The sequence below is a fragment of the Sinohyriopsis cumingii genome, chromosome 3, assembly GCF_028554795.1.
Source record: "Sinohyriopsis cumingii isolate HCF-2022 chromosome 3, ASM2855479v2, whole genome shotgun sequence".
NCBI lineage: Eukaryota > Metazoa > Mollusca > Bivalvia > Unionida > Unionidae > Sinohyriopsis > Sinohyriopsis cumingii.
In genome coordinates, this window is record NC_142963.1 from 13988107 (window position 1) to 14060195 (window position 72089).

General features: G+C 36.6%; 1 protein-coding gene and 1 long non-coding RNA gene across 2 annotated transcripts; both read left to right on the forward strand.

The window, feature by feature from the left end:
* The first annotated feature begins 26031 nt into the window (after positions 1-26031).
* LOC149802473 (temptin-like) lies at positions 26032-35992 on the forward strand. The gene is made up of 3 exons (XM_089951716.1): positions 26032-26392; positions 26790-26943; positions 35630-35992. Exons 1-3 carry the CDS (start codon positions 26186-26188, stop codon positions 35677-35679), a joined length of 411 nt encoding a protein of 136 aa, XP_089807842.1. The 5' UTR covers positions 26032-26185; the 3' UTR covers positions 35680-35992.
* LOC149802474 (uncharacterized) lies at positions 29254-31958 on the forward strand. Its single transcript, XR_016420034.1, has 2 exons — positions 29254-29649; positions 29790-31958. It is a non-coding gene; the product is annotated as an uncharacterized LOC149802474 (long non-coding RNA).
* Positions 35993-72089: the final 36097 nt, after the last annotated feature.

Sequence of the window (72089 nt, forward strand, 5' to 3'; positions counted from 1 at the left end):
AAACAGTTTATCTCAATGGATAGGATTGCGGTAAAACAACTCGTGTGATCGAATTATTTAACCAGAGTTCGTCAAAATCTGTTCATATAATTGTTTTAACACCTACAGACAGACTCGCAAGAGAAATGAAAGAAAGAATGGAAGGGAGATAAAGGGACTGCTGAACGAATGGGCGAGAAATATATTCCAAGGAATATTCCTTGGGATGAAATATGTACAGTGTCGCTAGATAAGCTACAAATATTTCTTGCTTGGCTGTTAATACAAAATACAGCTGTGATAATGTGCGGCGATCAAGGTCAACCCCCACCCTTTGTTGGATTGTCTCTTCACGAATGGTTAAAGAATTTTGTAGATTATTATGAAGAAATAATTGATGATCGTAGAGCACTTGGTGTAGTTTTGAGAGAGTTTAAGAAATTAATGTGACTAAAACCGGATAAAATTCAATGTGAAATAATGCGTAAAATAATTTCAGAAACTTCTATGAATGACTTTCTGCAAGTGTGGAGACCAAACGATTTATAGTGGTAAGTAGAAAGATAGTTCATCATACACTTCAGCAGCGGTTATTTCAGCTGCATAAAGAAAAAAATTTCAAATCTACCCGTACCATTGTGTTATCGACCGGTTGATACACGACGGCAGAATATCGACGTTGATATACTAGGATCGGCAGAGAAACACAATCTTGTAATAAATGATATTGTCTTAGTTTCTGTCAGTGTTGATGAGAGCGCATTAACTCCTGACTCCATCAGGGACAAAATTCCATGGATGCTAGGATACGCAATGACGATTCATTCTTATCAGGGTTAACTATTTCTGATAGGCGAGTTCGGATCGTCGATGATCGTATCGAATGGTCAAACTTAGTTTATCTCGCAATGTCTCGAGTCAGAAAAATATCTCAGCTGCGGAGAATCGTCATAGACTTCACAGAAACTGCTGACAATGTTATTGACAATTATATCGTAAGAAAAAAATAGTTGGTTATAAACAATGTGACAAAAAATAAAATAAACGCGACTTTGATATCGATGCTGAAATTATCATGAGGCTAAAACAAAGACAGAATAATCATTGTGCAAGCTGTAATACAGTAAAGTTGTGAAACAATATTCTTAATAATCCAAGACCATTTACCGTAGACAGAATTAATAGTAGTTTTGGTCATACACGCGAAAATGTGACGCTGACATGTCTTGAGTGTAATCGACGTAGGGGTGCTAGCTTACAAAAGTGATCGCGGTGGTAACTGTGTGTCTTCAGGAATTAATTGTAACTGTTCACGTACAAATCCACGTTGAGGAGCAGTTCAATATAATCATTTGATTGCAGGTCTATCCTTAGAGGAAGCCACGCAATAAAATTGTATGTATAATACTCCAAATAGGATCAGTCGCTCCTTTTTACCACCTTACAGTTACATTACCTAATACTGGATGTCTTGAAAATTCATGTCGTTTTATTGGTATGTGTTTTTTTTTGTGATCGCGCTAAAAGGTTTCAACGCAGTTGTTCGAGTAATTTCGTTATTTAAGGCAGCTATCACACTTGGTAGTCTTGCAACCCCTTCGCGAGATCTTATATTTTTCTGAATTATTTCCTTTCTCGTATTGATATCCAAATAACCAATCAGTATGTGTTCGATTAAATCATTTAACTATTGCCTGATCACTATGAATTGTGGCATGCCCTCGTCTAATTCTGACGTTATGTTGCTTCATCAACGACGATACTGAGCCTTGAAATTCTTTGCCAGGATCAACCTGTATCAGCTGTAGACCACTTTGTGGTCCAGATCCGTGCCGGTAAATTCGTTCAAACGCTTTACCAACTTCAGTTGCTGATTTAGTTGATAATGGTTCCGCTTCCTTATATCGACTTGCAACGTCAACGACAGTCAGCTCGTATTTGTATGTTAATTGGCGTCTTCAAATTTTGATAGGATCATGTGGCAAAAATAATATATCCGCCTGATGAACTTCAGTTGGAACGCTAACATCAAAATGTGCATGTTGAATTTTTTTAGGCGGTGGCAGGCAAAATTTGCCATATTGCCTGTCGTGCTAACCATTTTTCAGCAGCAACACGTGTAACATTTGCTGCATCAGCGAATTTACTAATCGTGCTCTACCCTTCCAATATCCTCTTGGGCTATAATAAATTTAATCTATTATTTTTATAATCGGTAAATTAATTACCGGCTCGGAAATTTCCATTTCCTAATAATAATTTACCTTTCATTGCAGATCGTAGCAGCCAAATAGCTTATCATTCTCTGAAAGATTCATTTTTTAATAGAATTTAATGCATGAATTAGTTCTACGTCTGCAATATGTCGTTGTTGCAGATCTTTATTTTTACAACCTACATCATGATTATGACATGCTTGATCAATAGCCTTTATTGGATACTCTCCGGATCTTGGTTGATCTTGTTTATCAAGTAGGATATCAAGTCGGGCCCCAGGACCACCAAAATTATATCCTGGAGGATGTTTTTCTCCTGGGTATTTGGCCCATGATGTTCCTGGTAATTTTCCTAGCGAAGCGGCAATATCACCGCCCGCCACTTTTGTGTTAGGAGATAAATTTATATTTTTTGTACCACATTTTACACACTTGCCTGTAATCGCACGGTTGCCATTTTTGGAAGTTCTCCTTCGAACACATTATAGATTCATATTCTTATACATACATATAAGAGTATATCGATGTAATTCATTTCTCAGCGACAAGAAAGCAAGAACCAGTCAAACATCATCCAGTGTTACCAAATTATATCAGCGAAATTATCATAGTTCCATCTGGATCTGGTAAAACACTATTGCTACTTAATTTGATAATGAGATGGATCAGATGGGATAAGTTGTATTTAGTATCTCCGTCAGTTGATGACCAAAGATGATACGAAGTGCTTAAAGATTTTAATGAAAATGCAAAATTATTAAATGAAGATGGCAATGATATTATTGAATTTAGTACTGATATTGATGAAGCCCAATCCGTTGATGATATTGATCGATTTATTAATAATTTAGTAGTATACGACGACGTGATGCTGGATAAACAGTCAAATCAAGCTAGAATAATGTCAAGAGGAAGACACAGAAACACAGACGTGATTTATATTACTCAACGATATACACAAATACCCTAAGTGATCTGAGACAACTGTACTATTTTAGTTGTATTTAATGAAGTTGATACGCATACTCTGCGAAATATTCATCAGACTTGGTGTAGCGGCGACATGGATATAATTAAATTTAAAAATTTCTTTTCGCGAGCACAGTCAACCCCACACGGATTTATAACAATAAATGTACATGATCCTCGATCACGACATCCTATAGGTCTTGATAAAATCTTTGGATGAGAGATTTATTGAATAACAGCAGCAGAGGAGGTGCGACCTCAGTTAAGTGTTACGGTAGGTAAACACGCGCGCATACTTTTTTAAAAATACTAACGACAACAATAAAGTAACAGCAAAAAAACTAACCCAATCAGAGAAACTCTTGGTTGGTTAGAGGCTTTCGTTTAACGTGATTGACCTTACTTTTTCGTTTTCGTAGGAAGTCTTATTTTTCTTAAATGACGTATCAAGCAAATAGTCTGTTCACCCCCTCTGCTGCCGAGTGTCACGGTCGTACTGCATCGCTGATGTCAAAATTTACGGCATCATTCTGGTCGCAAGGCATGGCATCGCACTCGAGTTCGTTGCATTTGGGAGTCTTCGGTGGACTCTCAATGTTGCTCTGTGGAGTTAATCATTATCGGTAAAAATGTGTTGTACTGATAACTGAACTTGGAGTACGTAGTGGATCCGTCATTTTGGTGCTGTGTTGACTTATCCATCTTCCTAGGTCGGCGTTTTTATTCACACAGGAGTGTTTTATATTGAAACATTCCCTTTTTATACAGGGGTTCAGCGTATCCATATGGTACAGTGTTGTGGTCTGGAAGTCGCATTCGTTTCTGGTAGACAGTTTGGTATACTTTTTCTGAAGGTCGACTGACGATTTGATAACAATTTATACACTTACAACTGAGCGTGGATCCAATGTTGTTAATGCAAAATCGTGTTCTTTCCCAGACAGTTAAGCTCGTTGACATGATTGATAGATCAGTGTCAGTTCTGTGACTTTGCACTTTGCACTTGGTATGTACTCGTCCATGACAGGCTCTGTATTGATATCCGCAATTTCTTCAGCCACCGCTAGCCAATCTTGCAAAAGTGTTTGTCTAGGTGTGTGTCCATTCATGCTTCTACACGGTCATCTCCGATGTCTGGGTAATTGATAGGAGGAGATTTGATCAACCTTAAGGCAGGCACGTACATTACAATGATAAACGTTACACAAACGGGTGGTGGTGGGGTGGTGTGGTGCAAATTCGGGGTGATTTCCACACGTTGCATAAGTAATCCTTTTTCGTACACTAGTTGCAATAGCTACTTGGATCTACAGAGAAGTGACAGTATAGTATTTTCGTGTGACAGTCTATTTCATCCCCCTTCGGTTACATCCTATCCCTCCTGTGTGATAGTATGTTGGTGTTTATGTAAGTATAATGTGTGTAAAAAAACACACCTACCCTTTCCATTGGATAGTATAGGGGTGTGTACGGATAGTAATCCAAAAGCAATTACTCTTTAGGATATGTGGTGTGTTTGATCATATCCAAAAATATTATGACATTGCCATTCCTGTTTGTATCCAAAACGTTTCGACCCTTGGTCCTCACAAACTTACCCCTGTAACACTTCATTCCCATTATACAATCACAATGTTAAATCGATGAATAGTCTGTACATACGACTTTCTCTTGTCCCCATAGAGTCTCACAATGTAAACATATGGTCAGTTTTAACATAAAATGTTTCATTGTCCACCCAGATGTAAACCTATTGGCCCATGCTATGCCTCGCATGTTCCCCATTCACTACTACTAACAGTGGAAGTGGTATTGGAAACAACAGTGATGTAATTACTTAGGGAGACAGCAAAAACTGCATTATAATGTCCTTACAACGTTTGGAGAATAGCGTGAATACCTCCAGCACCTTTCCGTACCCTACGTCTCAGCAAAAGTAAATAAATCATGAATCCATTTCGATATTGTTGGCTGTGAGAGACTGCAATAATATAATAAGTGTCTTGGTGTAGATTGGAATGCAAGAGAATGCATGGAAATGCAATGGAATGCAAGTGCAAATGGAACGCAAGGGAGTGTAGGGGAATGCAAGGGGAAAGATAATGCAATGGAAAATTCTCTTCAGACCAGCCTACGGACTACTCTCCTTCCTTTCGAGATAAAAGTCAAGATACTTGCTATATCTGTCAGAAGAAAGGGCATTGGTCTTCAGAGTGTCCAGACCGTCAAAAAAGAACAAAAACAGGGACTAAAAAAGACAAAAGTCAAGATACCTGTTATTATTGTAAAGAAAAAGGACATTGGTCTCCAGATTGCCCAAAAAAGAAACAAGAGGAGTCAGAAGAAATGAGGGATTCTTCAGAAGAAGAGAGGGATTCTTCGGAAGAAGAGAGGGATTCTTCAGAGGAAGAAGAGGAAGAAAGAAGACAATTCTATTTACAAGAGGCAAAGAAACAGGAGAAGAAGAAAAGAAGAAGGGAAGAAAATGAGGAAAAGACGGTGAAGAAATTTAAAAAACAGAGAGACTAAACAAGGAGAAAGAAGAAGTCAATGAACTTTTTATTAAAGTGTTGTGTTGTGAATTGTGAATTGGATTGTAAAAAATGGAGAAAAGAATAAATTAATGATATAAGGTAAGTGTCTTTGAGTTTTGATTTTAAAATAAGAACGTACACTCACGCACTCATACACAGACACGTACTATAAGGGTAAAATGGGTGGGGTTTATTTTTGAGTTATTGGCAAATTGAAATTGTATTTCTTTTCGAGAAATGTGGGTGGCCCTGAAAAGGGCCTTTTTTCTTTATGGCGTAGGGGTGAGTTTAAGCAATCAACTTTAACTGCCTTATGCCTTTGCCACGGCCAAGGCCTACTTCCGGACTGCGTAATGTTGATGATGATGATAATGATTGGGTTGAAATCACTAAGGGTGGTACGGTAGGCTTAATCACAGGGTTGACGTGTTTAGCTCGAGAAGGTCGTATTCTCTTCGGTCGTAATAAAGAAGTCTGATACATTTGTTTCAGACTTCTTAACTCCGCTAAAATGTCCAACAGTACCGTGACCGTTTGATTTTCACCCTCTTGTTTCTTTGCTGCTACTTCTTCTTGCTGTTGTTGCTGTTGTTTTTTTCTTACCTCTTCTTCTTGCTGCTGTTGCTGTAGGAGAAAAGCTTGTTCCGCTTCCTTTTGTCGTTGTATAAATTTCTCCAATTCTTCTTTCTGTCTCTGTCTAAAATTCTCCACTTGCGGTAATGAAGAAGGTAACGAAGGTTCCGGAACAAATTCTTGCGAAGAGAGAAAATCCACAAAATCCCAATTCACCTCTTCTGAAAGTAAGTCCGGGTTCCCTTGGGCGGTCTCCCCTGCTGGTGCACCCCATTGGATCGTTTTCTGAGTTTCCGTCATGTTGAATCACTGTCGCATAGATTGACTGCACACAAGCGCTAGCGAATCTATATAGACCAACAGACGTCACAGACTGCTCTCTTCGGATTGGATGTGGGCTGACTGAATTTTGTAACGCGTGTTCGGTTTGTTGAATGAACTCAAAAAGTTTCAATCCTACCTCTGCCTATAAATAAGCGCAGTTCACTGCATTGATTCACCTGTTCTCGGAGCCTCAAGATGTGGACCGACGTTCAATCTTCAACCCTTGTGTCAACAATGATGTTCAGGACGGACATGCTCATGTATGTCCGGTCCAAGTGGACTGTTGTTGATAGGACAGATACTAGTCTATGGATGAGGAGAGTTTATATAGAAAGACAAGGATGTCTCAAGAGGGTACTTGTGTATGGACCGGCAGTTAGAAGGAGTTTAAGAAGAAGAAGAAGATGTGACAGATGCCATCTATGTTAATATTAATATTAACATAAACCCAAAGGCCCTTTTCAGGGCCAGCCATATTTCTCGAAAAGAGATAGCCTTTCCATTGCCTACCCCTTTTTTATTTTTTATTTTTTTTAAAAAAAAAAAATCCCATGTTAATTTCCTTTGTCGCTATATGTTCCCACGATTTTTCTCCATGTTCAAATCCCCTTGTCGCTCAACAGTCCGACGATTTTTCTCCATGTTAATTTCCCTTGTCGCTATATGTTCCCACGATTTTTCTCCATGTTAAATTTCCCTTGTCGCTATATGTTCCCACGATTTTTCTCCATGTTAAATTTCCATTGTCGCTATATGTTCCCAAGGGGTCCTGTAATGTTAATTCCCATTGTCGCTATAATATCCCCCTTCACTACTTGCCTCGCATGTTCCCCATTCACTACTACTAACAGTGGAAGTGGTATTGGAAACAACAGTGATGTAATTACTTAGGGAGACAGAAAAAACTGCATTATAATGTCCTTACAACGTTTGGAGAATAGCGTGAATACCTCCAGCACCTTTCCGTACCCTACGTCCCAGCAAAAGTAAATAAATCATGAATCCATTTCGATATTGTTGGCTGTGAGAGACTGCAATAATGTAATAAGTGTCTTGGTGTAGATTGGAATGTAAGAGAATGCATGGAAATGCAATGGAATGCAAGTGCAAATGGAACGCAAGGGAGTGTAAGGGAATGCAAGGGGAAAGATAATGCAATGGAATGTGGGAGAATGCGGAAAAATGCAAGATAATGCATATAAATGCAAGGGAATGCAGAACAATGCAAGGGAATGTAGGCGAATAAAACAACAACAAAAAAATGAAGGGAAATAAAAGATAATTCAGTGGAATGCAAGAAAATGCAAAATGTTGGACCATTCTTCATACTTAAAATCCAATATAATACGCAACCATTTTATCATTTAATTAATCTCTGTGAACCTCTATTCTACACTTGCCATTCATCACCGCTCCGTTGGCCTAAGTGGTTAAAACTTCAGCATCGGATGAGGCAGTTCGTGGGTTCAAACCGCGGCCTAGTCATACAAAGACTTTTATAAAAGGTAATAGCAGCTGTCTTGATTGGCGCTCAGCTTGAAGGGGTTATTGTAAGGACTGGTCGTCCTGGTGTCAGGATGTTGCCACTGGGTGGGACAAGATGCTACATGTCTGCAGCATGATGCCCTAGTGATAGACTAAGAGAATTTATGTTGAGGTTTGCACCGAGATACGGAAATCCCAGTGAATGGGTTATATTATTTATCTCCCCACGAGGCTCTATCAAGGATGGTGGGGTCTAAAATGTAACCCCGCGACTGGAATTTCATTGTCTTGGTACAAAAACTGACAGATTATATTATTCATTAAAAATGATCAATGTAAATTAAACTAACCCTGCATTTTTGCAAAATATTTAGCAATATTCAAAACACAATATTCATCAGGTACTATGACTATTCTCACTCTTTATAAAAGTCATCAGATTTTTTACTATTTCACGAAAATCTAAATAACTATCTATGTATAATCTAGCTATATGTGCTGCCGTTAGAAAAGAAACAGAGAAAATCAACAAACACACTTAAAATTGTCACGTGTTGCAAGTATTCCCTAATGAGCTTCTCGAGCTATGTGCTTTTATTTTTGCAAACGCGCATTAATACGAATATATTAAATATGTTAATGAGGGCAATGGGGTGCCCGGTCGACTCTAAGTACACACGTTCTAATCATGAGTAAATAGAAACCTAAAAGCATTGGATATTAGTACTGTATTATCACATTTAATCGATGGATGTGATATAAAAATAACAATAAGTAATTAATATCTTTCATACGGATAACTTTTAACTTTCATCACTTCTAATTTGGAAAAGGTTATATGGTGAGCAACGGCACGATAAAATTCATAAACTTGTTTTTATGACTCGGGCGCGATTTCCCATATATGTGGCAGACGCTCTAACCACTAGGCCACCGAAGCCTTGGTGGTATTTGACAAAGTTTGAAGAACGCAGGTATGACATAACACATTTCAGATTGTTGTCGCCTTTACGGATGCTATTGACAGAGTGGATTTTTGTAGCCAGTGATGTGTCCTTATATGTGCATCTGGAACGGTACTTTTTTCTTATAGTTCGTTAAACACAGCATCGTGCATTTTATCCTACCTTTAGCTCGGTAAAGTTTCAGGTCAGCGTCATTAAGTCGAGCTAAAAGTGCTAAATTCGTCTGACACGACGATTTAAAACTAATTAGAGACATTTTGCTACATTTAATAACGCTGACCTGAAAATTGACTCAGTTACAGATCGGATAAAAATTGTCATTTTTGCGTTGTTTCTAACATAATAACAAACAGATCAACTTCTTGTGCGTGCGTCTGTCTCTCTCAAAATGTTTTGTGTGGTGTGTTATCAGAGTTGGGCAGACCTTAAGTTGCTTAATGATTGAATTCTTTATGTTATATACATGTTGTTGTTTAAAATGTTATACAACTCCGCCAGGCACAGCAGAAGACAGATGAAGTTTCTTCTTTTTAAACTTAGTTCCTGGCGTGTATACACCATGACTGAGACGACCGGATAGAAACAACCAGACTGAGATAGGAAAAGTAAGGGTAGCAACACAGCTAGATTTCTCTGTTACATGGGTGATAAATCACTAAAAAACTGCCACTATGCAAGCACCGCTGTAATATGACTCAAATTGTTAAAGCTACGTTAAAAATCCAAATCACATACACGATCTTCACTGAAAATTTTTGACAAATGAATTCGTATTTGATCACTTTTAAACGCGCTGTTTCGCAATTTTGTTTAATTTTTGAAGTGAAAAAATTTAAGAAAGATTTTCTCAGTACTGAGTACATAGTACTTGCAAAACAAGAATTAATGAAAGCAAAGTGAGTTTTTAATTTAACTATTTACTTTGATGTTTTATAGGTAGATAGATTACTATGCAGAGTGCATAAAGTAAACAGGTGAAGACATGTGTTCTTAACGTAAAATCCATTTCTTAGAGAATCCACAGGTACCATCGTGGTGATCCTTTCAATGGCACTGCTCTATAAAAACGTCATCGCTATAAACATGGCGGTAGGTGGGTTAGCCAACGCCGATGTCTGTTCACAAAACTAGCGGGGTTGTGTTACTTTAAATAAATGAGAATTTTATTTAACATAATGCCAAAATCGTGATAAGAGTTTGAGATAAAATTCATTTAAATACCTTTATCCAAATGGGACCATGCATATAAATAGTTTTTTCTCAAAGAAACCATGTATTTAAATAACTGTATCTCAATGGGCCCATGCACTGAAATAGTTTTATCCACAATGGGACCATGCATTTAAATAACTGTATCCCAATGGGACCCGATATTAAATACAAATCTGTACAAATCCGTTTGAACTGCATTTTCCCTCTATCAAGTCAAGACCGACTTTCATATGCATGATTTTTAGATTTTCTCTTTACTGAATAAAGTTATCGTATAATGACAACCTTTCTGTTTTGTGCGAAATGTCCACTGACTATCAATAATTACGTTTCAGCAGAAGTATGACTATTTTCTGCATGGACTATCGAGTTAAGGGCCGAGTTTCATTTTTACAAGTTTTTTTGACAGTAATAGGATACTATCTTGTACCGAAATATCGCTAGTCGTTTGTTTCACATTATTAGAAATATAGTCAGACGCTACGTACTTTATTTCAGTTCTGAACAGCTCATGTTTGTGTTGTCGTTGAGTGATTTAAATGAGATGTAAGTAGTGCAGTTTATCCGTTCGACAGCCCTCCCTTCTCAGTCGCATCATGCAACGTGTCTGTCTGATTTTCTTTTATGTTTGACTTTGTAAGAACATAGGCATATTAGTCCAAACGAACCTTAATAGCTACTGAGTTAATAAACAATTCCCCGATCTCTGCCTACCTAGCTCTAGCTGTCAGTTAAGCGTTGTTTATTCAACATTCCTGTGGACCGCTATAGCTCTCAAGCATGGCTCTGTTTAATTTATTGCATAACATTATAACGAGAAATAAGCATGACAGACGAAATCACGTCCTGTTTAAGTGACGGTATGTCACTTTGGCCAAATCTACTGTTATAACTTAATTGTCCCTTAGCCATTTTAATTGAATTTTCGTTATGAACCAAAAATTACCTTGTAGTATCATTGTTACTTTTTTTTAAAGAAAGTATTTGATTTTAAAGAAATTGTCAGGATCATTAGCAGGTGTAGTTATCCCTGATTCCGATTTTTAATTTCCTCAGGTTCTCTACATTACTGCCTTAGGCCAAAACCACGTAGACAAATAAAGACGAGTAGTGATTTATCTGCGAATACTGCAAGTTGTCATATGTCAGGGAACTGTATAGTTCTTTGCATAATCGAATGTTATAACGTAGAGAAGGTCATACCGGTGCCATCCTTTTGCATATACGGTTGTCAATGGTGTGACATAGGACTACCTTTATGTACGTAAAACATGTGGTCCGACCGAACACTATGATAGAAGGCTATCAAAAGATATATGAGGATTCAGAACACGTTTTATATGCATTATCGATAATTGATGACGGGATTCATAAACCGAATAACATTTCTGTTTCAGTTGTGATGAGAAAAAAAAATGAAATCACTTAAATCAGTAGAATTAACTATTTTTTGTGTACATTGATTTCATATTAAATACAGAGATTCACTAAATTTATATATACAAAATAAGGTTCCAGTAAACATAACATGTGACTGCTTACGGACCTTGAATTATAGATCATTATAGATAATTCATGGAGTAATGTGCTTAGCGACAACAATGCAATACCAGCATTGTAAAGCAAACATCATGTTTGTGAGTATTTCTGAGTAATAAACACGCGTGTGTCTGTGATTTGGATTTCTAACGTAGCTTTAACAAAATTCAGTCATATCGCTACGATGTCTGCAGTGTAGCAGTTTATAGAGATATCTAGCACTGGGGCACCATGCCACATACATGTATCATGATGTCTCACTCATTCACATTATCCTGACACTAGTTTGACCAGTCCTAACACTAACTGCTTAATGCCGAACGCCAAGCAAAGCAACTGTTAGTACTTTTTTTTTAAAGTCTTTGGTATGACACGGCCGGGGATCGAACACACGACCTCCCGCATCTGAGGCGGACGCTCTAACAGGCCACCGGAGCGGTTAATAAACACGACATATCTAAACAAAGAGATAGAAACCCAGCACAAGAGAGGGCTACACGAAACCCACAGAGTTCTAAGTTACCGCGTAAAAAAAAAAACAGCTGCAATGTAAAGAACGAGCATTGTGATTCGTGAGACATGGTACAGTACAAATTAAAATGATATACATTGCGCATGCGCACACATAAAATGACCTCGTTACTCTTTAAATTGTTTCATCAGAACTATTGTACGAGATTGTTATTATGATAAATACGTTCTTACATGATTATGTCTGTATCACAAGAAGACACTAGATTATATGAACTCGATGATTACTCATCATTTAATGCATGCAACATAAGATTGAATTAAACTCGTCTGTTCAGCTATAAAACGGTGACTTGAAAAAAGAATATAGTTCTCCTGAAAGTATCGTGTTATGTGGTATAGGTCGGACTCACTGTACCATTTAGAATAAATTCCAAAAACAACAATATGCAATAACAATTCTATAACCTAAAATGAATAGAAAGAAAGAATACAATTATATATTTCATGTACATCTACAGCTGAAGTTTGTTCCCGTAAAGGTTATGTGTGTATATATGTTTCAAGACACAATACATGGCTAGGTGGGCAGAGCCCGCTTTAAGGCATTTTGCCTTAGAGGCTTTTTGTTTGTTCAGGAAGCCATTCGTAAAGGTTACTAGTGTATGTATTTCTCGTCATACAACCGAAACATGGTTTGGTTGGGCTGAGCCAGCTCTGAGGTATTATGCTTTACATGAGTTTTGGTGGTCAGTAATTAATTTCGTAAAGGTTATTGGTGTGTGTTTTTCTCATCGTATAACCAATACTTGACTCGGTTGGGCAGTGCCTGCTGTGAATATATTTAGCCTTTGCAGGCCTTTGTTGGTAAGGATGCCATCCATAGAGTGGACAACATCCTGACAGGCCATCTGTAAAATGGACAGCTTCGTGACAAGCCATCTATAATGTGGACAGATTGCTGATAATAATCGTTGATTTGTGTTCATACGAAAAGAGTTTGGTGGTTATAAGTACCCTAATGGTAGTCAAATCTACGACCAGAGAACTCGAGGTATTTTGAAATAGCAAAGTTTTATAATAATCAGACCTCTAGTAACGCTTTACTTGGCTACGAAACCAGAGTCCATTTTTGCGTTGACATCGAACGCATACAGTATTTTTCAACATGACTTACTCCCCATGGAAACTTTTTCTAATAGAACAGGGCTACGTTTACTATTAAAGCATAAATTGCTTTCAAAATAATTGTTTTTACTTTGACAGGAGTTTTTGTTTCCTCCAATTTATTGAACGCTGAATATTGTGATTTCATTTATTTCCATAAAAAAATTGATTTAACTTCAGCTAATGTTGCTATGTTATTGTGTCTTCGCTAGGCTGTTTCGAGAATATTTTTTTAAAGGCTCATTTTCCGCACTGGTTATACTGGCTATTTAAAACACATTATATAATTTAGATATTGCTAAGCAACGTTTAATTCCCTTTATAATTGCTGTGTGTAAATATGGGTTATAGGGTATACATCTTGTCCTTACTTACGTGTGCACCTTTCAAAAACTGCTAACTCGGCTTGGTCATTTTCACTTCCAGGATTTCACATGTAAATTGTAATAAAAAGAACAAATAACTTTTTACATATTATATATTTAATAAATCATTCATTGTACTTTCAGAAGCTGGTAATGTCTACTCTGGCAAAAGTCATTTCCATATTTTAATCACTGCTAAAGATGACGTACTTTGGATTAATTCAGGCTGATTTATTTAGCACAAGGGAGACGTCATTTTAGTTGGCTGTGTGCTTCGATCATTTACAAATTTCACAAGTACAATATTCAAAGAAATTTCAACCACAATTAGTCAAAGTAACACAGAGGTATTCCAACATTCGCCCCACTGTGCATGTTGCAAAAGGTAAACAATTTCACCTTACCCCCGCTACTCTCTCTCAGAAGTTCATATCTCAAGAGATCCCCCACCCCCCACCCCAATTCATCAGACAACAAAATCCTTGTTCCAAATACTAGGACAGCCTAGATCTAACATTGCAAGAAAGACATTATTTTACCAGACAATTTCCTGAGACACTCGTCCATCTTCGTCATTTATAGTTATGTAATGGATAGCAAACCAGGACCACGGAGGGGGTGGGGGGGGAAGAAACAAAATAAAAACGAATGTCCCCAAGATTGTGGGCGTTTGACGGCGTTGCCAGCGTTGACCAAGTTAAGTTAAATCAACAATAAAAGAAAAACATGTAAATTCACTCATTTAGTAAACATAAGTAAAATTCATCTTAGGATAAATGTCGTAAGATCAGTTAAGTTCCGTATAAAATTAACATATATTTCTTATACACCTAAATATCAATAATGTCAACAATTTCTCTAGATATGACATAATAACGCATTCGCTTGATGTAAATATTACGGCAGGATCTTTTTAGTAAAAGTAATAATATTGAAATTTTCTCTAAATTGTATTAAAAATAATTTTTTATTAAATTATATTGAAAGTAATTTTCTGCTGAAATATATTGAGATTAATTTCATTTATTTCTGTATTACAACTATATACTATTTTAACTCTGTTACTTCTATGATTGTATTGACCTAGAAGTTGAAAATGAAAATATAGTTTTATGCATTCGCAACTTCTCAGCCATTCCTTGTTTTATAAATATCAGAGGGGTTCCAAATGCCAGATATTGGCATACATAGAATTAGTAGGGTTGACCTCAAAGTTGCGAATGTCTAATCATTATGCAGAATGGACTTATTCTAATTATTGATGCGATATCTTATACCGGCATTATACTTATTCTAATTATTGATGCGATATCTTATACCGGCATTATACTTATTCTAATTATTGATTTGATATCTTATACCGGCATTATAAGTATTCTAATTATTGATTTGATATCTTATACCAGCATTATAATTATTCTGCTCATTGATTTGATATCTTATATCGGCATTATAATTATTCTAATTATTGATTTGATATTATACACCGGTATTATAATTATTCTAATTATTGATCCAATATCTTCTAACGGCATTATACTTATTCTAATTATTGATTTGATATCTAATACCGGCATTATAATTATTCTAATTATTTATTTTATATCTTATACCGGCATTATAAGTATTCTAATTATTAATTTGATATCTTATACCAGCATTATATTTATTCTAATTATTAATTTGATATCTTATACCAGCATTATATTTATTCTAATTATTAATTTGATATCTTGTATCGGCCTTATAATTAAAAGTACAATGTTTAAGGTTTCTTCAATTAATTTCTAAACTGGAATTGTGGTATTCGATTTTTAAAGAAAAATGCAGCTGTATTTTGAGTACTTTTGTATTTTTGATGCCATAAAAACCTTAACCTGCAGCTAGATGTGACTGTTACCTTGAAGTCAACGCTGTTATTTGACTTCATAAAAGGTGATTATAGTAGTAGTAGTAGTAGTAGGCGCGCGCGTGTGTGTGTGTGTGTGTGTGTGTGTGTTTGGTTTTCAACGTAGCTTTAACAATATATCAGTCATATCGCAACGATGCATGCAATGTGGCAGTTAATAGTGATGTCTATCACTGGGTCATCATGCCGCAGTCATGTAGCATAATGTCCCACCCAGTCACATTATCCTTACACCAGACCGACCTGTCCTAGCACTAACCTCTTAACGCTGAGCGCCAAGCGAGGCAGCTGCTAGTACCATATTTATAGGTCCTTATTATGACTCGGCCGGGGTTCGAACCGAGGCGGAAGCTAATAATAATAACAATGCTACTACTACTACTACTACTACTACTAACTTTCTGTTAAGTTATACATTTGATTCATAATCAAACAACCAGTCTTACATATAGTTTTCAATAATAGAATAATAAAACTCTAAATGCAAATTACATGTACAAAATAGAACTCTGCTTACTACAGTGTCTGAAACACTCACGGGTAATCATAAAATATACACACGTAATCTTTAAACCTACCTATGTTGTACATGTAGATTTAGGAGATTGGATGACGGTGGGTACCCAAGTTAGTTGTTTCCATTTGCTTGAGATTTCGCACAAACCGAAAAAATAAATGTTGTGAAGCTCGCTCGAATAAATAATGTGTTTGTGTTTGCCTAATACCCTTGGGATTATAATCCACAACACTCCTATATAATATCTAATAATAGTGTGTTTGTGTTTGCTTAATTCATTTGGGAATTATAATCCACAACACTCCTACATAATATCTAATAATATTGTGTTTGTGTTTGCTTAATACATCTGGGAATTATAATCCACAACACTCCTGCAGAATACGTAATAACGACCCAGCTAATTTCATGAGCTGAGTTTGATATTCAGGTGTTTCTATGCAAATTTTGAACAAAGGCAATGATTAAAAACGTAAATTTAAACATGTGCGTTGTATGATTTGAATGCATTCACAGACTGGATTTTCTCCTTGCGTCGTACTTTTGTATGCTATGAAACGTTACAAGGGGGGGGGGGGGGGAATCGATTACAGAGACCGAGAATTAGCAGAACCTAGGACATACGTCAAAATGCATATAATGCAAATGATATGTATAGCTACGTCTCATTTTATATTTTAAAAGTTTTCAAAATTTTGTTTTAAATTCATTTAAACTCAATAGAATGTTTGTTCATTCCAAGTGCGGAATTCATCTGTGATTCCAAATTCTAATTCTTTTTTTAATCCAAATTCGAATTAAGGTGTGCGTCCAAATTCTAGTTTATATGTGCATCCAACTTCTAATGAATGTGTGTCTTCTAAATAATGTATAAATCCAAATTCTGATTGATGTGTGCATTCAAATTTTAACTCATGTGTGTCTTCAATATCTACTTCATGTGTCTAATCTAATAATAATTCATGTGTGTATTCAAATACTAATTCACGTGTGTATTTAAATTCGAATTCATGTTTGCTACCAAATTCTAACTAATGGGTACATTCAAATTCTAATTCATGCGTACACGCAAATTTTAATTGATGTATGTATTTAAATTCTAATTCATTTGATTATTCGAATTCTAACTCTTGTGCGTATTCGAATTTTAATTCATGCATGCATTCAAATTCTTATTCATGTAGGCATCCAAACTTAAATTCATGCCTGCATACAAATTCTAATTCATGTGTGTATTCAAATTCTAATTTATGTGTGTATTCAAATTCTAATTCACGTGTGTATGAAATTCTTATTCATGTGCGTAATTTTAATTCATTTATGTATTCCAATTCTAATTCATGTGTTTATTCAAATTCTAATTCATGTGTGTATTCAAATTCTAATTTATGTGTGTATTCAAATTCTAATTCATGTGTGTATTCAAATTCTAATTTATGTGTGTATTCAAATTCTAATTTATGTGTATATTCAAATTCTAATTCATGTGTGTATTCAAATTCTAACATGCATTATCTTTGCCTTATTATGGATTCTGTATCGCCCTGATATAATTCTCATATTTCATTGATGCTGAAGTGTCTTTCTTGGGTGTCTTACATGGGTCCGTTTTATCATTTTTATTTCGTTCTGTTTCAGTGAAAGAAAAACGATGAACTCACATAATAGAGACCCAGTCATGTACCAAAGGTTACAGCAAATATTTGTATGCATAACTACTGAAAAAAGCTAAAGCTATCTGATGTGGAATTAATGTTGGAAGTGAGGATAGATCGAATGAGATTTATCTACTAATATGGGGAGATAAGGAGTTGCAACTACCAGCTGTAATGTTTTCAACTAAGCTTGAAAAATGTAACAAATAATTATAAACATAAAATTAAAGAAATAAAATGCATATTAAACCAGTGAAAATAAAACAATCTCAAAACATTTGGTAGAATCACAGTTGTGAAAATGTTAGTATTATCTAGAATAAGCAATATACTTCTACCCTTACCATCGCAAAAAAAAATATAATCGAAATTGACAATATTATTGTCACGTAAATCTATATTGTGTGCTAACCTTTGTCCATGGCTGTAGATTGTGCTTTAAGGTAATTGTCATTTGTAAACAGGATGTTTACATGTCTAACTCTTGTCATTATTGTGGGTTGTAAATAAGATCTTGACATAACGTTTTAGTTCAGAGCATTCTAGAAACAGACTTTTTTACGTAGCACGAGGGTTTTTCCGTTGGAAATCTATTACATTATAGGTCAGGTTGTACCGTATGTATATTGGGACGTGATAAATAGTCTATTGCAGTTTTTATCGTCAATATCTTAAATCCATTTGTTATTAGAGTTTACATTTGTGTTCAGATATAATTCGAGATGAATAATTGATTTAAGTCATTCTTTGGAATTACGAAATGCTCATTGACACTGATATATCACATTATTTTGAAATTGTTGTGAACTCCTTGAAAGACAATCTGGATTACATCACAGCAGTATATCAGGATATTCAAGACCATCTTAACTCATTCGGAATATTATATTATGTTGGACTTGTGATAGGACATTTAGGATTATTTGGGGTTTAATTCGCAAAATTAAGTGTTTCTAAACTTTTCACTTTATAACTTAGCAAAAGGAATGTTTATTGATTTACTTAAATTGTTGGTTCCGCTGGGTCTTTTGACATACGTTTTTGGGGGTTATTATACATGTACTGATGTTTCTCTTCAGGATAGTCCCATCTGGTACAATTACAATATAAGTGTAGGTGGTAAATCTGTTTTTTTGTTTAAAAAAATAAGAATTGGTTCCAACTAGGAATTAGAAGAACTATTGATTTTGTGGATGATAGTGGACAGTGGTTTAGTATGAAACAGTTTCAGCTTATCTTTTCCAATCCAAACGAGTAGTGAAACAAATAGTCAAACAAATAATCAAACAAATAGTCAAACAAATAGTTAAACAAATAGTTAAACAAATAGTCAAACAAATATTCTATTAAAACGGCTTTTCTTTTCCAATTCAAAAAAATTTTCTATTAAAAATAGCTTTTCTTTTCCAAATCAAACAGTCTAACAAATGGTCAAACAAATAGTCAAACAAATAGTCTGTTCAAAACGGCTTTTCTTTTCCAATTCAAACAAATAGACTATTAAAAATGGCTTTTCTTTTCCAACTCAATAAAATAGTCAAACAAGCGGTCAAAAAATAGTCAAACAAATAGTCTATTAAAAACGTTTTTTCTTTTCCAGCTCAAACAAATATTCTATTAAAAACGGCTTTTCGTTTCCAATTCAAACAAACATTCCATTACAAACGACTTTTCTTTTCCAGTTCAAACAAACAGTGGCACAAATAGTCAAACAAATCGTCAAACATTTAGTCAAACAAATAGTGTATTAAAAACGGCTTTTCTTCAACTTAAACTAATAGTCAAACAAATATTCAAACATGAAGTCTATTAAAAACGGCTTTTCTTTTTCCAATTCAAACAAATAGCCTATTAAAAATGGTTTTTCTTTTCAAACTCAAATAGTCAAACAAGTAATCAAACAATTAGTGTTATAAAAACGGCTTTTCTTCAACTTAAACTAGTCAAACAAATATTCAAATATGAAGTCTATTATAAACGGCTTTTCTATTTCCAATTCAAACAAATAGTCTATTAAAATGGATTTTCTTTTCCAATTCAAACAAATAGTCTATTAAAAACGGATTGTCTATTCCAATTCAAACAAATAGTGACACAAATAGTCCAACAAATAGTCTATTAAAAACGGCTTTTCTTTTCATATTCGAACAAATCGTCAAATCGTCCAATTCAAACAAATAGTCTATTAAAAACGGCTTAATAAGTGCGATAACTGAAATATGAGAAAAAAGTTTGAATAAGACAAACAGAAAAAGAAAATCAATGTATCAGCTCTAAACCATTTATGTTGTGGCGGACAAAACTGGTTGCAAAAGTATTTGCGAAAAATTGATCAAGATGGGGAAACTCCTAATTCAAAAGGCGGGTGGCACAGAGAATTTGGATCAATACAAAATGATAACTACAACAAATTTTCTCTTACATCCAGATTATTCTTAGAAATACATTTTTATTTTAAACTGGTATAACTGATAGCAATTTATTCTTTTGTTGTTGGCAACTTTCTTAATCCATATGAAATCTGTTTGGGAAAAGTAAAAGAGTTCAGAAGTTTTGGGACTTTGTCTTACTAATTACTACTAAATGTATACATGTATTGAAAGACAATGCGTTGTTTGGTATACACAATCGATATGATGATGTATTCCAAGTCGATACTTAATTACTATTACATTTATAATATCAATTTTTACTATTAAATTTATAATATCAATACTGACTTACTATTACATTTACAATATCAATACTGATTTACTATTACATTTACAATATCAATACTGATTTACTATTACATTTACAATATCAATACTGACTTACTATTCATTTACAATATCAATAATGATTTACTATTACATTTACAATATCAATACTGATTTACTATTACATTTACAATATCAATACTGATTTACTATTACAATTACAATATCAATACTGATTTACTATTACATTTCCAATATCAATACTGACTTACTATTACAATTACAATATCAATAATGATTTACTATTACATTTACAATATCAATACTGATTTACTATTACAATTACAATATCAATGCTGATTTACTATTACATTTACAATATCAATGCTGATTTACTATTACATTTACAATATCAATGCTGATTTACTATTACATTTACAATATCAATACTGATTTACTATTACATTTACAATATCAATAATGATTTACTATTACATTTACAATATCAATACTGATTTACTATTACATTTACAATATCAATAATGATTTACTATTACATTTACAATATCAATACTGACTTACTATTACATTTACAGTATCAATACTGACTTACTATTACATTTACAATATCAATACTGACTTACTATTACATTTACAATATCAATACTGACTTACTATTACATTTACAATATCAATACTGACTTACTATTACATTTACAATATCAATACTGATTTACTATTACAATTACAATATCAATACTGACTTACTATTACATTTACAATATCAATACTGATTTACTATTACATTTAAAATATCAATACTGACTTACTATTACATTTAAAATATCAATACTGACTTACTATTACATTTACAATATCAATACTGATTTACTATTACAATTACAATATCAATACTGATTTACTATTACATTTACAATATCAATACTGACTTACTATTACATTTACAATATCAATACTGACTTACTATTACATTTACAATATCAATACTGACTTACTATTACAATTACAATATCAATACTGACTTACTATTACATTTACAATATCAATACTGATTTACTATTACATTTAAAATATCAATACTGACTTACTATTACATTTAAAATATCAATGCTCACTTACTATTACATTTAAAATATCAATACTGATTTACTATTACAATTACAATATCAATACTGATTTACTATTACAATTACAATATCAATACTGACTTACTATTACATTTACAATATCAATACTGATTTACTATTACATTTACAATATCAATACTGACTTACTATTACATTTACAATATCAATACTGATTTACTATTACAATTACAATATCAATACTGACTTACTATTACATTTACAATATCAATACTGATTTACTTACTATTACATTTCCAATATCAATACTGACTTACTATAACATTTCCAATATCAATACTGACTTGCTATTACATTTACAATATCAATACTGACTTACTATTACATTTACAATATCAATACTGATTTACTATTACATTTACAATATCAATACTGATTTACTATTACATTTCCAATATCAATACTGACTTACTATTACATTTCCAATATCAATACCGATTTACTATTACATTTACAATATCAATGCTGATTTACTATTACATTTACAATATCAATGCTGATTTACTATTACATTTACAATATCAATGCTGATTTACTATTACATTTACAATATCAATACTGATTTACTATTACAATTACAATATCAATACTGACTTACTATTACAATTACAATATCAATACTGATTTACTATTACAATTACAATATCAATACTGATTTACTATTACATTTACAATATCAATACTGACTTACTATTACATTTACAATATCAATACTGACTTACTATTACATTTCCAATATCAATGCTGACTTACTATTACATTTACAATATCAATACTGACTTACTATTACAATTACAATATCAATACTGACTTACTATTACATTTACAATATCAATACTGACTTACTATTACATTTACAATATCAATACTGACTTACTATTACATTTCCAATATCAATACTGACTTACTATTACATTTACAATATCAATACTGACTTACTATTACAATTACAATATCAGTACTGACTTACTATTACATTTACAATATCAATACTGACTTACTATTACAATTACAATATCAATACTGACTTACTATTACATTTACAATATCAATACTGACTTACTATTACATTTACAATATCAATACTGACTTACTATTACAATTACAATATCAATACTGATTTACTATTACATTTACAATATCAATACTGATTTACTATTACATTTACAATATCAATACTGATTTACTATTACAATTACAATATCAATACTGATTTACTATTACATTTACAATATCAATACTGACTTACTATTACATTTACAATATCAATACTGATTTACTATTACAATTACAATATCAATACTGACTTACTATTACAATTACAATATCAATACTGATTTACTATTACAATTACAATATCAATACTGATTTACTATTACAATTACAATATCAATACTGATTTACTATTACATTTACAATATCAATACTGACTTACTATTACATTTACAATATCAATACTGATTTACTATTACATTTACAATATCAATACTGATTTACTATTACAATTACAATATCAATACTGATTTACTATTACAATTACAATATCAATACTGACTTACTATTACATTTACAATATCAATACTGACTTGCTATTACATTTACAATATCAATACTGATTTACTATTACATTTCCAATATCAATACTGACTTACTATTACATTTACAATATCAATACTGATTTACTATTACATTTACAATATCAATACTGATTTACTATTACATTTACAATATCAATACTGACTTACTATTACATTTACAATATCAATACTGATTTACTATTACATTTGCAATATCAATACTGACTTACTATTACATTTCCAATATCAATACTGACTTACTATTACATTTCCAATATCAATACTGACTTACTATTACAATTCCAATATCAATACTGACTTAGTATTACAATTACAATATCAATACTGATTTACTATTACATTTCCAATATCAATACTGACTTACTATTACATTTCCAATATCAATACTGACTTACTATTACATTTCCAATATCAATACTGACTTACTATTACATTTACAATATCAATGCTGATTTACTATTACATTTACAATATCAATACTGATTTACTATTACAATTACAATATTAATAATGATTTACTGTTACAATTACAATATCAATACTGACTTACTATTACATTTACAATATCAATACTGACTTACTATTACATTTACAATATCAATACTGACTTACTATTACATTTACAATATCAATACTGATTTACTATTACATTTACAATATCAATACTGACTTACTATTACATTTACAATATCAATACTGACTTACTATTACATTTACAATAGCAATACTGACTTACTATTACATTTACAATAGCAATACTGATTTACTATTACATTTACAATATCACTTACTATTACATTTACAATATCAATACTGATTTACTATTACATTTACAATATCAATACTGATTTACTATTACATTTACAATATCAATACTGATTTACTATTACATTTACAATATCAATACTGATTTACTATTACATTTACAATATCAATACTGATTTACTATTACATTTACAATATCAATACTGATTTACTATTACATTTACAATATCAATATTGATTTACTATTACATTTACAATATCAATACTGACTTACTATTACATTTACAATATCAATACTGACTTACTATTACATTTACAATATCAATACTGACTTACTATTACATTTACAATATCAATACTGACTTACTATTACATTTACAATATCAATACTGACTTACTATTACATTTACAATATCAATACTGATTTACTATTACATTTACAATATCAATACTGACTTACTATTACATTTACAATATCAATACTGAGTTACTATTACAATTACAATATCAATACTGACTTACTATTACATTTACAATATCAATACTGATTTACTATTACAATTACAATATCAATACTGACTTACTATTACATTTCCAATATCAATACTGACTTGCTATTACATTTACAATATCAATACTGACTTACTATTACATTTACAATATCAATACTGATTTACTATTACATTTACAATATCAATACTGACTTACTATTACATTTACAATATCAATACTGATTTACTATTACATTTACAATATCAATACTGACTTACTATTACAATTACAATATCAATACTGATTTACTATTACATTTACAAGTTTTGTAATACTCATCCTCATATATACATTTACAGGAAACTTTAAACCGCATTTATTTAGTCGAAAAATCCGATGCTTTTGAGAGTTTGAAGGACAACGTTTCTGATGACGATTTACAACAAATATGATTCAGTAAAGCAAGTTGTCTCAAGGACAAAGTTATGGCCAGCGCCTCATGTGAAGACATCATGTAAGGTTGCTATAATCTTTTAAAAGAAAATAGTTTGTCCTTAATCGTTTGCTGTATTCTCTCTCAATCAAATCAGCTAAATCACGACAATAGTTATCATAGTTTGGAATGAGTATACACATATATTCAGATCAAACCACAGGTACTCTCTCTCTCGATTGCTTGCTTGCTCAATTGCTTGCTTGATTGCTCGATTGCTTGAGTGATTGATTGATTGCACATTGTTTAAAGCAGGGATTCCAGGACGCAAACGCTGGCATCTCTACATGTGTGCATGGAATAATTCAAAAAGTAATTAACGGAATCCTGATTATCGGCAACGTTAGGTTATTCGATTGACCTACGAAACGAATGTTGTAAACTCATTAAACCTTTTGTGTTAGTGTTATTCAGCAGTAACTAATAGTACATCATTAACAGGTACGAAGTTTCATTTAAACTGTTAAAAACCGTAACGTAATAATGTCATTTCGTAATATTTGTATCACATCAACAAGGTTTATTACATATGATATTGTAATAGATGCAATGATATGGAAATTATGCACAATTTTTTTTTCTAAAGTGCCTTTTTGTTTACCTGTGAAAAGTTTTTACCAATCCTAATATACTGTCTGTTAATCTTTTGTGGTTTATTTCCTCGTTTGTAAAAGTAATTATTCATCGTGTCAGTCAAGATTAATTAAAATACGAATAACTTGTTTATGCAATATGAACTTTGCGCTATACTGCTCGTAAGTCATGCCACGATTTCATACGAAAAAATTCACGCACCGATTATCATCTCCCCAATTTTCCCTAAAGGCGTCACGATACCAAGAATTTGTGCACTGAACCAAAAAATATATTCATATCTGTTATGATGAATTATCTGTCTGCGAGTCTATTGTTTCCGCCAATTAGCTGGAATTCCATGAACAACAGTGGGTGTAAGTCTTTTATATTTGCACTAGTGAGAATTATCCGTCATATTGTACTGGAGAGAACTGGCGTGCGCAAGAAGCAATACAGACGCGACAATATTTTTACTTTTTAACTGATACTGGAAATATCCGAGTTGTAGCGTGCAATATGGCGGAGTTTGGACTGCGCTTAGTTATATTCTTGGCATGGGTCACCATTTTTGTACAGTCTTTTGAAGTATTTAAGAGCCTCATTCCAAACGGGAATAAAGTCCCGAACCCGTGCTCTAATGGTAGTTCGATATACGAACCAGTCGGACATTTAAGCAGTAATAAGGAAAAAGCTTCCAAGGAGACTCTCAATAAGTTTGGACAGGTAAGTATGATCCTTAGTATTTTTTTGGGGAGGAATTGTGACGACCACAAAATGGTTTATATTGTTGAAATAAGTAGACTAAGCGCAATGTGTGCAAACTGTGTCATCCAATTAGTTTCAGTTATTTTAAACATTTCTTTAAGACCATCATTTTTGATCAAGTACGTCATTAAGAATCAAAGTAATCAAGCGTACTTCAATAGCAAGACTTGGATTTTTCACACATACTAATTTTTTAAAAGTGAATTATATTGTTTTGATTTTTAAATTGTTTTCCTTATAATAATCGGCATTTACTTCAGAATAAATTGTATACACAGAGACTGACTGACCTTTTAGTAAATATCACCTAATAATGGTGCATTCATAATAACTATCAAATCTGAAATCATTGCAGGACTTCAACAACACGGGCAGGAACTGGACTGTGGCGCTATGTAAGATGGACTCGGATGGAGACGGAAAATCAAACGGAGTGGAATTGGGGGATCCCAATTGTAAATGGGTGAACGACAGAAATTCAACTCTACTGCCACCAACGGGACATCCAGGTATAAAGTGTTTATCATATTCATGAAATATAGTCTAGAAGTAGGGAAATTAAATCAGTGTTTATTCGGTTTATTCAGTCAAACCTTGCTACAACGGATACGCGAGGAAATAAAAAACAACAACAAATACATATATTTACCTGAAGAGAATTGATCTCTACACGAATATATATAATTTTACTAACACATTCTGCATAATACAATGCCTACAAACATGCAGTTAACTGTTCTTATCAGTTATCACAACTTCTCTTATAACTAATTTCCTTAGCTAACGAAAGTTTCCTAATGTTTGAGCATAGCGTTTGTCTCTGCTACTTGATTCAAAGTATTGTCTTCCTACCGCATATTGTTTGTTTCTGCTACGCGATGCAAAGTATTGCCTTCCTACCGCATATTGTTTGTCTCTGCTACGCGATGCAAAGTATTGCCTTCCCAAAGCAGCAACAATAGGTGCATATGCAACATTCTGCTTCACAAACCTGTTACAATTAAGAAACAATACTGGGAGTTGACTCCTTTCGGAAGGAAGGCATGTGCATTTTCCTGCTCATTTCACTCAAGATAATACGGTGCAGCAGCAAATATATTCACGTAAAGGTCGTATTTCAGCAAGGTCCAACTTACACTCATGTGCTCTCTTAGGTTAGTTTTAACACTGGGAAATACCACTTGCGTAATCAGTCATAACCAGTACTGGGTGCAAAAAATCAAGATCTCTCGAAGCTATGTTATACTCGACAGGTTGGCATGGAATTTTCGATTTTACTTACTAATAGTTACATGCACAATAAAGACAATGCAATACTCACTGGACATTCATTTGACTCCATTTGGGTTAATCAATCTGAAAGCATGCGCACGGAACTATGATGGGTTCTTCAACCCTGAAATCATGGGGGTATTTGATCGAATGAATCAACTACACCCCACCCCACCCCCACCAAAAAAACCAAACAAAACCAAACAAAATGCAAAAAAAGAAAACAGAGGAAAAGAAAAAACAAGAAAGAGACAAACATTGGTTTCACTGAAACCATTAGTCGCATTAAACAGGGGCGACCTAAGTTCAGCTACACTGGATCACATTTTACATGCTCGCATGTACAAACGACCAACGTTTTAACTTTCTCGCGGAATGGGGCTGGGTCTGAGTCTTGCAAGAAAAAAACCTTTCGAACGAACAGACGAATTTTAGTGAATATTTTAACTGTCACGTAGATATGACAATGCAAATCTTTATCAAACTGTTATGAAAATATAGGTCTTTTTGTCACAAGGATATGATAATATATGTCTTTGTCGCATGGATATGATAATATAGGTCTTTGTCACATTAATATGATAAAATAGGTCTTTGTCGCATGGATATGATAACATAGGTCTTTGTCACATTAATATGATAATATAGGTCTTTGTCACATGGATATGATAGCATAGGTCTTTGTCACATTAATATGATAATATAAGTCTTTGTTATTAGGATATGATAACATAGGTCTTTGTCGCATGGATATGATAATATATGTCGTTTGACACATTGATACCATATTATTTTCAGATCGCTGTATTAATAGGTCTATGCCATATGAATATGATAACATATGACTTGCCTCATATATATGAAAATGTAGGTCATTATCACGTAGATATGATAATATATCTTATTGTTACATGGATCTGATATGTTAGGCTTGTCACATGGATTTAATAATATTGGACTTGTCACATGAAATTAACAATAAAGGTCTATGTCACATGAATACTACTACTACTACTACTACTACTACTACTACTAACAATAATAATTTGTCACGAGGATTCTATACTATAACTCTTGTCAAATGGACATGTTAAAATAGGGCATATCTCATGCATATGACAAAACCAGTATCTTACAACATTGATACCATAGCATTTTCAGATTGATATGATAATAAGTCTATGCCACATGAATATGATCATATATGGCATTGTTACGTGGGAATGATACTACATGTCTTTTTGTTACATGGATATAATTCTATAGGTGTTTGTCAGAGGCAGATGATAGCATAGGTCTTATGGTTGCACTGATATGATAATATAGGTCGTTGTCACACGGATTTGAAAATACAGGTTTTGTTGTTAATTGGATATGATCATATAAGTATATGTGACGTTGATATGACAATATCGGTCTCTTCCTTGCATAGATATGATTATTTAGGTCTTTGTCACATGATAAAACCATAACGATCTTTTTGTTACACACACACACACACACACACACACACATACACACACACACACATATATATATATATATATATATATATATGATTACATAGGTCTGTCACATGGAGCTGATGATATAGGTTTCGTTGTTACTTCGATATAATTATATTGGTCGTTTGTTACAGGGGTATTGTCATGTAGGTCTTTATCACGTCGATATGATAACATAGGTCTTTGTTACGTGGATATGAAAGCATATGTCTTTCTCGCATGGATTTGATAATATAGGTAGTTTTATGAAATGGATATGATAATGTCTGTCATTTTATCGCACGGAAATTATATTTGTTGTACATGAATATGATGTTATATGTTTTGATCAGAGGTGTTTGGTTATACAATGCCTGCCATATGGACATGGTTAATGCAGGATTGCTGTCTCACGGATACGATACGCTAGGTTTTAGTCACACGTCTATGATAATTTAGGTTTTAGTCACACGTCTATGATAATTTAGGTTTTAGTTACACAGATATGATAATTAAGATGTTCACACGTCGAAGATAATTTAGGATTTTGTCACATCTGTGATAATTTAGATTGTAATCACACGTCTATGATAATTTAGGTTTTAGTTACACGGATATGATAATTAAGATGTTCACACGTGGAAGATAATTTAGGATTTTGTAACGTCTGTGATAATTTAGATTGTAATCATACGTCAATGATATTTCAGGTTTTAGTCACTCGTCTGAGATATTTCAGGTTTTAGTCACACATATATGCTAATTGAAGTCTTAGGCACATGGATATGATAATATAGCCTTTATTTAGTGATAATATACGACTCGTCAAATTGATTTAATAATGTTACACTCAAGGGATCTCATACCGAGCGTATCAAGTATCTGCGTGAGTAGCTCTATGTTTCCCAAATGTCCAAGGACTTGAATCCAACAGTATTTGTGAAATGAGAGGATCTTAAACACTCAACCACTGCAAATAAATTTCTCTAATCATCTAAGGACACGAAACTCTAATAATTTTACCCTTGCATGGTTTCCCTACTTCACATTTGTTTGATTTTTTACTAAGTCCTTCCAAGCCGAATATTAGTACTTCACGCCATGCAATGCAAAAACACAACCCAAACACCCAATACCAAGAATTATTCCTATCTCAAATTACCAAATACGTATACTTAAGACTATCCAGAGAATTTCCTTAGTTAAGAAATTGGGGATGATCCATTTTACCAAACTAAGCGGGGCCCCGAGTGGCCGAGTGGTCTAAAGCGCTCACCGTTCCGGATCATTGCCATCTCACCTCTGTCTGCATATGTTCGAGTCCAAGGCTCGGCTAGCGTGGGTACGTGGGAGAGCCTGCCAGTAGCTTCTCGTGGGTCGGTGGTTCTTTCCTGGGTTTTCCAGGGTTCTTCCTCCACAAGTTATACTGGCCGCCATATATGGCCTATCTTGTGCTGAAAATGGCGTTAAACCCCAGAACAACAACAACAACAACCAAACTAAGCCATGCTGTTATACAGTCTCGTGATTACTGGGCATTATGAAGTCTGCTCCGAAAATTGCCTAATTAGTCGATCTGAGAAATATCTCCCAAATACATATGCACCATAATCAAACATATCACCACAAAAATCAAACAAAGGTGTAAACAGATTCACAAAAATGAATAGCACACGCCCTAGGTTTATTACAACGGGATAGGTCTTTTTCACATGATATTATAATATAGGTGTCCATCTCGTTGCTATGATAATGTGTCTTTTGTAACATGGATATGATTATATAGGGCTTGTCACGCGGACATGATTATATAGGGTTTGTCACGCGGACATGATTATATAGGGCTTGTCACGCGGATATGATTATATAGGGCTTGTCACGCAGATATGACGATATAGGGCTTATAACATGCATATGATCGATGTTGTGTTAAAAGCGTCCTGGATGGGAACCAGTAATAAGCACCTGCGCTTGTCGTTTTCATCAGCAGTATCCATGTCAATGAGATTGAATGATAAATTTATTTTACTGAAACACAGTTCGTACGAGCGCGGATACAACGAATCTACACTTTGCGGAATGAATTCGCACACGTGATCAAACGTAATATGCACATTACGATATTGACACGTAACGACAACTCAGTTTTTGAGGTTGAGAAGATCATTATAAGTGTTTTACTGTACGAGATTGTATCATAAGTGTTTTACTGTACGAGATTTCATTATAAGTGTTTTACTGTACGAGATTTCATTATAAGTGTTTTACTGTACGAAATTTATATTAGGTCTGACTGGATTTAATTTGGTTTTAATATCTGAACTCAAATTTAGCAATAGAGATTATTTTCTGAAATGGACATCACTTTTCCTGTTCAAATTGATACTTTCACATATGTAGCAAATACATTGGGGCAAAAAAGCGCTTCGTCTGGCTAATGTATTTGTCACCATTTTGGAGTATTGCTGTTGTTTCTGTTTTTTTTTAAATTAGTCGTGTTGACGGTGGCATTAATGCTCTAGTTGTGCCCTGTTAGTGCATCCTATTGTTGTCCCTGAGAAAACAAGTAATACCGTTTATTTGATTGTGTTCTATAGATTTGCTAGCAAGTGAAGAATGCACGTTGCTGTCAAAATAAAGCAACATTAGAGCCTAAACAGAAAATAAAATGTTAATTCAGTTCTGCCGAAGTGTTTATGTGTAGGATGGCAATACAAAGAAGTGTGATTTGGTCGATTCCTGAAACGTGGCATGCATATTGCATAAAGTAGTCCATTCCTTTCATTCAGACACAGCTACTTCAACAAATGCAAGCAATACTGATAACACACACACACACACACACACACACACACGCAGAACGTCCAAGTTAGATAGCTTTGGTGTATCTGAACGTATGACAATTGCACTTGAATTCAGTACAGATGTAGAAACATTACAGATATATATAGAAGGAAATGTGTTACTCTACCTATACTTTGCACAGAAAAGGCAAGGCGATGTTTCCCATTCCATTTCAAACAAATTCAAAATAATCGAATACAAATTTCTTTAAATGTTTAGTGAAACAGCACTATTTTCGTCAATATTGAGTGACCGACATGGATAAGGAAAAATAACACGTTGTGAAGTGAATAAAGTACCAGTTGTAGCAGTTACACCATAAGCATGGTCCTTAGTCTTTCTGTCATCGATTGTCAATCATGCATCGCAGTCATTCTGTCGAAGTTTTTTGTTCCATGGAATTGTTCCGCCTGGGGCCATGGTCACTATACCATCTTTTGTGGACACTTGGCAGGCGATAAAATAATGTTTCACTTAGCGATTATCACACAGCCTGACCCAATTCGTAGATTGAATGATTGACTGTGGTTTTACTGCGCTCCAGCGCTTTAAGACTATTGAACCCCATAGAAATGATTATATAATATATTATCTACAGTTGATAAATGATTGATTATCGACAAGCAATAATAACATCAAACAATTAAAAATAAAACGATGAGATAGAAAGGATAATATGAAATTTCCAGATCAACTGGAAATGTAAATAGTGTGTCCATGAATAATTATATAAATAAAAGTTCTTAGGATGAAAAACAGTACATATATTAGGTTAAACATAGTCAAAGAGATTGCACAGAAATTATATCTTAGAACAGATCTTTACTACTTTCAGGACTTTTAAAATGCAAGACACGTTTATGGTATCAAACAGTTTTTTTCATTCGTTGAACATTGTATCAACAATCTCGTGTAGGTTGGAGATCAAAACAATCTATCATCACGTGCTTCGCAGTGAATGATTCATTGCATGAAACGCACTAAGGTCAGTCTTCGCATTTTAGTATGCATGAGTGGGTTATATAAGTATGATGACTTCTATTTCTTGAAATGGCCACCCAACAGATGTTTCTGTATGTTGGAGCCCAGTCATCAAAGAATGGTTTCATCGCAAGAGTTTGTTATTAGCTTATTCTTTCACTTACTCCTCTGTATCAGAGTGTTTAGGGCTCGGAATTCGAAAAACCTTTATCTTTTATTTGTTTAACAGTGCACATGCGAATGATGTTACGTTTAGGGGTTTAGCTTAAGTAACAAGACAATGTAAAAACCAAACAAGCAGTCAAGTTCCCAAAATATAAATTTCTTTCCCTGAAATATAAAATCAAACAAAGTAAAAGAATTAAAAATAACTTAAAGTGTACGAGTTTCCTGAATATAATCATAAACTGAACTATTAGTTTCAAATTAGTCAGGAAACTGTTTAAAGGTATTCTGAATGAAGGTTCTAATGTACTTATAAGTCATAACCACTGAAGAAACAGTTCTATTATCCAAAAGATTTCACTTCAAAGTAATTCAGTGAAAGTAGAATTTCACTAATGTCCTTGAAGGTTTCACGTATTCTGATAGAATTGTTTAACTGATCAAGTTCTTGAATAATTTTACATAATCCACTAGGTATTGTCCGTGTCAGAATTAAGTAATCCACTAGGTATTGTCCGTGTTAGAATTAAGTAATCCACTAGGTATTGTCCGTGTTAGAATTAAGTAATCCATTAGGTATTGTCCTTGTTAGAATTAAGTAATCCACTAGGTATTGTCCGTGTTAGAAATTAGGCTGTGTCTGCTAATCAATCTTACTTCCTCTCACGACTCTTGAAAAAGCTAAGTATAACTGTAGAATGAGACGGTGCGTATTTAATTCCCGATATAGCCATATATACGCATCGAATTAACAAATTGTAAATTACAGAAAATATTATCGAACATTTAAAACATTATGCTGTGAAATAAGTTTAATATCCATGTTGGGATCTCTCTTTTAATATTTGAAACAATGATCAACTAGGGCATGCATGATATCTGTACAGGACAAACGTAATCTGAGTCGAGTTCCCTAGGGTCTATAAAACTTCCCCAGAAAGGCATATTAAGGCCAACGGTAATACAGTCTCTCTCTGAGACTCCCATTTCGCAAGTCAGTCAAAACACTAAATTTGCAAACAAATTTGCAACTGAAGAAGGCGGATATCTGTAAAAGTGCAAGGGCATCATAGCCAAGATGACGAAGAAGGCATATTTCCACATGCGAAATGGGTACTCACACTCTAGGGAGTTGTTTTGCAATTTACCCCACTCGACCTCTTTTGAGAAAATGTTGGGGTTTATAATAAAAGTCATACAGTCATGAAGTTGTGGTCTCTCTACATCGAAAAATCTGTCTTCATAACGTATTTTCTATCCTGATGGTCGTTATTACAAATCGATATAGGAGTCCAGGGCCCCTCAAACGAAGAGCTTTTAAGTGACAGGACATAAAAATATGTCATCTTGCTGGCAATAACAATGGCAATAACTTTATGAACTTTTGCTAATCAGAATGGGTTGCAAATATTTATCCACAGCGAGATATTATACTGCAAATCGTAACTACATTTCCAACAGAAATCACATTCCAAAAGAAAACTTTACTGCACTCTAAACGAAAGGATTTTGTTATTCTCTATTTCTTTGAATATGAGATAAAATATTTTTATAATGTTGCACGGTATGGTTCCAGACTATCAATGACAGAACAGAAACTTGTGTGCATTCAAGGCCAGTCCATCCAGCAACATATACATTGCACGGAATGGACCTAACCAGTAACTCTGGTTCCGGCAGCCACATGTACATCGTAATGATATCCACCCATCAAATGACCCCAGTCCCTCCATCCACATGTACATCGTAATGAAATCCACCCAGCAAATGACCCCAGTCCCTCCATCCATATGTGCATCATAATGAAATCCACCCAGCAAATGACCCCAGTCCCTCCATCCACATGTACATCGTAATGAAATCCCCCCTGCAAATGACTCCAGTCCCTCCAGCCACATGTACATCGTAATGAAATCCACCCAGCTAATACTTATAGTTCCTCCTTCAACATGTACATCGTAATGATATCCACCCATCTAATAACTCCAGTCCCTCCAGCCACATGTACATCTTAATAAATCCATCTAGCGAATGACTCCAGTCCCCCAAGCCACATGTAGATCGTAGTAAAATCCACCCGGCTAATAACTCCAGCCCCTCACATCTACATCATCAAACTTTAGCTGGATGACATAAAATCAAATTCTCTACACTCCAGACCAACTGTAAAAGTTGTTTCAAGTTGTAGTAATTCCCATTATGATTATAAATTTTAAACCAAAAATGATATTTATATTTTGAAAATAATGACCGACCGAGCGATACGCTACCGAGTTCAAAGCTCCTTTGTATGTATAGTAAATACCATGTGTGATTAATGCAGAAATTATTATATTTTTGTATGTATAGTAAATACTATGTATGATTAATGCTTACATTATTATTATATTTTTGTATGTATAGTAAATACTATGTGTGATTAGTGCTTACATTATTATTATATTTTCAGGAATATGTGAAAAAGGCTCATCTAAGTGCGCCTCCAACCATACCTGTTGAAATCCAGGCTCACTACAGGGGCTGACATTTATCTCTTTAGCGATTGGTCGATTTCCTTGCTCTGTGTTTCTTCGGGATTTCATTTGCTGGGACACCTTTTAGTAGTAGCTTAGAAAGACTGCATCATTCAATACCAATACCTTTCTCCTATCGTCTATAGTGTCCACAAAATGTTGATCAGTAAAGTTGAACTTTGAGTTTGAAAGGTGAAGATATTGTACAAAGACAGAAGGGCATTTCATATTGCAAACGAAAGAGACGTGTTTTGTATTTAAAAAGAAAGTAATAAAAGAAATTCTCAAAACAAAACAAATGCAAATTATTTTATGATCCACGATTATCTGAATTTCATCTCGCGATATATATATATATATATATATATATATATATATATATATATATATATATATAAAGACTATATGGTCCTAAACTGAATAACAGAAAAAGCGAAAGCGAAAACGTTTTGTAAAATTCAACGAATAACTTATTTCTCTAGAATATCAATTGTAGATTTGAGTCGAACTTACAGCATTGTGAATTAAATCCCAAATAGTCCTAAAAGTTCTATCACAGGTCGAAATGTATCAAGTTCCTATTGAATTTCAGGAGTGCTCTAAATAAATTCCGATATTGAATATGTTAATATAAATGATAACTCGAGAGTACTAAAGTTCCAATGGCCAATAATGTGGTAATATTGCCGTTTGATGTATCGCAATAATACAATCCAAAATACCCATGTCTGAATTCAATATAATTCCAAAATTAATGTGTTTCTCCAAGATTAATGAGCATAATTCAAAAGAATAATAAGTTTAATAAATAAAGCAACCCAAATTAAAAACTGAACACAACAATAGGAATAATTCCGCTTCGGATATTAATAAGAGAATGAGTAATGTTTGAAGTAAGCAACATTGATATGTGAAGCTAAAACACAATAACAGATCAGGAACGTAGGTCAGTTTCCTCTTTAAGATCCACACAGTTGTTTAACATGTTTATGAGTTGGAAAACTGATGGTCTAGACTACAATTGAAATAATCGTGTTTTCTTCCATTCATAATGATCTGGGTATTTATTCTTCAGTCATAGAACTTGATACATTTCGACCTGTGATAGAACTTTTAGGACTATTTGGGATTTAATTCACAATACTGTAAGTTCGTAAGTTATGTCTTATATTATTTACCTAACAAATGTCACCGGTCAGATTCACCTGACACATACATATATATTGTCTGTGAGTAACATGAAACATATCTGGAACTAATTCAGGAAATTAAAAAAAATTATTACATGACTAACTCGCTCGTGAATTGAAGCTTAAAAAATTTAGCGCATTTTTCAGCACACGACCCCCACTTCCTTATTCTTAAATTCATCCCCATTTCAAACGTAATATATATCTCTGAGCGAGTTTTAAAAGCAGTATGTTTAGGATAACCTAATGTGTTGTAGTAAATTACATTTTTACAGATTCTGTACACTATTTGATCCTATCTAATCACAAAGTAAGACCGAATCAGCAATGCATCACAACCGGTCTCTCACTGTTGTTAATATGGTAAAGGGAAATAACTTAAGAACACAAATTGCGCCGCGTAAATATCTGAAGCAAAAATAAATTCCAACTATAAAGCTTAATGCAATTTCCATTTGTTTATTCGAGGTCACAATGTGCCGTTTTTCTTGTTCACACACAGACACACACACACACACACACACACACACACACACACACACACAAATAACTTCCTAACTGTTATGCTGTAGTAAAACTTTTGAAAACTAACGATCCATTGAAATGTTGAATCAACTACCTTGCAGCCAGTGGTAGTTTTGTGGAGCTTGGGAATGCATCAGTTTAAACCAAAAAGCGACAATACTATGGTGTTCATGGAGGAAGGAGATAAAACATCTGAATTCAGGAAATATATGTTACATCTGTTGGAAATAATAACTAATGATCCTGCTGTGTTAGCAGGTAATAATTTAATTCCTGCCCATACTATGGTGTTGAATTTTAGATATGCCATCGTTCGACAACAAAAAACCTGGTTATGACAGCAGTCTATTCATATATTTTTCAAGAGATTGTTTCAAGTTATCAAGATGAAACAATTGTCAGTTAGCAATGATAATTTATTTAATATGTTTATAAAAAACGGAAAAGAAATAATTGTTAAAATGGCAATCTGAGTTGTAGATAGCTTTAGACTCATGACGCAGTCACTAGAACAACTAGCTAAAGGTTTAGGTGCTAATAAATTCTAGCGAAACTGAAACACGTTAAAGACATAGTACATAATGCAGCCTAAACCGGAAGCACAACGACACCTAAATATTTGCGGAAGGCAACTACCTATATAAAATCCAAGATAGCTTTGAATGGTTTCTATTATAACCAAAAGTTGTACTCATGATTTAACGCTTAAGATATGTCTTGTCATGATTACTTATGCGTTTAATATACCACTGATCATTTCATTGCGAAAATACGCAGAAACCTACTTGACCGCTTTTCAATAGAAAGATACGCGGCTGTCATGTGACGTTTTTTCGAGAGTGGGGGTGGGGACTAGCAATGTTTGTGTGATAAATCTCAACTAAACCCTAGTCTCGACTAAAATACCTCGGGTTGAGCAAATAGTGCCCTGTTAGATACATATGGTGTTGAATTTGAGCTTATTAACGGACTATAACACATTCCTGATGATTGAGAGCTGAGTTGGTGGTGATTGTGATTTTGAAGGTCATGGTCAATGTAATACATGCCCCATATTACTGATGGACCTGGAGTGAATAAGTACACTTGCATGAGTACATGGAGTACATGTTAGCTCTGGAGGTTGTGATGAAACTTATTTATCTCTCAACATAAACACGTTGATTAATGAAGGGTGCAAAACAACGGTACCAAATACTACTATGGACATTGAAACACAACACGATATATGTAATTAATTGCAGAAAAAGAAACCTCTGTAAAGTCAAACTTCGATTATCCGTCACCCTATTCACTGTCAGTCTTTGTTAACCGTCAGAGCATTGTACGTCAAAATATAACAAAATAGGTACATGTACATATGTAGATATGATTCTTTTATGACCCGATCTATTGTATGATATTTTTAGTATACATATTCTATTATCCGTCTATTCTCACATATGTCGTGGTCTCGGTCCCGCATCATGACGGATAATCGAAGTTCTGCTGTATATTGTTGGGTTCAAAACTGTGCAAGATATGCACAGTTGTCTTTCGTGTACAACAACCGTAGCTTAAATACTAGATAACTGACAGCATATTTGAGAGGAAATAATCAATAAATAAGACACACACAAATGATTTACATATGAGTTCTTCAAGGTAACTATTAACAGCGTGCTTGGTAAGCAGACAAATAATCTCAGGAATGGGTGCTCATAGGAAACTAAATCAATTACAGCATTTTATCACTTGACGTGCCCCTTTCTTATAATAATTACCAAAGAATCACTGGGTGCTGGTTCATTGGTTTCATGCAATTGTTGTATGAAAGAACAATTCCCCACAGCCGAGGTCAGACTCTCTCCTGATTCATTTAGATATCTTCAGAAGCTTGAAAATATTTACGTGTTTGTTAAACCAACCAACCATCAAGCTACCCTTTGTCTCACACACACGCCATACCGTCATTAGAGAATAAAAAGGAAAATCAGCATGGTCGCCAAGAATCTGCAGAGCAGATTACACCGCCATGAAAAAGTAGCGTTTTTACCGGATATATTGGGACACGATAAAATATTTGTTTCTTACTGTCCCAGAACTTATGGTGAAACTTTTTTTCACCTAGGTCATATGTTCCAATACTTAAGAAATGAAATAATTTTTTAATGAATTTGTGCCCCCCTCCCCTGCACGTTGCAATAAAACAGATAAACATCACGCTTATTTGATAATAACAAGAAAGAAACTAACCTAGTATTGTTATCATTTATTCCTTTTTTTAACATGAGCATTAAAAAATAAAATATATTCACAAAATCCGGATATGTAACGAGGGCTTCGGTATTGTAGCCTGTATCGCTTATGTCAGACAACACACACCGCGTCGTTCATTGACATGAACATTGAGAAACAAATTGTGTTTGGTTCTGTTCAATGTTTGAATATGTTATCCGACGCAAAACTGGATCCAACAAAATCGCAAACAAGAGGGAAATAATCAATCTATATCTTGAAGACAACCGTCATTCACGCATGACACGGTGTTAGGTGAAAAATAATCATTATTGAATTATATCCAGGTCTACTATATGACAGTATCTCGCAAATAAAATCATTATTTGAAAACACATTTACTTGAGTGTATGTGACGATCGATCTTTTCGCCAACACGGGTTACAAAAGTATTAATAATATTAACCCGCAGACATCAATGCTCCTTTGTATTAGTTATTACAAAAGATGCAAAGCATGTATAAGCTCGAGTGGTGAATAAACACAACTGGCAACGAGCAGTAAACTCCTTCTTTGAACTTACCGACAGGACATCAAAGACAAGGTTATTTTTATTATAAAGCAAGTAGAAGCCGACTTTGGTTACTCTTTTTAAAGGATATTATTACAAAGGTTATTTTATTGCACAGCAAGCCGACATCTAAAATCGACTATGGATTATTTCAAGAGTGCCGATTTTATTTTTGATTATACAAAGACCGCCGAGAGATGGAACAAACTTTGGTTCTTTTTCACTTGCATTCGGTGGAATTTTGAAAACAAATTGAAACAATGGAACAAATTTTAGGGTTTGAGCAAAACACTCATAGGTGTTTCTACTTTTGTTTTGTTGCTTCGGCGAGTTTCAGCACGATTTTACTTGTAACTTCATTGTTGAGGTCAGCGACTTCACGGAAAAGTCTTGCTACTCATTCGTGAGATTGATCTGTGTGTAACTTTAACATCTTCTACGCGAAATGGTGTCAAAATAACCGTTATGTAAGTGTTGGGATTTAAAGTCCAATTCAAATTAAAGGGGACCGAAAATATATCTGTTGGGATTTGAAACAATAATTAACAATGCAGAAAATAGCGATTTTACATGCTCGTGGTTGGGAATATTGTCATGGGGAGTAAATTAGACGACGGCAAACACGACTATAATATAAAAATGTTGAAACGTGTGATCCCACATTTGACACGGACAAGCTGGTGCTCAAAGACTAATCCATGTGTTCTTATTCTTATTAAACTCGATATCCAACCAATCGTGGTCGAATAGAAATAAAGGTTTAAGACACAAGCAGACATTTCTCCTTGCCGATGCCTCTATTGAAGTTGAAGGGACCATCTAGAAAAGCAATGATAACCCATATGTGGGTGCTGCACGAGATTTCTTTGAAAATAACGGAATAATGAAGGTTTTTAGCTGCGAGCGATAAATCATGGATATAAAAGAAATCGAAAAGTGCCTAGATAACGTCAATGTGGTCATGACATTTCTAGGACCGGCATGATACGGCAATGGGTATTCTCGCAGTGCACGTCAGCCAATTAAATTTGCCAAGGTTACCAAGAACATCGAGGAATCCCAATAGACGTGGCCGGTGTATTATTATCAGATTACTAGACATACTTCCAAATTACAATTGATAATGTAGTGTGCATAACTTAACCAAATAGTGATAGTATTTATATTTTAACAAAACCTAATATTACAATAAGATAGGAAAGAGAAACGAAGTCCAAAATTAGTGAAAATTACCGACACTACCATCATAAGTAGGTTTTCGTTTCTTCTTCAGTTCATTCCTCTTGTCACACAGGTTCAAGACCTCAGCTGTGACCCAGGGTTTCTTGAATCTGTGATATCTACCAAGGATCTCGCTGTTTGTTTGTTCGTTGCTTTATTGAAGGTTTCGATCAACGTGTACACGTCGGTACTGTCAGCATCGAGGATGGTGAGCGGTGTAATTTTGCTACCAATAGTTGCCTGAAGGCTTTAGCTATTTGAGGATCCTTCAGTTTCTCGAGATCAAACGTTATTCTTTAATGTCTCTCTTTCTTGACCTACTTTATACGTAGCCAGGAAGTCATCATCACCAGATCATGGTCACTTCCTATCTCCGCTCCGGATAAGCTTCGAGTTATGGCGCTGTTTACACTTGACTGTACGCGCCTCTTCACCATGATGTAGTAGTCGATTTGACTGTGATGGTCTCAGCTTGGGCTGTGCCATGTCGATTTCCTGTATACTTTGTGTTTGCCGAACGTGTTTGCAAGCATAAGGTCATTGTAACCTGCGAATTCCAGGAGCCTCAGTCCTCACGTTTGTCTCTGCATTTTAGCAGAGCCCACATGTTCCTTTCCAGTTCAATCAAGCGTCCTATGCAATCTTTGCATTCCAATCGCCTTTGTACAATCAGAATGTCTTTCAACGTGTTTTATCAACAACTTCTTGTTGCATGTCATATAAATCTTCCTCATCCATGTCATTATAATCTGATGTTCGGGGCTTATTATGGTGATGCTAAATGGAGTTGCCCTGAAGCGGATGGTGATGAGGCGGCTGCAGACATCCGATGACAGTACTTACACTGTCCTTGTGTACAAGGAGCCCAACTCCTGCTGGTGTTTGTTTTCTCTGCCACTGAACTACAGTTCGTGGCCTTCCAAAGTAGTTGTTTCTCTAATGTACTTCCATCGTATCTCACAGAGTCCTAGGATGTTTCAGCGGTATCTGTTCATTTCATATGTAAGCTTCACAAGCTTTCCTGTTGCTCTCAGTGTTCTCAAATTACAGGTGCCAATGGTGATAGTTTCCTGACACGAATATTGCTGATCTGAGCACCAGTCATATACTTTCCACCTCTAGCCCTGGTGCACGACGGAAGGCGCAGTCCTTTTATAACCGGGCGACAACAAAGCCGGTATGGGAAGGGTAATGGTTGTCATTTTTCGTGTGTTGTGTCTATGGCAGCTGCCTCTTAGTGGATCTCAACCCTCTCCAGTCCTGACCACAGCCGATTACGTCCAACTTGGTGACCAACACGTAGCCATTGTTCTGTTTGGCAGCCTTTTTGCTTGGCCGTTGACTTCATCTCGGAAGTTATTCCGCCCAGTGATGCCGTGTTAAGCAGCAGAGGGGGCGAATCCGACATTTTGTCCAATCGTCATTTTGCTTAATTATTACTTCTGCACTCAGCGGATCCGGTGTAGTCAGCGCTGGTAAAAAAAAAAACGACGACGTCGTTGGGGGATCGTCGCGTCGTCATTTGGTTTAATTAACACCTTCTGCGCGTCGATCCCCAGCGTCGTCAGCGTCCGGTAAGCACATCGACGACCGCGTCGATGTCATCGCCCCCCTCTGCTGCTAAGTGGTTATTTACAATGAAAATTATTTACAACTAACCGAATATTTGGTCAAGTCCGATACGATATCGTGTCCGAGGATCATGTAAATTTATCGTTACGAATCCATGTGGGGTCGACTGAGCATGACTAAAAAAGTTTCGAAAAACATTAAAGTCCATGTCACCGCCGCACCATGTCTGCCAAATATTTCGTAGCGTGTGTGTATCAACGCCGTTGAACACAGCAAGAATATTACAGTTGTCTCTAATTACTTTTGGAATCTGAGTGTATCGTTGAGTGACATATATCACGTCAGTGTTTTTATGCCTGCCTCTGGAAAATATCCTAGCTGGTTTTTTTTGATTGTCTAACATAACATCATCGTACACGACTAGATTGTTAACGTCGCCATCAATATCATCAATACCCGGTGCATCATTGATATCTGTAATAAACTCGATGACATTTTTTTTAGCGATCGCTGATGCATTCTCGTTGAAATCTTTCAACACCTCGTAGCATCGTTGATCATCTACGCTAGGAGCAACCAAATACAACTTATCCCACTTCATCCATCTCATTATTAAATTGAGTAACAATTGCGTCTTGCCGGATCCAGATGGTCCGATGATAATCATCCGGATCGAGTTTGGTAACGCTGCAACATGCTTAACTGGTTCTCTTGTTTTAGTCGCCGAAAAATCAATTATATTCATATTTCTATACATAAATTATGGATCTATATTGTGTGAAGTGTAGAGTGCGTACTGGCACAAATGATATGACAACCGCTACAACAAGAAATAACAGATCGGCGCTTACTGGTAAGTGTGTACAATGCGGTACAAAGAAATTTAGATTTATTTCTATTAAACCCGGGGATGTTTTAAAAAAAAGCGAGGAGGTGATATTGCAGCCAAATTGGCAAAACTCCCCGGAACACCGTGGGCAAAGTATCCAGGAGAAAAACACCTCCCAGGATATAGCTACTGTGGCCCCGGAACACGATTAGATATTAGACTCGATGATCAAAATCAGCAGCGACCCGGTGAGTATCCAATAAACGCTATCGATAAGGCGTGTCATGCTCATGATGTTGCTTACAAAAGTAGCGATCTGCAACAGCGTCATATCGCGGATCTAAAATTAATTCACGCGCTAAATGCTATTCCTGATAAATCCGTGAAAGAAAAATTGGCCTCATGGTTGGTAAAATCGGCTATGAAAGGTAAATTAATGATTGGCGCTGGTAATTAATAACAATCATCCAAGAAAAACGATGGATTCCATCTATTATTCTCCGAGAGGATACTGGAAGGGGAAGGCCGCAATTGGTAAGCTTGCAAGCGCTGCAAAGGTAACAAAGACCACTGCGGCTAATTGGTTATCCAAACAGGCTATATGGCAAATTTATCTACCACCGCCTAAACAAATCAACTTCTCTCACTTTGATGTCGGCGTGCCTAATGAAGTTCATCAGGCTGATATACTATTTTTGCCGCATGACAACGGTTACAAATACGCGCTAACCGTAGTTGATGTTGCGAGTCGATACAAACAAGCGGAGTCGTTAAAAACAAAGTCGGCAACTGAAGTAGCCGCTGCGTTTGAAAGAATTTATCGAAGAGGCCCTCTGCGCTGGCCAAATCTATTACAAGTTGATCCCGGTAGTGAATTTCGCGGCGCTGTTTTATCAACGCTGAAACATCATAGCGTCGCGATACGACGAGGTCATACTGCGCTACATCGTGATCAGGCAATTGTTGAACGATTCAATCGGACTCTCGCTGAACGGTTATTTGGATATCAATACGCGAAGGAATTCATCCAAGAAAAACGATCTCGTGAATGGGTTAAAAGGTTGCCAGGTGTAATTGCAGCGTTAAATAACGAGATTACCCGAGCAATCAACATGAAGCCCAGCGACGCGATTAAATACGAGTATATACCCGGAAGATCAAAAATAGATAGCGTTTCCAAGCCGATTCTCGGCGATGTCACTGTCAGATATCTGTATGAACCAGGAGAGCTTGAAGGCGGTAAAAAAAGAGCTACTGATCCTATTTGGAGTGTTACCACACATAACATATCAACGATAACACGATCAACTGGTAGACCACCGATCTATAGACTGGATTCAACTGCTCCTCAGCGCGGATTTACACGCGAGCAACTACAAGTGATACCTAACGATACTCAATTGCCCCCACGTGGTCTTAACTAGCGCTGTTGCGTCTATTGCACTCAAGACAGGTCAACCTCACATTGTTTTTGACATGACCGAGACTGTTATCGATCCTATCCACGGTAAATTGGCGAGTGTCTTTATCCGAATAACGCCAACTCATTATACAATTGCAACTCGCGCAGTGATTATTCTGTTGTTGTCGTAGCGAGATTATTAATTCGGCATCAATATCAAAACGCCGCTGTTTTTTTTTATCCTGTTGGCGGTAACCCGAGAGTTTTCTATCAATGACGCTTGCATCGATGGTGACTTTGTCGCCGGCTTCGTCGGTGGAATCGTCAATAACAATTCTTCGAAGCTGATTTATCCTTCGTACTCTGGACACTGCAAGATAGACTAGATTCGACCATTCGATGCGATTATCAACTATCCAAACAATTGTGTCCGTGATGGTTAGTCCCTGCGAGGAATGTATTGTTGTTGCGTATCCTAGCGTCCACGGGGATTTATCAGCACGTAGCGCGTCCTCGACGACGCTGATATCAACGAGCACAATATCATTCAGCACGAGAATTTGTTTTTTTGTCCCCGACGCTGTCGGGGCTGGAATTTCAACTTCAATGTTCTGCCGCCGTGTGTCCGCGGGTCTATAACATAACGGCACTGGACGCGTTGGAAACTTTTCCTTATGCAACGTAAACAACTTCCGCTGAAGTGTGTCTCTGACTATCTTTCTACTCGCTACAATCAAATCGTTTGGTCTCCATGTTTCCCAGAATTCATTCAACGGCGTTTCCGGAATCACCTCGCGGATTATTTCACACTGAACTCTATCCGGCTGTAATCTGATTAGTTTTTTAACCTCGCGCAGTTGTTCATCAAGTGCTCGGTAATCAGTATCGGTTTCTTCATAATAGTCTACGAACCCGCTCAACCACTCATGTGGACCCTCGCCGACAAATGGTGGTGGTTGGCCATGGTCCCCACACATGATTACCGCTGTATTCGCGCGCAGCAACCACTCAAGAAACATTTGTAAAGTATCTAACGAAACAGTACATATCTCATCCCAGATGATAATGTCGGGAATAAATTTTTCACCCATTCGATCAGGAGTCCACTCACCGCCGCTGTATCGAAAAAAGCTGTGATAAGTAACGGCGTCAACATTTCGTTGTTTTATCTCTCGCGCTAGTCTATGGGTCGGTGTAAGCACGATTATACTTACCCGCGTTCGAAATAATTCAATTGCCCGAGTCGTCTTTCCTGACCCGCCACAGCCGCTTAAATAAACCGTCTTGTGTCTACAAATTGGATCAGAACACGATGGTGCATTAGACCATTCTGACAATTTATCACCGCGTAAGTAGTTGTTCTCAACGGTGACATCTGCTGACGGGGAATAATCGCGTCGTATTTCATTTTTAATTCTCCATGTACCCCAACTCTCGTCCGGACTAGTAAACTCGGCTACGTTTTCCTTATACGCTACGTCAACATAAAATGAATCAACGGCTACTCTAACCGCGGTATCGGGAAATCTATTTATCATCGAGAATAAATTGATAGCGGCATAACCCAGCATAGACGCCCTCAAATGTGGATACGCCGGGCTGTCTCCGTCGCTGTAGGTAACAACTGTACCCAACCTTGTTCCATTGGACAAGAAAGCTGTTTTGCAGTTCACGTATCTATTTTTTGCCACTGCGTCCTTGATTACGAAATCATATTCTGCGTCATCTATAATCAGCCGTGAGCAATATCGTTTGTAATCGCAGTTTTTTCCACCTTGTGTAAACTTACCAATTATTCTTCTACCGAGATCTTTTGCCTCTCTGTTTCGTTGGTTAAATATCCTCCTGGACCATTCGATGATATATTCCTCGTCGGCATCAATGTTTTTTCTGGACTCGTCAATTATGCTATCTAGACGCTCCGGTTCTGGTAACCAGACTTCAGTCTGCGCCCGGTATGATATAATCGCGTCACTGACAATCAACGAAACTAGCATGCTACAATCAATCATATACCGTAGCAGCGCTATTGGCAACCACTTCTTTTCAGCCATGTGTCTACCGATCCAAATATAACAACAGCGATGGAGTCCTGCCGCGAATTCAAATGATACTATGCGAGCGAATCCGGTTAAATCAAAATCAGGCAGTGGTCCATTAATAGCAACACGAGTCATTTCATGTCTGGGGTGTCCAAATCGTTTGAAATACTCAGCGGCGGATCCATACCCGAGAAAACTCGCTGGATAACAGGCAACCATATCAACCGAAATCATAGCGTCGCGGTTGTATTCAGTGTTACATAGTCCACCGTGATAATATTCCAAACAACTGGATTGTACATCCGGTAGAAATTCCTTGCGCGTTGGTCTCCACGCATTTTTCCTTGCTGCAACATGAGCTACAACCGATGGAATCGTAAAACAATTTGTTAGCAGTTGTTCATCATGCTCTTCAAATTCCATGGCGGTTTTTTTCATCCTGTTGTGAAATGCTTCAGTGCGATATAATTCGCCGTTTGGTCTTACAAACTGATCAAAGGTATCCATGTCGTTTTCAGCGCTGCGAAGTAACCACACTGATACAGGGTCATTTTTACACAAGCAAGCAATAGCATCAAATAGTTTCCTCTCCGCGAGAAAACCGTCCTCTCCTAAAAATTCCCCCGGGATATACTTTACTGTTCTATCCCGTGGAAATATTGTGATCGCGGGCGTCCATGCGTGTTCGTTATGATCAATAATTTTGATTGGGGCCCCATTTGATTTGTACTTTGATTCGTATAATACTTCACCGGTTATCGTTGTAACGGTTATTGGAAATCTCAACGACGTTTCTAATCTCGCTATGTCGCTGATGGTCGCTCCACGCTCTTTTACGGTTAGTTCCCACTGGTTGATTTTGCTACGTCGTAAATCAGTCAATTTGTTTCCTCGACATGCATTTGTAAAATGTTCTATTATTCGTTCTGCTACACAATTTATCCCCGTTGACTGTTTCATTGGTTTCAGTTTTCCGATATCAGGTTTCTTATTTAACGGGTATATTCCATAAACAACTGCTGTTTCAGGATACGCTCGTTCATAGTATGGTCTGTCAATTCCGGTTAACAACCCCGGCTTGGAGTCGCGGCTAACAATGACTGTTTTCATGTCGCTGAGAACTGGTTCAAATTTATCACGTATGATCCAATCACCTGATTCCACCCGGACAATGAATTTTACTCTGAAGAAATACCTTTTACCGTCAAGTTGTGATATTATCGTTGCTGCGCGGTTGTCGTTCATGGTAGCATCAACAACGCCATCAATTCGAAATGTTGACCAACTATGAGATGCACCATCACGTTTGAATTCATTGATACAATCGCGTATTTTATTTAACAGGGTTCTATCGTTTATTAACGCTTTTGGTGTGTCCTTGAGGACTCTATCGAGATTGAACTTAATATTTTTCCGGGGCTTAATTGCTGCTAATCTCTCGAACTCATCCATATAATTAAAACAAGTATTTAAATGAAAGAATATAGTATAATGAATCACTGCAAATGGTTGATGATTGGGTCGACAACCCGGTGCAATAAATCATGTAGAGGTGAATTCTGCGGATATCATTTACAAAGCGTTCGTAATGGTTCTCTTGGCCCCCTACCGTGCTTGGTTTGCCACGTCGGTGTAAGAGGAAAATCCCAGTTGTGTATTAATTGTGGCGGAAAGCGATACAGGGAACTAAAACGCTATTATGACAAACGAATTAAAAACGCCGTCATTGACCCCACCGCTGACTCCGTCATCAAAACCCCCCAAGACTACGTTGAAAGATTCATAATTAAACCAAATAATAAATTAGACAAGTAGTATTATTATACAAATGGACCAAGAATTTCAGCCGCACCCCCTGCTCGTCAATTACGAGGCATCTCGCGACGGTATTGTTAGAAACCGCAGACTGAAGAAGCCGGTTGGATGGAAAAACAATCACGGGTATTTAATGTTTACTGCTGGAGGGAAAAAATATCTCTGTCACAGAATCATCTATGAATGTTTCCACGGATTGATCAAAGATAGTCTCGTTATTGATCACATTGATTCTAATTATCAAAATAACAGACTGTGTAATCTGCAAGCCATCTCTCAGAGTGAAAATAGTAAAAAAGGCCAAACTGGTAAATACTCAAAAAAAGCAAAACGCGTAAAATCATTTGATACAACAACTCACGAGGAAAAAATATTTCACTCCATGAATGAGGCAGGAAAATATTTTGACATTTGTATCGCCTCAATACAATTTGTTGCAGAACGAATATATCAAACAGCGATCTCAAAAAAGACGGGTCATAGAATTCGATTTTCATGTATAACATCAAAGGGAGATAACTCGTTTTGTGATAGCGTCGCATGACAAGAGTTATGTCCCTTGAAGTCCAATTAATGTTGCGATTAATTAATCATTTTACGATGAAAACTAATGAAATACACGCTATTATCTAACAGCTGTATTCTTTTTTTTAATGTTTTATTCAAATATTTGGTTTCATTTAAATGCCGTGAAACACCATTAATAAGTATTTAAGGGTTTAACGATTCAAGGGAATTCAAATTAACACACACCTTGTGACTGACGCCGCTGTATTAGTCACTTTATATACAAGATGACTCGTTATAAGCCTGGGGCTTTCGAAAGCCAATTCAACTAATCAAAACTAACCCACGCTCTTGACCCGGGCGTGTGGTTGTCTTTTGTTCACAATCATGCAACCGGGTTAATTTAATTGGGTTGCTTTTGATTGGTTGAATTGGCCGTAGAGTTCCGCCCCGCCGTTTTATGTTTGTGCTGTCTTGTGCCGTCCCATCATCCATCAATCATTTCATCCTTAATTAAGTACATGTAGTGATGTCCCCCAAGCATATCTTCTGGGCGGTCTACGATGACGTTTGTCACCCTAGGCCTCCCTCCCGGAGATGTATGCTTTGGGGTTCCAAGATGTGAATGTCCTTAATTAAGTATATGTATATGCCTGTAATCTGCCACAACACTCGAGTGGAGATTTACGGCATTGTACTGTCCATACAAAAAACGGGGTCAAAAATGACCCCCAATAATTTTATTAAAATTTTTGATATTAGAAATAAGATGTTTTATAAGAATAATGAATATCGAAGACATCAATAATATATTAACTGAGATTTCAAAATTAAAAAATCAAGGAATTGAATTATCTGATGGTCTCGACAGTGAAAAAATATTATCCGATTATGAGATTATTAACGAACAGTCGAAACGGGGGCGTTTTACCCTGGCCCGCGAGTACTTTTTTATAAAACGATTACAACATACGATTAATGAGAACCTGTACCACAATGACGCAAATGCATTCATTGGACTATTCACTGCCGTTGAAATAATACGAAAAAAACTCGGACGTGTTTATGAACGACGCCGGGAGATTTCTAGTAAGATCAAAAACATTAGAAGGATTATAGACGAAAACTCCGTGGAGCCCCCGATGGTACACTCGGCGGAAAATTAGAAAATTGCGGATCAATTTACAATAATGGTAGGTGAATCACTTACTACTCGGCTAGCCAGAGAGCGGCTAGCAGCGCTTAAAAAGTTCATACCGTTACGAGACAGAGTGAGAGAGAAACTTCAAACGCGACAACAAATGCAAACCGATTTTACTGTTGGAAGCGAACAACTCTTTGCCCCGGTAACTAAAGCGACTAAGGATGTTACAGCTGCAACAGAACGAGCAATATACGGGGATATTCCTAAGGAGGGCGAACGGAAAGAGGCGCCTCTTCTTCCTGTACTTGAAAAGATAGCAGCAGAGACAGAACAAACACAGCAACGGATAAAACAACTTTCCAGTGATATAAAAACCCAACGAGAGTATGAACGATTAGCTGATATTGATGATTCTGAACAGGGTGATGTTGGTGAACTTCAAAAAATTTCCACTCAAAAAGGAGTCCCCTTTATAGATAAACTCACTGAAGGGGCTATAGCACAAATAAAACGACCTCAATTACTGAAATCCGACGAGTATAGGGTTTTTGGTAATTTTGCCGCTCAAAGCTATCATTCAAGAAAAAACTTTTTAAAAGACGAGTATAAAAACAGTAATATAAAACGAGATGACTGGGTTAATTGGTTGTATAAAACGAATAAAGAGATTGATCGCTTGGATACAAAAGAATTGGGATATAAAGAATTTAAAAAAGGAATTGATGATTATGATATACGACAACAACAAGAAATACTACAACAGCAAAAAGAAGAAGTCCGAGAAAAACGTCAAAAAAAAGCTGGTTCTAAAAAAACAAGCGGAGAGGGGTATCCAAGTGGTAGTGGTCTAGTTGAAAACGCTAGTGTTACCTGCCCTAATAGTGTTCTCAGTGATATATCACGGCTAGAGGTATTAATTGGAGGAAAACGAGCCGGAAATAACTCTACGGAAATAATCAATGAGGCTGCTGATATTTGCAAGCGGTTATTTGCAGGCGGTATCATAGACATTAATACATATCGAACGCTCATAGACGAACTCGTGGATGATTAATTGGAAAACTGGTGTTTTTAATAAGGATGATCATACACTACAACCATGATAAACCAGTACTCGTCTACGTGGTAAACTCGCGATTGCCTGTTTACCGCGCGTACTATGGAGATGGTCTCGGTAGCACCATTGCGGGGTTATTTACAAGAATGGCTCCAAAAGTAGCGCCGTTAGCCAAACAATTAGGAATGAAGGCTATTGATGTTATTCGTGATAAGGGTATTAGTGCCATTGGAGATGTTGCCGGAAGGGCGTTTTCTGCCGCACGAGACAAACTAATGTCGTTGGTAAAATCCAGGAGAAAAAAACAGAAACCACCGGTAATGCCATCAACGACAGTGATGCCTGCAAATGTCAGTAAAGTAATAAATAACGCCGTGGAAGAAAAATTAGAGTCGTTGGCGACGACTCAGTCGTTGGCGACGACTCCGTCGTTGGCGACTTCGCCATCCGCCGATGCGGCAACCAACGCGCTCATGAACGCGATAGCGGGAAGTGGTCTACGACGAAAAAATCGCAATTGAAAACATCAACATGATAAATAATAGAATGTTTGCGCGTACCGCTGATCCCGCGTTTGATATGGACGCCCCAGTGCGCAGGGATGATTCTGTCCGTGATTATCAATATTATTCTTATTATGCAGCGCAACCCGACCTACGATCGCGAATTGAACTTCAAGTCCAAGATACCAGTAAATACTTTCTGCCGTGTGAAGCGTTTATCGAAATTGAGGGAGAACTCGTGACAAATGCTGCCGATAATGCACCGTACGCAGATGACCATCGTGTTCGAGTTGGTTTCGTCAACAACGGTATCATGGCGTTATTTGAGAGTGCCAGATATCTTATTGACGGGCGAGAAATTGAATCAATAGAACGCGAGGTTGATGTTGCAACGACGATAATTGGGTTGGCGAGATACTCGGATGATTATACAAGATCGGCGGGCCCATCTATGATGTTTGCGAAGGACGCCGCCGATAATGCTGATCACATTCAGTACATCAACGTGCTGACACCACGAAATACCGCAGCTGACCAGGATGAAGCAGCTAACCCAGACCGCAGAGCAAAACCAGGTGACAATTTCACTGTTATAAAAAGCACCAACAATGATTTCAATCTAGGATTCGCAACACGAGTAGGAATGTTGCAAGGACCACGCCGAAAGTTTTCATGCGCGATTCCACTCCATCACATATTTGGATTCTGCAGAAATGTCAGGAAGGTTATCTATGGGGCTAAGCATACAATCGCGCTGACGCGAAGGGGTGATGATAACAATGCAATATGGCGTGCTGCTGGCGTCGCTGCCGGTAAAGTCATTTTAACTAAAATGGCATTGTGGATGCCGGTGCTGACTCCATCAGTTACCACGGAAGCACGATTGTTAGCATTTATGGAACAGGGAGGGAAATCGTTGTTGAGTTGGCTAGCGGTAACAACTGATGCTAAAGAGGATAACGTCGCCGATACGTTTACATGGCACTTGGCGTCAAAACAGGGTGTTTCAGCCCCGCGTCATATATTCATGGCGCTACAGAATAGGAATCGATTGGGTAATCAAGAACGCAGCCATATGATATTTGATCAATTAGGAGTCAGGGATGTTTCGCTGAGAATAAACGGACAACAGGAACCATCCGAGGATATACAGCTTAATTACGGTGACAACCATATCGCACGTGTGTATCATCGATTGCTGTCATATATGGGTCGTGATCAAAACGTCGACACCGGTTTGCAAATATCACAACTTGATTTTAAAAACCTGTATCTGATTTATTATTTTTCGCTGGAACATCTTGATTTAACGAGACAATCCGTCGTTGATATACACTTCCGAGCTCGTATAGCCCCGGGTAATGTTAATTATAGAGCGGTTGCTGTCATTCTCAGCGATAAATCAATGCTGCTAGAAGGTGTTGGTGGACGAATGAGAATCATTGATGCACCAGTAGAAAACATGTAATTGAAAACACAAACGCGTTTACAATAAAATGTCGTATAGTGTCGTCGGTGTAGAGTTGACTGATGGTCAAGTCAAGAAATTACGATCAAAGTCGGCTAAACAATGCGGAACCACAATAACGCTGAAGCCGTCGCAGATGGCGGGCGGTAATCATAAGATATCGTTGACGGCGCGTCAAATAAAACATTTCAATGATGCGATGAAGAATAAAAAGGGTGTTCAAATAGATTTTTCAGCCGCAGCAATTAAAAACATGGAAAAGACCGGTGGGATATTTCCGCTGTTAGCTGCGATTCCAGCGTTGATTGCCGCGGCCGCACCAGCAGTGGCTAAGGCGGCGGCGTTGGGGGCCGTTGGTACCGCGGCGGGGATGGCATTGAAGAAGGCAACCGGGAAAGGCTACAAAAAAAAAACGACCCGTGGCCGGAAAGGGTCTAAGACTACCGGGAACCCCGTATTCATGGTACTCGGGAAAGGGTCTAAGACTACCGGGAACCGTTTATTAACTCGGGAGTCAATGACTCCTGAGTTAATGACTCCAATGTCTAATTTTGATTTAATAGACGCCGCAAACGCGTTAGCGATAAAAAACTTCAGAGGTGTTTTCATGAGGGATCAATTACCGGCGGCACCAAGGAATATTGAAACCGGCATAATTAACCTCGATGGGTCCTCCGGAGCGGGAACTCATTGGGTTGCGTACGCGATTGATCCGCGCGCGATCGTCTATTTTGATTCATACGGGTTAGCCCCGCCGAAAGAGTTCATGCGGTATATCCGGGCGTGTTCAGCCCCGGCGTGTTCAGCCCGGGTTTTTTATTCCACGCTGCCAACACAGCAATTAAGTGACCCACCGATATGTGGCCGCGAGGTATTGAACGTATTTGCGGCGATTTCATCATCGCGGAAACCACCTCATGTGGTTGTAAACGAATACACTAGTGGGGTCGTAGAAGCTCAACGGATTTTAGAGAATAACATTTACAATAATAATGATTGATATTTGGGGACGATCGGTTTCGGCGCTGAAAGAATCCACGGAAACAGCCGCCACCGATGACATAAAAAAACTAATTGAGGATGAAATCGCTGATACGTTGAACTTAACCAGTGTTGACCCAGATGAAATAGTTGTATTTCAAGACCGCCAGGGTAAATTGAAATCCGGTAATGTGTCACTGAATGATGTTTTAATACGACAGCGTGATGCCGACGAGAACACTATCGCGCTGTATACCAGCGACGGACGACTCAGACCGGGTCGAAATATAGTGGAGATAGAGAGAATGATAGAATTAATCCGAGACGGTGGTATAAGGTTGAATAGATCAATAATTGAACTCGAAGGGCATGTGAAAACAACTATCGATAGATTTTTTGGGTACCCGATAGTATTCGAACCAAATCTTGCAACAATAAAAAATACTATTTTGGAGTTTACGACGCTGTCGGGCCAATTTTACACGTTACGAAAAAATGTTAACAGGATCGATGACAACTTTGATAAATTCCTTGGTAAAAAAAATACCAAGCCGGATGAAATCACAATAACTATAAATGATATCACTGCGTATGGACAGGAAATAGAAACAATCAAAACTGATGTTGCAACAAACAAAAAGGGTGTAGACGCGCATGAACGGGAAATAGAAATAATCGGCGCTAATGTTGCAACGATCATAAATAATGTAGACTCGCATGGACGGAAAATAGAAACAATCAAAACTGATGTTACAACGATCATAAATAATATAGACGCGCATACACAGGAAATAGGAATAATCAAAACTGATATTGAAGCGAACAAAAAGGGTGTGGACGCGCATACACAGGAAATAGGAACAATCAAAACTGATGTTGAAGCGAACAAAAAAAATGTAGACGCGTATTGGCGGGGAATAGGATTAATCAAAACTGATGTTGCAGCGAACAAAAAAGGTATAGACGTGCATACATATGAAATAGGAACAATCAAACTTGATGTTGCAGCAAACAAAAAAAGTATGACCGAGAATACACGGGAAATAGAAACAATCAAAACTAATGTTGCAGCGAACAAGAATAATATAGACGCGCATTGGCAGGAAGTAGGAATAATCAGAACTGATGTTGAAGCGATTAAAGACGGGCTACCGAGAGTAGCAGAGCAATTTGAAAAAATAAAAATCCCTCATGAGAACATCATCAACACAGTATACACAATTCGGCATGGATCATTCGATTGGACTCCTACACAGAATACAGTAAATATCACCGCAACTGTTAAGGGTATTTATCAATTGACACTGATTTCAATGATGCAGTTTAATATATTATCGTCGAGTTCATCCGGGTTTAACAATACAATATCAACAATTATAGACAAGAACGCAACTGAAAAGTTTACAATTTATGCCGTTGATAGAAATCTAGCCGGTGCAAACATTACATGGTATGTGGAATTTGTAGCGAATCTAAGTAATTAAAAACACTAGTTCTTTTAAAATAAAAATGACCACCAAGGAAATTGAATCAGAGGTATCACCGACGTCGCATCAATATCGATTCGATACCGCAAAAGAATTATCCGCGAATTTGAAAACGCTTTCCGAACAATACCGTATAAAAATAAAAAAATACCGCAGAAAAATAACCGCCATCGACGCGGTCGTGTACTCGGTATCGGGTATAGTAGCTGGCGCCGGTGTTATTTTATCCACGGCGACCACGATGACCACGATAGCCCCGATCGCTGTTCCAATCGCTGTCTCCGCGATGACAACAGTTGCTGGAGTCGCCAACGCAATCACTAAGAAGATATCATCGTGTTTTCAAAAAAAACTCAACGAGTATACAGTAAAACATCAAATAGTATCCGACGCATACTCGAAATTATCCGGGTTGATCTCGTTGTCAATTGATAATTTGTTCGTATCCGATGTTGAATTCTCCACAATGGTCCAGTTGTATAGCTCCGCGATGTCAAAAATCGAGGATTTTCAACTGGAAGCCGGAACCACCTGGTTGCTGAAATTAGACACTAAAGACAACGAATAATAATAATGTCGCTGAACCCCGAAGGGTTTCAATTACTTCAGCGGATCGCGGAGAACACCACTCCGGTACAAACAAATATGATATCAATAACGTCAACGAAACCCGAATTCAGTGTGAACTTCCCGTCGCCGGTTCCAGTGAAGGAAATAGCGCTGGCAAAATTGCGAGTATATCACAGTTGGCCTAATATTCGAGCGGACGCATTTAACGGACAACAACCTAATAACTCGCTGGTTTTTGCACGGAAAAATAAACCCGATGGGACCCCAGACTGGGAGGAGGTTACAATACCAACTGGGTCATACCAAATAGAGCAAATCAATAAAGAATTTCAACGCAGAATAAAATCGATCACAGGAAAGGAATCAAAAATCGCTATTACGGTTCATGAACCGACGTTATCATCGACGATTGAAATAAGCACACCGGGGTATATGGTTGATATTTATAACAGTTCAATAAGAACCATACTAGGATGGCCTAAGAATCCACCCGCGGATTTGCACACAAATGTGCAATCGTATCATGAGATTAATCCCAGTTATCTGAATGATTTGTCTATTATAAGAAACACGTTATTACCCAGCGAGTTTATATTTCAAGACAGGAATACCATGCAATGGTTTTTTCCGTATAAGAAAACTCCTGAATTGTCAGCCAAGGTCACAGTTCGTTTAGATGATATCACTGGTGCGTTTGCCGAGATTAATCGTAATTACCAATCACAACTAGAACAGCTACGGAAAACAAAAGCACGAAAACACGTTGAGGTGTTAAATCAACTTATATCAGACATGGAATATATTAATGAGCGAATCGTTAAGACAATATCCGATAGCAGCGATGATAATAAACAAAAATTCCTAACCGGGTATAATATCACAGAAGCCGATTTACCCGATTTCAAGTTTCCAGGATACAACGCGCCAGAACTAAGAAAGTCTCTTAATGATTTTCTCGGTCCATCAACTTATATCCTCAGACACGATAACGGAGATGGTGGTAGGCATATTGCTCCATACAACGTAAATATCGCATCGGTGATAGCAATCAATCTAGTGTGTGATGTTATCGAAGGGAGTTACCAGGTAGATATCAATCAATCAAATCAAGCTCAACAGGGGTATATCCTTTATTCATTTTCACCAACAGCCCCTCCGGGATTTTTAATCGTTGAGAATCCGATTAATCCGGTCTATATGCGATGCCATGATCGGTTTTTAACGAGAATTAATTTTAAACTCACCGATCAGTCAAACAACCTAATTGATCTACAGGAGGAGGAGTTAGTGATCACTCTGTTTGTAAGATCATTGTAAATAACCACTTAGCAGCAGAGGGGGGCGATGACATCGACGCGGTCGTCGATGTGCTTACCGGACGCTGACGACGCTGGGGATCGACGCGCAGAAGGTGTTAATTAAACCAAATGACGACGCGACGATCCCCCAACGACGTCGTCGTTTTTTTTTTACCAGCGCTGACTACACCGGATCCGCTGAGTGCAGAAGTAATAATTAAGCAAAATGACGATTGGACAAAATGTCGGATTCGCCCCCTCTGCTGCTTGTTAACATCACTCTTTATCCATAGCTGCAAGACTCGTGGCGGGCGTGAGCATCTACCTTCCAGTGCAAATCTGGATTAGTTGTCCATTGCCCATACATAAGGGGCACATCTGTACAAGGCAGTCAACCGTGAAGTCAAGAAAACTATGATAAAAGCTAATGAGATAGAATAACATTCCAAAGAAATTGAGGAAACTTGAAAAGGATCGACCACAGGAAATCATACGAACTGGTCCATGTTCTGACAAGCACAAAACAACAACTGGTTACTTCCTTACAGGACAAAGCCGAAAACGGCCTCACAGAAGAAAAGGATATTCTGGAAAGATGAACAGAGTACTGCGTAGAAATTTACAACCATCGAGCCGCAATAGATCCAGAGGTACTGAACGTCCCTTCAGCAACTAACAACGACAACCTCCCTATCCTACGTGAAGAAGTAGAAGCCGCAGTGAGATCGCTAGAAAAGAGTGAGTCAGCAAGAGTGGACAACATCCCAGATATTTGTTGCGCTGCAAAATACTGATCGGCTGGGTAGCAAAGAACGCAGCCACAAGATATTTGACACCCTTGGAGTCAGTGAGGTTTCTTTACAAATAAACGGACACCAAGAGCCATCCGAGGATATAAAATTAAATTTTGAAAACAATTATGTTGTTCGCGCGTATCATCAATTGCAGTCGTATATGGGGCGTGATCAAAACGTAGACACCGGTTTACAAATTTCACAGCTGGATTTTACAACACTGTATCCGATCTATTATTTTTCACTGGAACATTTAGATTTATTTAAGCAATCTGTCGTTGAAATACACTTTAGAGCTAACGTGAATCCAGGTGCTGTTGCTAATTACAGAGCCATAGCGACAAAGCAATGTTACTTGAAGGTGTTGGTGGTCGAATGAAAGTCATTGATGCACCAGTAGAAAACATGTAATTTCGGGTATTTTAAAATACGAGTATTATCATAAATGTCATCATATCATCACGTTAGTGTCAATCTGACTCCTGGTCACATTGAAAAACTACAATCCGCATCAGTAATAAAAACAGGAACCACAATAACGCTAAAACACAGTCAGATCACAGGCGGTGAAAACAAACATCTTAGTAAAGCTAAACAATCCAAAACCAGAATTAGACTTGAACGTTCCATCGGAGCCATCAAAGATACTGCTAAGACAGGCTGTATATCTTCACTTCTCGCAGCAATACCCGCGCTGAGAGCCGCTGCAGCCCCAGCCGTTGCAAAAGCCGCCACTTTAGGTGCTGTTGGAACCGCTGCTGAAATGGCATTTAAAAAAATCAACGGAAAAGGGCTTAAATCTTCCGGGAACTCATCGAGGAAAATGTCTGAGACTTCCAGGAACATTTCGTTGATTTCACCGTTGTCGAATTTTGATTTACTTGATTCTGCTAAGCAACTAAAGCTAAAAACTTTTAGAGGTGTTTTTATGCGCGAAAAGTTATCACAACAACCAAACAACAATGAAACTGGTATTATTAATCTCGATAATTCTACCGGGGTTGGAACTCATTGGGTAGCATACGCAATTGATCCCCGTGGAATAGTTTATTTCGATTCGTATGGGTTAACTCCACCCCAGGAATTTATGCACTATGTCTCTGCGTACAAAGTCCTTCACAAAGTGAGAGTTTGGTACTCAACGCTACCAACACAAACATTAACCGATCCACCACTGTGTGGCCGTGAAGCAATTGCTGTACTTGACGCAGTATCAAAGACACCATCGTTGCCACCTCACAAAGTCATATCTAATTATACAAGTCAATAGTTTGAGAAATCATTGATTTAGATCAAGAGAGAAGAAAATAATGGTAGATATTTACGGAACATCCCGCGGCGATACTACTAGGAGAAAAAAATCGACGAAATAATTCTGCCAAATCACGCGAGTAAAGACGAACTAGCTGATATTATGAACCTCTCTGGAGTTAACCGAGATGAATTTGTTGTTTTGTTGGCATGATATATTTCGTAGAGTTCTCGGTGCTACCACGGATAACATTCCAGTATTTACTAATGGGGGTAGAATCAGAGACTAAAATATATCAATCGCGGTTATCAGAAATGAAATTGCAAGAAGTGTTGCTAATCATTTGAAGAATACCGGTGACACAATGACAGGTGAACTCAGCATGAACGGAAATAAAATAGTCGTGCTAAGAGATCCAACATTTGACGAAGCTGACGCGACGACAAAATACGTGGACAACGTATAGGGTAAATTATCCCTTGCTGAGATCCGAGTACGACGTTCATGTAAATATGTTTATGAATCTTCGTAGAAATTTTAGAAAAATTAATGAAACCGCAGAGGAATTCTTTGGCACTCCGTTGCCCGCTGACGTGAAACTCTCTGATATCAAGACGAGCATTGAAACGATTAAAAAAAAAACCCACTAGAAGATGTCATAAGTGGGATTCCCGATAGCGTTAAAAAATATTAATCTGATTAAAATTACCCACAAACAGATTGCCAATATAATATACACAGTGTCATCGGGAGTCTTAACATAGTCACAATAAAATAATACTATCAAACATACCGCGGAAGTCACTGGTATGTACAGACTGTCTGTGTTCAGCGCTGTAAAATTTAGTATATACACTACATACCCCTGGCATCCCTCAACCTATAAGTTTTCCGGGGTTGTGTCTATTGTGTTAAATAGCGGAGACGAAGAAGCATTTATACTGGAAGCAGCTGATAAGAAATTAACCGCAGCTTCTTACTGGCGGTGTCTGGAATTTGTTGGTGAAACACTTCAGGTGGTTATTGTGTAAAGTATAATGGAGTTGACAGAGTTAGGGGTTCAACAATTTAGATATGATCAAGTACTTGAAAGGCAAACACCGCTAAAAACCATCATTGATGTTATTGTGTACTCGGTATCTGCGCTCGTTGCTGATACCGGCGCAGTATTATCAGCGCTAACACCAGTGACAACAGCAGTAGCTGCAACGATATGTGTTTCATCATCGGCAACCATCGCTGGCTTTTTAATATCATTGCGAAAAAAATATCTGCATGCACGAGCACAAAATTGCACGATTATGTTGTAAAATTACACACGGCATCGAACGCGTATTCTAAATTGTCGTCGCTGATATAATCAATCCTTGACGATACGACGATATCAGATTCTGAATTTGATGCAATGCCTAAAATCTACAATGAGGTAATTGATTTATAAAACCGCCATTTGGAGAATGGAAATTTAAATAATGCCAGAGCTATTTCAGCAGATAGTAGCAAATACAACTACGCTGAAAACAACCATGATATCAGTAAAGTACACTAACCCCGAGTTCAGCATTAATTTTCCAACCGGGGTTCCAGTAAAAGAAATAGCTCATGCGCTGTTCCGAGTGTACTACAGTTGGCCTAATATCCGGTCAATATCATTCGGTGGACTACAATCAATTAATTCGTTGGTATTTGCAAATAAAAATAAAGACGATGGAGCATCCGATTGGCAAATTGTTGGAATACCGACCGGAAATTATCAAATCTAACAAATCAATAATGAATTCCAGGCAGAATAAAATCGGTAACAGGCCGGGAATCCAATATAGCCATAACAGTCAATGAATCGACATTATCAGCAGCGACAGAAATAAATTCACGGGTTTACGTCGTTGATATATATCAGTCATCGATCAGATCTGTGCGAGGATGGCCTGAAGTTGTTCCACCTATACCTCCAGGATCACCATCTGATTAATAATATTCAAGAAGCTAAAAAAGAAATTCTCAACGATGGGGCATCTCACATATGGTCGACATTCAAAATTATACGCGACGACGAAGTCATTGATGCTACAATGAACGATGAGCGGGCGGAAAGGATTATTAATTATCTCAACGATCAAATATACCTTTTTCAGAATAAAGTTTATTGTGCTAGCAGAAACAGATTCCGCTGAGTGGATTATCCGTGACAAACGTGATCCTATCCTTGCTAATGGAAAAACCATTGTGCTAAGTAAAAATTCCAAACCAGGAATGGTGACTGGTATTGATAAACCTTATTACGCTCGAGCGTGTCCTATGACCGCGGTTATTTATGGAATGTATCAGCTAAATGATGACCCCAACATTAATGATCTTGCACAAATAAGATTGTCATCGTTGACTTCGTCAAGACTAAATTTTGTAGCCAAACGAGTAATCGAACATTTCGCAAACGCGATGCGTGGAAATGGGTTAACGGATCTACGACGTGAAAAAATAAACAAATGGGCTGAATCGGTTAAGAATACCGGAGTTACAATACATGATGTCGCCGAGTTAGGAAGTAAATTAAAATTTCCAATAAGAGTAAAAACAATTACCGAATAGAATTTATACGAATCAAAGAATTAACGCAGTAACAATATTTCCACGAGATTGGACTGTAAGATCTAACCCCCAGAGAACACTGGGAGCGGAAATATGTATGATTTTATTCACAACATAAGTAAATACGATCCTGTATTAGTATGGCTATTTAAGATTTCAGATGATGGAAAATGTGATCAATTTGTACGACCTAACGGCGAAATATGTCGTAAGGAATCTCTTCATGAAGAAATGAAAAATCTTGCGCAGAAATTTTCAACAGTGATCATTGACCATTACTAAATAATTGTTTCAACGTTCCGTCAGTTGCTGCTCACTTTGCAAGAAAGGAAAATTCGTGGAAGCCAACACAATTTGAATTTCTTGAAGACGTGCAGCTTAGCTGCACTGAATACGGATACGGTGGATTGTGGAATACCAAGTATGACCACAACGACGTTATTTCCGTGGATATGGTCGCGTGTTATCCGGGAAGTTTTCTTGGTTACGGAGAGTGTTCTGGATATTTTAAAAGATTTGGCCACTCAGCACACGAGATGACTAGAGTATAGATAAATGGGCCACTACCTAATTTTGATCTAACCGGATTCGCTCGTATTGTGTCATTCGAGTTTGCAAAGGGTCTTTCATCCGATCTGTTATGTTTGGTTTGATAGGCACTTGTCAGAAACACGTTGGGCACCAATAGTTTTATTAAGATATATGCTTGATTGTAAAATATTAATATCGTTGATTGTAAGTGAGGCAATTATATCATACCGTCCTCAGAAAGAAGTTTGGTTACCACCAGCTAATGAAAATAAAATCTCAAAAGACCTTGGTAGAAGAATAATCAGTAAATGTACTCCACGCGGAGCATATGATCATAATCGACATTATGCACGATTGTTCATGGATGATGTTGAAAATGATTTTTTATAATCGCCGATGCAACAAGGAGAGAGATATTTGTAAGTCGATAAAACGCTTACTTGTCTAACGGAACACGATTAGGTACAATTGTTGATTATATTGATGGCGAGTCACCTCAGTTTACTCAATTAAGATCCTCAATGCTCGCTTATGTTTCTATAAATTTATTATCAATGATTAATAGATTCTCTACCACTGCAGTCAGAGTTGCTACGGATTCATTTTATATCGAGAAAAAAAGAAATGTTATATAATTATTCTGAATCCGCACATGTTGAAATCAAAGATATTTATTACAAAAATAATCAGATATCAGAATTATCGCCTTCGTCATCTGTGTATGATCCAGTATCCAGACAAAAGACGGTATATCTAAACGGACCGGGATGTTCTGGCAAGACAACTCGAGTGATCTAATTATTTGTATAGAGTCCGGATGATATGGTTGTTTTAACACGTACACACAGACTCGCAAGAGAAATGAAACAACGAGAAGTGCGATCAAAGGGAGACGCATGGACTCCAGACCAAATGGGCGAGAAAAACATTTTAAGTATCATCATTTGGGATGAAGTACGCACAGTATTCTAAAGATGCATTAAAAATATTTCTCGATTGGCTGTTATTGAAAATTACTGGTGTGATCATGTGCAGCGATCATGGTCAACCACCGCCGTTTGTTGGGTTATCTCCACACGAATGGCGAAATATTTGTGTGGATTATTATGAAGAAGTAACTGATGATTATAGATCTATTGATGTAGAATGAAGGGAATTTAAGAAATTAATTAGGCTACAACCGAATAAAATTCAGTGTGAAATAATGCACAAAATAAATTCAGAAACATCTATGAACGATTTTCTGCAAGTGTGGATACCAAATGATTTAACAGTGGCAAGTAGAAAGATAGTTCGTGATACACTTCAACAGCGGTTACTTCAGTTGCATAAGGAAAAGTTTTCAGATCTATGTGTACCATTGTGTTATAGACCAGTTGATACACTACGACAGAATATCGACGTTGAAATACCAGGACAGACTGAGAAACAGAATCTCGTATTAAATGATGTTGTCGCAATTTATGTCAGTGTTCTTGAGGATGCGCTGAGCATGGATAAGACTCATTGGACACTGGGATACGCGTTGACAATTCACTCATCACAAAGATTATCCATCTCTGATAATTTCGGGTAATTTCGTTATTTAATGCAGCTATCACACTTGGTAATCTTGCAACCCATTCGCGAGATCTCATATCTTGAATTATTTTCTTCGCATACTGATATCCAAATGACCGCTCAGCAAGTGTTCGATTAAATCGCTCAACAATTGCCTGATCACGATGAACTGCAGTATGTCCTTGTCTGATTTTAACTTTATGTTGCCTCATCAACGATGATATTGCGCCCTGAAATTCTTTCCAGGATCAACTTGTAGCAGCTGTGGCCATCGTAGACCACCACGTCGATAAATTCGTTCAAACGCAGGAGCTACTTCAGCTGCTGTCTTTGTTGATAGCGGCTCTGCTTCTTTGTATCTACTTGCAACATCAACGACAGTTAACGCGTATTTATATATTAATCGACGTCTTCCGATTTTGATAGTATCGTGTGGTAAAATAAAATATCAGCCTGATGAACTTCATTAGGAACGCTGACATCAAAATGTGAATACTCGATTCGTTTATGCGGTGGTAGGTAAATTTGCCATGTTGCCTGTCGTGCTGACCATTCTTCAGTAGCAACACGTGTAACATTTGTTGCTTCAGCGAGCTTGCTAATCGCAGCTCTACCCCTCCATTATTCTCTTGGGCTATAATAAATCGACTCCATTATAATAATAATCGGTTGATTAACTACCGGCTCCTAATACAAGTTTGCCCTTCATCGCAGATCTCACCAACCAATTAGCTAATGATTCTTTGAAAGATTTATTTTTAATGGAATTTGGTGCATGAATTAATTTTACATCTGCTATATGCCTGTCTTGTAGGATTTTATTTTTACAAGGTAGATCATAAGCGTGACACGCTTTATCAATGACATTTACTGGATACTCACGAGGCCTTGGCTGATCTTTGTTATCAAGTCGGATATGAAGTCGGGTACAAGGACCACAATAATTATAACCTGGAAGGTGTTTTTCTCCTGGGTACTTAGCCCATGGTATTCCTTGTAATTTTGTTAATTGCGCGGCAATATCACCTCCTTTTTTAACTTCACCTGTTGAAAGAAACGTAATTTTTTTTTGTAGCACATCGTTCACACTTACCTGTAACTGCTGATCTGTTATTTTTTGTTGTAATAGTTGTTAGTCCACTTGTCGGGATACGCGTCTTGCATTTTACACAATATAAATTGATATTATTTATTATATTTCTACAACATCTGGGTCTGGTAAAACGCAACTACTGCTTAATTTGATAATGAGATGGCTCAAATGGGACAAGCTGTATTTAGTAGCTCCGTCTGTAGATGATCAGCGATGCTACGATGTTCTTAAAGACTTTAATGAAAACGCAAAGTTGTTGGATGAAAACGGTGTCGATGTTATTAAATTTATTACTGATATAAATGAAGCACCATCTGTAGATGATATTGATGGATTTATTAATAATTTAGTTGTATACGACGATGCAATGCTGGATAAGCAATTAAATCCTGCCAGAATATTTTCACGCGGTAGACATAAAAACACAGATGCAATTTATGTTACTCAGCGATATACACAAATACCAAAAGTAATCAGAGACAATTGTAACATTTTAGCTGTATTTAATAGTGTTGATATACATACTTTGAGAAATATTCATCAGATTTGGCTCAGCGGAGATAAGGACATAATTACGTTTAGAAATTTATTTAGTCAGGTTCAGTCAACCCCGCATGGATTTATAACAATAAACTTACATGACCCACGATCGCGTTATCGTATAGGTCTTGATAAAATATTTTGGATAGTAGTAGCAACAAGGGTGCTGTCTCGGCAACCCCAGTCACCGCCGCGATCTTCTTTTTGCGATTTTTGTTGTTGTTGCGATTTTCAGGAAGAATTATTTTTACGATTTGAGAGTAAGTCAATTAGAGGCTGTTCACCCTCTTTGCTGCTTGTATAGATAGATAGATAGATAGATAGATAGATAGATAGATAGATAGATAGATAGATAGATATATATAGATAGATAGATAGATAGATAGACGGACGGACGGACGGACGGAGAGATAGATAGATAGATAGACAGATAGCTGTACACAGCCTGAAAACGTTATTCATTGAGTCATTGATTAGAATATATCATTGTGATTCATCAAGACTGTTGGCAGTACAGCTCATCCGAGACTATTGACACATCAGCACATTCAATACTGGAATTAATTCAGAACACTCTACGTTTGGACGTCTGATGGATCTAACGTTTGAGATTATTTGGGATAAATGTCACAATACTGAGAGTTCCATTTAAATTTTCACTTTTTATTCGAGAGAAAAAGATTATTTTTTGAATTTACTAAACTTGTTTGTTTTGCCTTTTCTTTGACTTACTTTAAGATCATAGAGGCATAATGCTACATGCAGCTTATGTTTTTATTTTTAATCTCATGAAATATCCAGTAGCATAGTCTGAGAAATGGCATGGCTGGGAAGAGGGTTCCAGACCTGAACGAAAATAAAATGATTGAAAAATGTGCAGAAAAAATAAATATAGCGTCAATACTGGATTGAAAACAAAAACTAAACATGTACAGATTACTCTTCTTTTATGTTTTGTATTTACTAATAGCTGCTGTAAGTGGAAATGTATGAATGTCTGGAAATCATGGGAAAATATATGGTTATCCTATAAATGAAGGAAAATATAAGAAGTTATAGGAAACGTGACGTCTTGAAATAGAGATATCAAAAGACATACATAACAAGATATAATCAGGCCACGTCAAGACTAATTGCACCAGAAGGTCCCCCTTACCACCCACCCCCAACAAAGCAAACACACATATCAGTATGCTTGAAGTTATTGTATAATGCATTACCCCAAAGTTGTTCTAAAACACGAACATCGTATTTTATACAGATAGTACGTTCATGCATATCGTAAATGCGCACATTTGTGTCATAGTGCAAGTAGTACTGGTGTCGGATTACGAAGATGATGTACATATCAAATTTAATTACACATTATGCATCTTGTGGTGTAGCAATACCAGAATGACCTTGCAAATTGAGTTTGGTCACACATTATGCATGTTGTGGTGTAGCAAATACCAGAATGACCTTGCAAATTGAGTTTAATTACACTTTACGCATGGTCTGGTGTAGCAATAATAGAATGACCTAGCAAATTGAGTTTAATCACACACTATGCATGTTGTGGTGTAACAATACCAGAATGACCTTGCAAATTGAGTTTAATTACACCGTATGCATGTTGTGGTGTAGCAATACCAGAATGACCTTGCAAATTGAGTTTAATCACACATTATGCATGTTGTGGTGTAACAATACCAGAATGACCTTGCAAATTGAGTTTAATTACACCGTATCCATGTTGCGGTTTAGCAATACCAGAATGACCTTGCAAATTGAGTTTAATGACACATTATGCATGTTGTGGTGTAGCAATACCAGAATGGCTTTGCAAAAAGAGTTTAATCACACACTATGCATATTGTGGTGTAGCAATACCAGAATGACCTTGCAAATTGAGTTTAATTACACATTATGCATGTTGTGGAGTAGCAATACCAGAATGACCTTCCAAATTGAGTTTAATCAACCGTATGCATGTTGTGGTGTAGCAATATCAGAATGACCTTGCAAATTGAGTTTAATCACACATTATGCATGTTGTGGTGTAGCAATACCAGAATGACCGTGGAAATTGAGTTCAATCACACACTATGCATGTTGTGGCATAATGTTATGAGGACGACTTTACAAATCAAGTTTAATCACACAGTATGAATGTTGTGGTGTAGCATTACGAGGATGACATTTCGTATCACGTTTAATCACACAGTATGCATGTTGTGGTGTAACAAAAACAGAATGACCTTGCAAACTGAGTTTAATTACAACGTATGCATGTTGTGGTGTACCAATACCAGAATGACCTAGCAAATTGAGTTTAATTACACATTATGCATGTTGTGGTGCAGCAATACCAGAATGACCTTGCAAATAGAGTTTAATCACACACTATGCATGTTGGGGTGTAGCAATACCAGAATGACCTTGCAAATTGAGTTTAATTAATTACACATTATGCATGTTGTGGTGTATCAATACCAGAATGACCTTGCAAATAGAGTTTAATCACACCGTAAGCATGTTGTGGTGTAGCAATACCAGAATGACCTTGCAAATAGAGTTTAATCACACACTATGCATATTGCGGTTTAGCAATACCATAATGACCTTGCAAATTGAGTTTAATCACACACTATGCATGCTGTGGTGTAGCATTACCAGAATGACCTTGAAAATTGAGTTTAATCACACATTATGCATGTTGTGGTGTAACAATACCAGAATGACCTTGCAAATTGAGTTTAATTACACCGTATCCATGTTGTGGTTTAGCAATACTAGAATGACCTTGCAAATTGAGTTTAATCACACATTATGCATGTTGTGGTGTAGCAATACCAGAATGACCTTGCAAATAGAGTTTAATCACACACTATGCATGTTGGGGTGTAGCAATACCAGAATGACCTTGCAAATTGAGTTTAATTACACATTATGCATGTTGTAGTGCAGCAATACCAGAATGACCTTGCAAATAGAGTTTGATCACACACTGTGCATGTTGGGGTGTAGCAATACCAGAATGACCTTGTAAATTGAGTTTAATTACACATTATGCATGTTGTGGTGTATCAATACCAGAATGACCTTGCAAATCGAGTTTAATCACACCGTAAGCATGTTGTGGTGTAGCAATACCAGAATGACCTTGCAAATTGAGTTTAATCACACACTATGCCTGTTGTGGTGTAGCAATACCAGAATGACCTTGCAAATAGAGTTTAATCACACACTATGCATATTGCGGTGTAGCAATACCATAATGACCTTGCAAATTGAGTTTAATCACACACTATGCATGCTGTGGTGTAGCATTACCAGAATGACCTTGAAAATTGAGTTTAATCACATATTATGCATGTTGTGGTGTAACAATACCAGAATGACCTTGCAAATTGAGTTTAATTACACCGTATCCATGTTGTGGTTTAGCAATACCAGAATGACCTTGCAAATTGAGTTTAATCACACATTATGCATGCTGTGGTGTAGCAATACCAGAATGACCTTGGAAATTGAGTTCAATCACACACTATACATGTTGTGGAATAATGTTATGAGGACGACTTTACAAATCAAGTTTAATCACATAGTATGAATGTTGTGGTGTAGCATTGCGAGGATGACATTTCGTATCACGTTTAATCACATAGTATGCATGTTGTGGTGTAACAAAAACAGAATGACCTTGCAAACTGAGTTTAATTACACCGTATGCATGTTGTGGTGTAGCAATACCAGAATGACCCAGCAAATTGAGTTTAATTACACATTATGCATGTTGTGGTGCAGCAATACCAGAATGACCTTGCAAATTGAGTTTAATCACACACTATGCATGCTGTGGTGTAGCATTACCAGAATGACCTTGAAAATTGAGTTTAATCACACATTATGCATGTTGTGGTGTAACAATACCAGAATGACCTTGCAAATTGAGTTTAATTACACCGTATCCATGTTGTGGTTTAGCAATACCAGAATGACCTTGCAAATTGAGTTTAATCACACATTATGCATGCTGTGGTGTAGCAATACCAGAATGACCTTGCAAATATAATTTAATCACACACTATGCATATTGTGGTGTAGCAATACCAGAATGACCTTGCAAATTGAGTTTAATCACACACTATGCATGTTGTGGTGTAGCAATGCCAGAATGACCTTGCAAATTGAGTTTAATCACACACTATGCATGTTGTGGTGTAGCAATACCAGAATGACCTTGCAAATTGAGTTTAATTACACCGTATGCATGTTGTGGTGTAGCAATACCAGAATGACCTTGCAAATTGAGTTTAATTACACCGTATGCATGTTGTGGTGTAAGAATACCAGAATGACCTTGCAAATTGAGTTTAATTACACCGTATGCATGTTGTGGTTTAGCAATACCAGAATGACCTTGCAAATTGAGTTTAATCACACACTATGCATGCTGTGGTGTAGCAATACCAGAATGACCTTGCAAATTGAGTTTAATCACACATTATGCATGTTGTGGTGTAACAATACCAGAATTACCTTGCAAATTGACTTTAATTACACCGTATCCATGTTGTGGTTTAGCAATATCAGAATGACCTTGCAAATTGAGTTTAATCACACATTATGCATGTTCTGGTGTAGCAATACCAGAATGACCTTGCAAATAGAGTTTAATCACACACTATGCATGTTGTGGTGTAGCAATACCAGAATGACCTTGCAAATTGAGTTTAATCACACACTATGCATGTTGTGGTGTAGCAATACCAGAATGACCTTGCAAATTAAGTTTAATTACACATTATGCATGTTGTGGTGTAGCAATACCAGAATGTCATTGCAACTGAGTTTAATTACACCGTATGCATGTTGTGGTGTAGCAATACCAGAATGACCTTGCAAATAGAGTTTAATTACACATTATGCATGTTGTGGTTTAGCAATACTAGACTGACCTTGCAAATTGATTTTAATCACACATTATGCATGTTGTGGTGTAGCAATACCAGAATGACCTTGCAAATTGAGTTTAATCACACATTATGCATGTTGTGGTGTAACAATACCAGAATGACCTTGCAAATTGAGTTTAATCACACCGTATGCATGTTGTGGTGTAGCAATACCAGAATGACCTTGCAAATTGATTTTAATCACATATTATGCATGTTGTGGTGTAGCAATACCAGAATGACCTTGCAAATTGAGTTTAATCACACATTATGCATGTTGTAGTGCAACAAAACCAGAATGACCTTGCAAATTGAGTTTAATTACACCGTATGCATGTTGTGGTTTAGCAATACCAGAATGACCTTGCAAATTGAGTTTAATTACACATTATGCATGTTGTGGTGCAGCAATACCAGAATGACCTTGCAAATTGAGTTTAATCACACACTATGCATGTTGTGGTATAATGTTACGAGGACGACTTTACAAATCAAGTTTAATCACACAGTATGAATGTTGTGGTGTGGCATTACGAGGATGACATATCGTACCACGTTTAATCACACAGTATGCATGTTGTGGTGTAGTATTACGAAAGTGTCTTTACAAATCAAGTTTAACCACACAGTAGTATGCTTATCGTGGTATAATGTTACGAGGAATGTCTATAAAATATCATGTAATCACACAGTGGACA

Bases quoted from the DNA above. Each gene is read 5' to 3' on its own strand.
- LOC149802473 (XM_089951716.1), top strand. From the start codon at position 26,186: ATGGCGGAGTTTGGACTGCGCTTAGTTATATTCTTGGCATGGGTCACC. The intron at 26,393-26,789 runs GTAAGTATGATC...AAATCATTGCAG, and splicing joins CTCTCAATAAGTTTGGACAG to GACTTCAACAACACGGGCAG. The intron at 26,944-35,629 runs GTATAAAGTGTT...TTATATTTTCAG, and splicing joins GCCACCAACGGGACATCCAG to GAATATGTGAAAAAGGCTCA.